The sequence below is a fragment of the Telopea speciosissima genome, chromosome 10 (assembly GCF_018873765.1).
Source record: "Telopea speciosissima isolate NSW1024214 ecotype Mountain lineage chromosome 10, Tspe_v1, whole genome shotgun sequence".
Classification (NCBI taxonomy): Eukaryota; Viridiplantae; Streptophyta; class Magnoliopsida; order Proteales; family Proteaceae; genus Telopea; species Telopea speciosissima.
This window is the reverse complement of record NC_057925.1, coordinates 17,128,270-17,200,358: the sequence shown is the minus strand read 5'-3', so window position 1 is coordinate 17,200,358 and position 72,089 is coordinate 17,128,270. Positions and strand designations below refer to the sequence as shown.

General features: G+C 38.0%; 2 pseudogenes; both read left to right on the top strand.

The window, feature by feature from the left end:
• The window catches only part of LOC122643351, a 5,753-nt pseudogene extending 208 nt beyond the window's left edge, over nucleotides 1–5,545 (top strand).
• Nucleotides 5,546–19,575: 14,030 nt separating this feature from the next.
• LOC122644034 lies at nucleotides 19,576–47,398 on the top strand (annotated as a pseudogene).
• Nucleotides 47,399–72,089: the final 24,691 nt, after the last annotated feature.

Below are 72,089 nucleotides of genomic sequence, written 5' to 3'. Positions count from 1 at the left end.
TCCAATAAGGATCGGTTCAATTTGGTTCGGACTATATCAGTTCGATCAGCCCTGTTTCACCAGTTCAAGCTAGGTATTGACATCCTTATCATTTGATAGGTTCAATGCCGGGTTCAATTCTAAACCAGCCAACCAATTTCCAGTTGTGATTGTATATTTTAGTCAAAGGGGATAGCCAGGAGGATTCAAGGAGGATGAGGGGTATTCATATCGATTTTGCGTGTTGCCGATACCCATTTGGATACCGTGCACTAAAACCATGGGGGTATTGGTCACAATTGAATAAAAGTTTCAGAGAGTTCAACCCTCCCTACTCGAAGGATAGCTCGCTCAGTTGACCATAAACTGTCCAGTCTCTCCTAGCCCATTACCATCGTTCCCCGACTGAGTCTGATCAGCTCTCTGTATCAAAGTGGTCTGTTGTGTTCATTGAACTGCCATATTTAGTTTGTATCATTCGAAACGCGTTTGGTAAGGTAGAGAGAGTAAGGGTTATGCCTCACAGTAAGTAAGGTATGGCAATGTGGATTAGGATGGTGGTGGTCGTGGTGGTGATTTCATGAAAGAGCTAGCTTTTATGGGTTAGAGAGCCTAGAGGCATTCACTCACTCACTCACTATAAATATTAATGCAACGATCGATCGATCGATCTTCTAAGTTCCCAAGTACTGTTTCGAACCAATCTCGTGACAATGGCCTCATCATTCTCTCCTCTCCTCTGATAACAACTGCTCTCTTTTCCTTCCTTGTAATTATTGTTGCTCATTGCATAGATGCTCAGCCACGAATGGGTGCTTCATTACTTAGGCTCCACTTCCACGACTGTTTTGTTAATGTAACTACTATAGAGTTTACCTCTCTACTTATGCCAACACCAGCCTTCTCCTCCCTCGTTGACATCATATATGTATCTTGCTACCTTTGCCAAGTTTAAGAGGACTACAAAAGGGGAAGATTAACATAGAACATTTTGCTGTAATGATTAAAATGGGTTTGTAACCTTCTTTTCAGTCTTAAGGGGAAGAGACTTCTCTACTTCCAAAGCGGGCTGTACTTTCGTGCCCGAGCGGGGGTAAGGCGGTACTTTCCGTCTGCCTTGTATGTGGGGCAAAGTGGAACGCACGGAAGTACAGCCCACTTTGGAAGTAGAGGAGTCGGATCCTTCTTGAGGAGAAAGGAAGAAGAGGTGGGTCCCACTTATGTTAATAAAAAATGAAAATAATTGGTAATACTAATAGTAGTTTGGAATTAAATGAAAAAAAATGAAATAAATGGGATGAAGAAAGAAGGGTCATTTAGGTATTTTTAAGGTACCAGGGGAGAAGGAGAAGTAGGAGTTTTTGAAAAAGATCTTGTGCATTCAGGCAGCCGGGTTGCATGTGCAGCGCCAAACTCAAGGCGCTGTGCTTTGACGGCCTTACCCCTGCTCAGGTAAGATGCTTGGGCAGGGGTAAGGCGGTCAAAACATGCCACCTTAAGTCTGGCACTGCACATGCAGCCCGGCTACCCGGATGCACAGGAGCCAGGTCTAGTTACCAACGGTCAAGTGGGGGATTCAAATTGTTCATGGGTTTTGAGTAATTATTGGGCCAAAGTGTTCATGGGTTTGGGCTTAATAATAAATGCTGCACCACAGGGTCCCATAGGAGTTAGATTGGTGTTGGCCCTCTATCCGACTGAGTTCACAAAATTGAAGGAACTGATCCAGAGTTGAGGGGGATGGCATTTGGGTGGCCGAGCCGGATTTACTACTTGATGATGCAATAGCAAATAGAAAACCCAGCCCAATGTTGGTCCGGGTTTATTAGGGCCTTTAGGTCTGATATTCTCATATTGAAAAACTGCATGCTCCTGTTTGGAAACGAACCCAAGGCCCACGCCTTTATTTGATCACCACTAATCAAATCAATCCACAAGTATCAAAAAAAACAAAAAAAACAAAAAAAAATTTGGGGAATAGGGAAATTAAATTGCTACATGACATGACTCTATTGGCGGTGCCAGACTCTCAATCTCGATCCCATGGTTCAAGTTCAAATATGTGAAGTAAATTAAGCATCTAAGTCTCAAGTTTCAACCTACCATTCATTTATTGGCCAATACATGGGACTCATTATTTGCTAGCTATTTTGGTGATTACTGAGTTAACATGCAACAATTCTCTCATTTCATATCTCTAAGCCTTCAATAAAAATATTTCGGTTTCCTTCCTTTTAATACCTAGATTTACATAAAATATTGAGTTTATATCTGTCATGACGTGATCTGGACTTGTTGATCTAGAGTCGAACCGTCCTGCAAAACAGCAAGTTCGGGCTGAGGGAGTGCCAGTCTGAGCCGGCGGAATGAACTCCGATGCCAAAGTAAGATTGCACACACAGATAAACTCTAAGATACAGAAACTTGAGCTTAAGATTGTCCTCCTTTTCCTGAGTGGTGTCTGGCTATTTATAGGTTCTGTGCCCCGGACCATCATAGGTTCTTGTCGATGCCAAACCATTATTTCAATCTAGCGGATGTATAGGTGGAGCTCTACCTGGGTTGACACCTCTCCAAGAGGGTATCCCAGACGCATGACCCTAGCTCATATGGCCTGCGTGACATGGGTGAAGCGATCCTGCCTTCCCCGTGTGTGTTGGTCGAAGGTCACACGAAGCTCGGGTCGGTCATGGCTATGCTGATCTGATCTCCATCCTCAACTTCGTATGACCTGCCACATCCTGTTGGTCGATTTGGGTTCAGATACTCCTAAATTCAGGTCGGCCGGGCCGACTTGACTTGAAAGGATGACACGTGTGTATATATATCAATGGTCGGGTAAGAGTGGTTATATCAAATGCCCCCCACTCGCTTAGTTCCATTGTGATCTGAGCGAGTTCCGGTGTAGCCCTTTTCATTCATAAATATTTATTATTATTGTTTATTTTTTGATCGGGTCATATCTAGCCGTGCTTATTTGGAGGTTTTCTTCCTGACTCACTCTCGGGTAGTGTGCCATTGTCAAGCCATGTGTCGAGGCGCCATGATTATGCTTCGGGTAACTGGAACGTCCTTCAATCGTGTCTGTGTCGCCGGTTAACGAAGACATGAATGAAGTCGCGGTGGAGATTGAGGGAGAAGCACTGAAACTAATGGTGGTGGTTGTTGATTTGATATCCGTTCTCCATTACCGGACTTGAACAGATCCCTTTTTATGATTGGATAGAAGTTTGAGAGAAGTTTTAGAAATGGAAGATGGATTTTGGGGAAGATGAGGGTATTTTGGTAATTATGCCCTAGCAAGGGTATGTTGGTAATTAGGTTGCGTTAGGTTCTTAAGAACAAATAGTGGGAGTAAAAGGGTCTTATCAAATTAGGTTAGGGCAAAAAGGTCTTTTCATATTATGAACAAATAGGTCAGGGCAAATAGGTGAGGGTAATTAAGTCTTTTCAGATTTAAGAAAATGGAGCAAAAGGTAAAATGGGCAAAATATTGGCATCTAACGATGGTATTTAACAGATTGGACCTATTTGGCATTTGGGGTGTAAAGTAGGGGTGGTACGTGGAATATTGAGCCGCTTAGGCTGTACAAGGAATATTGGGTGCATTATAGGGGGTACGTGTACTTTGCCCTTTTATTAATGATTTTGGTTAACATATAGTTCTAAAATACTATTTTGAAAACTGATTGAAATAATTTTCTTTATAGGAAAATAATTAGTAGAAAAGACCAATGGCAATAATCTCATACATAGTGATACGTAGCCTAATCAAGAGACTCCATCTATGTAATATCTCAGAACGACCAAACATCATCATACATGTAAATATATGTTGGCAATGAGCCATTCTTCCACTTTCCCTAGGCTGCATTTGTTTTCAGGTAAAAGAGAAAGAAATGTTATAAAATAGAAACAATATGAAAAAAAGGGAACATAGCTTTAATGTCTTATAGCGAACTAATAATTAATTTAAGGGAAATTTACACATACCACCCCTGAGGTTTGACGAAAGGATATTTTCATCCCCCAGTTTTGGAAAATTCTGCGTACCCCCCTGAGGTTTGCAAACGGTAACAAATAAGCTCATTCCGTTAGGTCATGACTAACACTATTAAAAATTAGACTTCAATTGACGGAATTGCTCTTCTAAGAAGAACCGGAGAAAAAAAAACAAAACAAAACAAAACCTGCAACTCATCTTCCCCAAAATCGATTGGGGAATATGAGTTGCAACCATCCCAGCTCCTCTTCAACCTCTTTGCCTGAACCGAATCATCACCATCTTCCCCATCACTCTCTGCTCCACCCTCAAACCCTAACCCTAAACTCTGATTTGTTCACCATCACTCCCTGTCTTTCCTTTGATGCCTGTACACAGCAATGGGTTCTAGAAGTTTTTTTTCAGTCATGAAGAGACTTGCTAGCTCAGATTCATTGGGTGCTATGATCTCCGTCTGCCCATTTACAGGTAAAACATGTAGATCCAAATTATAATAAAGGCAAAGGTTTTAATGGTAGCTTTTAGATTTCAGATATTTCATCCTTTCATGGGTTTTTTCTTTCTGGGTATAACATAAACAGTTCTGTTAATGTTGATTAAATGTTTTTCACCTTGTGGTCCTTCATGGGTTTCAGCTTTTATTGTTGTTGGATCTGAGCTAACATGGTTTTCTGTCTGCTTCCAGAGGAGAAAGACAGCTCCCATGTTTAAAACTCTTCCGACCTCGTGATTTTGGATATCTGCTTCAAACTGGTGGGAATTTGATCCAAATCTGATTGAAGGAACTCCTTCAAGTCCTTGGAAATGACTAAGATCGTCTCTGTGGAATCGGATACAGCTTCGGCCATGGAAATCAAGGCTTCAAGAAGCTTTAAAAACCTCTTCCTCTTCTTGAGCACAGGAGGCAAATAATAGACCTTAGAGGCACCATAACTAGTGAAGCCGAGCGCTGCGAGTAGCAAAATCCATTTCTTCCTCCTCCGTGAGAAATCCAAACCCTTTTGCACCAACTGCAGGTCCATGTAGAAGAAGAACGAATAACCCTAAAGCTTCAAAAATTAAACCAGTAGAGGAGCTTCCTCCATCGCCAGGCTAGTTTGTTTTGCTAAAAATATTGTAAATCATAGACCCATAATGAATGGGGATGGAACCAAAGTTGGACGATTTAGGGTATTCGAGCATGTCGGAAAGCGAGGGTATCGTTTGTTGAGGATTAGCAGGTAGCAGTTTTTTCAGTCTATGCTTGAGGGCTTCGATGAAGAAGACTGTATTGAAGAATCAGGTCAGATCTCCGAGAAGAAGAGACGATTAAGTGTAGACTAAGTGAAGGCCTTGGAGAGGAATTTTGAGGTCGAGAACAAGCTCGAACCAGAGAGGAAAGTGAAGCTAGCTCAGGAGCTAGGCTTACAACCTCGACAAGTGGCCGTTTGGTTTCAAACTCGTCGAGCACGGTGGAAGACCACGCAATTGGAGAGAGATTACGGAGTTTTAAAATCCAATTTCGAATCTCTGAAGCTCAATTTTGATACTCTCCAAAAAGATAATCTCTACTTGCAGAGGTAGTTAAATTTTAAATTCGGACGCCATTGCTTTGTACACCATCACTCTCTGTTCCCATTGCTTCTTCTTTGTACTATTCGGACGCCATTGCTTTGTACGAGCATCAAAGGAAAGACAGGAGTGATGGTCAACAAATTAGAGTTTAGGGTTAGGGTTTGAGGGTGGAGCAGAGAGTGATGGTGAAGATGGTGATGATTCGGTTCAGGCAAAGAGGTTGAAGAGGAGCTGGGATGGTTGCAACTCATCTTTCCCAATCGATTTTGGGGAAGATTAGTTGTAGGTTTTGTTTTTTTTTTTGTTTTTTTTTTTGTTCTTCTTAGAAGGGCAATTCCGTCAGTTCAAGTCTAATTTTTAACAGTGTTAGTCATGAACTGACGGAATGGACTTATTTGTTACCGTTTGCAAACCTCAAGGGGGTACGCAGAATTTTTCAAAATTGGGGGGTGAAAATATCCTTTCGTCAAACCTCAGGGGTGGTATGTGTAAATTACCCTTAATTTAATAATTTTCGCTTTTACCTCACAATTGTAAATATATGTTTAGGTATGTTAGACCAAGAGGAGTCCAAGTAATAAGACAAGTAAAAGAAATAGAAAATACTAATAAGTAAATATAAATTCTACCAACTTACAAGTTTAAGTAATCGGCAAGTTGGTGAGAGTGATGTTTCAAAACAGCAATACACGAACAAAACCAGGTTGAGACACACCAAATAGATGCTGTCCTTAAGGTCTAAAAATGCCCCTTATTAGAGTGCAACCGGGTGTCTTACGCTTTCACCTCTAAGATGACTCAACCTCAAGTCTATTAACTTTTGCACAAAGTGTTCGACTGCTGCGGGAGAGCAAGGCTAGGATACAGAACGGTTTTGAAAACCTTTGAATGCAACTACGAACTGTAGTGAGAGGTCAAAGTGACCAAAAAAATACTATTCTCTTTCTAAACAGAATACTATTCGGACAAAGCAAGAGAGAGAGAGAGAGAGAGAGAGAGAGAGAGAAGAACCACAAAAATAAAATGAATTGGGCTGTCCATTTCACCTCTATTTATAGAGGTAGAAGCATCCTTTCAAGGCATCCCATGAAAAGGGTGTGTCCATTTATTTGAATGGATAGGATTAAAAGATTCCAATCCAAACATTCATATGAAGTGTCTCTTAAAGATACCCCATGGTATTGGTGTGTCTCTTGGTTCAATGGATTAGATTAAAAGATTCTAATTCAAGTGTTAAGAATGCACCTATACAAATGGATATGTCTTTTTAAAGAGACATGTCCTTTAGCCTCGAAACCAGGCCAACATTGAACCAAACAATAACCCAAAACCAGGTCATCATTGAACCAAAGAATGACCCAAAATCGGGCCAGCTTTGAACCGGCCAACTTTGAACCAAAAAAATTAAATACACCACATCGCACTACCACGATTTAACTCGACGCATGTGTGCATATCCAATGTGAGACTCGACTCGACGCTCACACTACCAAATGCAAATTCAAACAAAAGAAGGGAAAGTGTTTTGAAACTTTAAAAAACTATTTTCAAATAAATAAAAATACAACAATTTCCCACAAGTTTCGAAACACCGATAAAACATGAATAAGTTCTGTAAGCATATTAGACTCAATAGGACACATCATTGTAGGTGTCTATAGGACTTGAACCTCCACTAGGTCTGATGAACTACGCTACAGAGCACGGGTGAAGTCAGACTTCTTGAACCTTTTCTCATCGGCGTAGCCGACTGGCTCACCAACCATATCCTATTGGTCGACCTTAGCAATCAATCCCTTTTAAACATGGACATTTTTAAACCGGCCTTGTTCCCTATCTTGGACTCATGGATGTTTAGAAAGTTCGCCTATGAAACTCTCATCGATAAGCGGCCCCACCACCTACATCCACTTAGGTCAGCCCACAGTGTGCACCACAGTTTACACACCCCCACAGTTTATGAGAATCGACTTAATTAAGAGTATATTACTCATCCTCCTTCCTTTGTGGTGGTACTACTTCAACTATCTAACCAGAATGAGCGACATAGAGTAGTACAAAATAAGTCATCCGGTGACTTCATTGTTACCCTTTGAACTTAATTCAGGATCATTCCTCTTCACATAGGTATGGTGTCCGTCACATGACTCTATGTCACAGGCCTTAAGCCCATTCCTTTAGATAAATCATATATAAACTTTATAGGTAAAGGTTTTGTAAACATATCCGCCAAATTGCTTTTCGATTTTACATAGTCTATAGCTATAATTCCTTCATTTATGTACTATTGTACAAGATTATGTCAAAGATGGATTTGTCGCCTTTTTCCATTATAGACCTTACTTTTAGCCTTAGCAATAGCTACTTGATTATCACAATATAGTGATATCGATGGTACCGGCTTTGGCCACAACAGAATATCTACTAATAAATTTTTAAGCCATTCGGCTTTAGGTCCCTCTTTTTCTAAAGCCACAAACTCCAATTCCATGGTGGATCCTATCCCAGAGGATTTTTTGACCGATTTCCATGAAACCGCTTCACCCCTGATGAGCATATTTATGTGTGAAATCTTAGGGCATAAAGCATATATTTTACCACATTGGACAGAGTTACTCGGTGCTTTCTTGTGCTTTTCAGGTTTTAGGTGAATTCTTGTGAAAATGAAGGAGATGATGCTAAGGATATATTTTTAAGCTGTTTAAATGTGTTAATGGGTTGGATGCGTAGCCCATCGAGTCAGCTTCGTAACGGTTCAAACAGCACTTGATTCCGAGTTAAAACGAAGAAGTTACGGCCGTTTCCGTAACGAAGCACGAAAATGGTCTATAGGGGTTTATTTATAATTATTGACAGTCGGCGGGGGACAAACTGAAGCGAAAGTTCAGATTTCAGGGGCCTTAACGAATTATCAGAAGTTATATTTCTTGTACCCGAAAGATTCCATTTGGAGGGCTCTGGACAGTCAAACTTCAACTTGAGATATCTTGGGCTCCTGAACTCCAAATTGGACAAAATTTGGGTCTATTTTGGGTGATTTTTCGCAAGAAACACAATGGTGAGGCCTATATAAGCACCCCATGCTCCACGTTTTCTGAAGAATAGAATGGGTATTTTATTTATTCTTGAAGGAATCCTAGTCATCACCCTTACTCTCTCTCTCCTCCAACTTCTCAAGGGCACTTCTGAAATTCTACTTGGGATAGATTTATTTTGAAAGATATTCTCTCACCTATGAAAAGTTGAAAAGTCAAAGATGCTTTGATTTTATTGCTTAGAGAAGATATCTACAAAGAAAAGGAAGCACTTGTTAGAATTGGAAATTTACTTTTCTAGAAATAGAAAGTCTATGTAAATAATCTTCTCTTCTTCTTCTTTCTATTTTTTTTTTTTTTTCTTAGGATTCAAGGCATTATAAAAGAGGAAGGAGAAGAGAATATTCTTTTTTCTTAGGGAATATTTCTCCTACACTTCCCTCTTCTCTCTTCTCCTCTCTTCCCCCTATAAATACCCCTTGCCCTTTAGCTTGTAAGAAGTTAGTTTTTTAGTTAAGTTTTTAGTTAGTTTCTAGTTCAATTTTAATTCAGTTTTTTTAGTGTAATTTTTACTTCATTCACTTAGTGAAATTTTCTCTTCTTTTCCTATTTTTGGCTTAAGTTCTTAGTTTTGATTTCAAGTTCTTAGTTTTGATTTCATAAGTCTAGTTTAATGGTTGTAATAGTTTTAGTTTAAAGTTTTCTAGTCTAAGTTCCTATGTTGATGACAAGACATGGAGATTTAGAAGAGGAAGCCATGGTGAGTTTATTCAAGTATTCAAGCACATCAAGGTATCTCATTCTCTAAACCCTTAATCTCATTCTCCCTTTCCTCTATCTCTCTCTATCTTCTTCTTCTTCTCCCTCTATTTCTTTTATTTTTTTTATATGGTTGTGGTATGTGGATGCACTTTTATTCCCTTATTTCTTTTTATGTGATTATGAAGTGTGGCTGCGTTTTTGTTATTCCTTTCAATTCGCTTTAGTTTGATAGGTTAGATGCTCATGTGTTAGGACGCCAATTTAATCCCTTAATTTTGTTAGATGCTTATGAGTTAGGATGCATTAATTTTTATTAGTTTAATTAGTTTAATTTAACACTTTAATTTGGTTCACTTTGCATTACTTTTAAGTTAATTAAATGGAGTGGCGTATATCTCCTCGTGTTCGACCCGAAGCTACGATTGACCCGTACGCTTGCGATTTTATTTTAACTCAAACAAGTTTTTGGCACCGTTGCCGGGGAGATTATTGTCCACTCTATTTTTTTTATTTTTAAGTAGTTCGAAGTGTTTTAGTTTATTCTCTTCTAATTCTCTTTTCTAAAAAAAAAATAATAATAAAAAATAAAAACTCAGCTTTTGAAAACCTCTTCTTGTTTCTCTTCTGTTTCAAATAGTGTGCGCCCAATCTAAAGTCTTTCATATGCCCAAACCCAACTAATCTTGGTGCCCCTTGATTCGTTGGGTGGTTTGGATTGGCATGTGACTTATCTTTGGAGGTGACCACTCTTGATAACAGGAAAGTGCCATAGTGAGAGCGTTGGAAACATAAATGTATAGTAGTCCTCCACCCTACATCAGAATCCATTTGGAGTCGCCCGTAGGTGGCTCGTGAAAACTATATGGGTTCCCTTGCTGTTAACCTATATGGCAACCTTACAGCTTTGGAACCATTGTTTCGATTTATGAGGGATAGATGCATTATCTACCTTGGGCTCCCTCTTGTTTTTAGTATTTTTTTTTTCTAGTCTTTTATTTTTCTTTAAACTTTTTTTTATGAGAGACCTCAATTTGGGATAGGTGGTTAATTTAGAATAATGGGAGATACACTTCCATATAAGACTTTGGGGGAAAGATGGACCTATGCTACGGCAACCATGATTTTGGAGGAAATGTTTAAACAGGTTAGGGAAGCCAAAAGTAGTGAGAGAGAGAACAATTTTGCACCACCCCAGTACAATTTTGCTCCCCAACCCAACTATGGGCTTTCGGGAAATTTTGATTGGTCACTTCCCCAGACAATCAATGTTATGGAAGGATGCCCTAATCTTTATGGGGGTAGTTATGGTGATGAGAATGTGAGTCCTCAATTTCAATACAATTCTTTTGGCACTTACAATCAGGGGTGGAGTGATCATCCCTATTTCTCGTGGGATCAATGGAATAACCAAGCTGGACCACCCAATTTCCAATATCATGGTCAGTATGGTCCTCCAATGCCCAACCCTCCATTGAATCTTAATGGGCCACCTCTCCTTGAACCATACCACCAACCCCCTAAATTTCAGAACATGGGTGAGGAGGCCAGACTAAGTGAGCTTGAAAAATACATAGACCTTCTCACAACAAGCCAAAATACCATGGAGAAGCAACTCTCTCAACTAATAACCATGGTGCAAGAGGAGGAAACGGGTACATTACCTAGTCAGCCTGAACCGCCCCATCCCCAGTTTAATGATATTGAAAGTCCACCACCCCAATTTGAGGTTAATGAGAGTCACTCCCAACAAGGTGCTTTTCATGACAATTTATTTGTTGAGATTGAGTCTCCTAAAGATATTAGTGAAGCGAGGTTTGATGAGCTACCTAGGGAAGTCCACCTTTTGCCTGAAATTTCTGATTTTAGTGAGCCTAGTGAATTTATTGATTTAGAATCAGATTTTCATGATAACATAGAAAGCCAGAAAATTCAATCTCCCCCTCTCTCTTTGGAAAACTTAGATAATTGTCATTTTGAGGATTTCATTATCTCACATGTTGATTTGTCCAAACCTCCTAGGTTTGACGATTTTATTGAGGAGGACAATGTCAGTCATAATGCCTTTCAAGTATATTTCCATGATCCTTATTTGGCAAACCAGGTTATGCAAAGAGCGGATAGTTGTATTGCTAGGATTGATTTGAGTAAACCTCCAATTTTTTATGATTATTTAGATGAGGTTATTCATAATCCTTTTTATGCTTATTGTGATCCGTTTTTTATTGATTTTTCAAAGAATGATAGGTGTTCTACATTGCAAACGGGAGAGGAGGGACGGATTTATGGCCTGAGTTTTAGTGCCTTCATTTTCCACTGTCCCATGAGGACAGTTTTTTCTATTGGATATTTCTCAGTTGTGCTTAACTTTTATATTATTTCTCGTTTTACTAAAATTCATGGTCGAGTGTTTTCCGGGTCTCAAGCTATTTCTCCATTTATCGCCATGGATTGAGATTTCTTTTTTGCTCCTAGTACTTTTTGTAGAGCTCATCACCCTTTATGATCCTCTTTGTTGATTATATCTGGTAAGCCCCTTCATCTCCTCCCTTGTCCTTATTTTTTTATTTTATGCATGCATTGAGGACACTGCATGAATTAAGTGTGGGGGGGGGTATGTTAGGCTTAATTGGTGAATTTTGATTGTGACAATAGTTTGGTTTTGTGCATATGTCTCTTTGATTGCAAAGCAAGAGAAAGAGGGAATTAGGTGTCCTAGCATGCGAAATAATAAAAAAATCCCTTTTCAATGACGGTAATTGGTTTGTATCCGGTGAGAGGGATTGAATTGGAAAATATGAGCGTTATTTCATTTGATGGCTAGATTCCTCTACGTGTTGTATGGACCCTTTGATCTTTTGGCTAGTAGTTGAGACCAATTTGTTTGTAGCAAGGCAAGGCATGAAAGTGGAAGTGAATGAAAAAAAAAAAGGAACAGAAAAGAAAAGTGGAATTCCTTGGGACTAGACAGGGCACTGTGCCTCATGAAGCAGGGTGACCTGATCGAAATTCCTTGGAAGGAAACTCAAAAAAAACTCTTGCATCAATGTCTCAATGTCTTTATGGATATATGCAAAAAGCGAAGCTACCAAGTATTTGGGTGTCTGGTGTATGCTCCACCATGTCATTCAAAGAACAGTAGTGGAGTAGAAATAGAGTTTGTGAAAAAAGAAAGAAAAAAAAAAAGACAAGCTCTTGCCTTAATGCCTGAAAAGAAAGTATGGTCAACAATACTCAATGCCTAAGTCTTTGGTTCCATCGATGCTATCAGTGATTTACTTGAAGGTGAGTAGTGTTCAGAAAATATGAGGAGATCTCTTGACCTTGATGTATGCTTGTTACTTGAATTGATGTGGGGTGATAAAATTCAAGTGTGGGGGAACCTTTGGCCCCTTGATCTTTAGTTGAACACTTTTTGGGATTATGTGCACTGTCTTACTTATGCCATGATTAAAATTTGCAGCATTTATTTACAATTGAATTTTGGGTGTATATTCACTGCAAACACCCACGAGACACAACTCGTCCACTAGGGGTAACCTAGGGGTTTAAAGGCTTGTTGCACATGCTAAGTGCAACCGTGATTCCTATGAAAGTGAGTTAGGATTTTCTGCATTCTAGGTTAGTTTTTGCTTTTGCTTTACTTTACGACAAGTAACGTTCAAGTGTGGGGGAATCTGATGAGCATATTTATGTGTAAAATCTTAAGGCATAAAGCATATATTTTACCACATTGGACAGAGTTACTCGGTGCTTTCTTGTGCTTTTTAGGTTTTAGGTGAATTCTTGTGAAAATGAAGGAGATGATGCTAAGGATATGTTTTTAAGTTGTTTAAAGGTGTTAATGGCTTGGATGCGTAGCCCATCGAGTCAGCTTCGTAACGGTTCAAACGGCACTTGATTCCGAGTTGAAACGAAGAAGTTACGGCCATTTTCGTAACGAAGCACGAAAATGGTCTATAGGAGTTTATTTATAATTATTGACAGTCGGCTGGGGACAAACTGAAGCGAAAGTTCAGATTTTAGGAGCCTTAACGCAATTATTAGAAGTTATATTTCTTGTACCCGAAAGATTCCATTTGGAGGGCTTTGGACAGTCCAACTTCAACTTGAGATATCTTGGGCTCTTGAACTCCAAATTGGACGAAATTTGGGTCAATTTTGGGTGATTTTTCGCAAGGAACACAATGGTGAGGCCTATATAAGCACCCCATGCTCCACGTTTTCTGAAGGATAGAATGGGTATTTTATTTATTCTTGAAGGAATCCTAGTCATCACCCTTACTCTTTCTCTCCTCCAACTTCTCAAGGGCATTTCTGAAATTCTACTTGGGATAGATTTATTTTGAAAGATATTCTCTCACCTATGGAAAGCTGAAAAGTCAAAGATGCTTTGATTTTATTGCTTAGAAAAGATATCTACAAAGAAAAGGAAGCACTTGTTAGAATTGGAAATTTACTTTTCTAGAAATAGAAGGTCTATGTAAACAATCTTCTCTTCTTCTTCTTTCTATTTTTTTTTTTTTCTTAAGATTCAAGGCATTATAAAAGAAGAAGGAAAAGACAATATTCTCTTTTCTTAGGGAATATTTCTCCTACACTTCCCTCTTCTCTCTTCTCCTCTCTTCCCCCTATAAATACCCCTTGCCCTTTAGCTTATAAGAAGTTAGTTTTTTAGTTAAGTTTTTAGTTAGTTTCTAGTTCAATTTTAATTCAATTTTTTTAGTGTAATTTTTACTTCATTCACTTAGTGAAATTTTCTCTTCTTTTCCTATTTTTGGCTTAAGTTCTTAGTTTTGATTTCAAGTTCTTAGTTTTGATTTCATAAGTCTAGTTTAATGGTTGTAATAGTTTTAGTTTAAAGCTTCCTAGTCTAAGTTCCTATGTTGATGACAAGACATGGAGATTTAGAAGAGGAAGCCATGGTGAGTTTATTCAAGTATTCAAGCACATCAAGGTATCTCATTCTCTAAACCCTTAATCTCATTCTCCCTTTCCTCTATCTCCCTCTATCTTCTTCTTCTTCTCCCTCTATTTCTTTTATTTTTTTTATATGGTTGTGGTATGTGGATGCACTTTTATTCCCTTATTTCTTTTTATGTGATTATGAAGTGTGGCTGCGTTTTTGTTATTCCTTTCAATTCGCTTTAGTTTGATAGGTTAGATGCTCATGTGTTAGGACACCAATTTAATCCCTTAATTTTGTTAGATGCTTATGAGTTAGGATGCATTAATTTTTATTAGTTTAATTAGTTTAATTTAACACTTTAATTTGGTTCACTTTGCATTACTTTTAAGTTAATTAAATAGAGTGGCGTATATCTCCTCGTGTTTGACCCGTAGCTACGATTGACCCGTATGCTTGCGGTATTATTTTAACTCAAACAACCCCCTAGGGTAAAGACATAACCATTAGTAGCCAATGATTCATTCGTATCCGAAATGCAATTGGCGTCATAGTAACCTTCTAAGACAGAAGGGTTTCCACTAAGTGTAAACCATATTTCATAGTACCCTTTAAGTATCTTAATAACCTTTCCAAAGCATGCCAATGGTCATTACTTGGTTTATGAGTATATCGACTCAACTTTCCAATGGCTAATGCAATGTCCAGTCTTGTACTATTCATTAAATATGAGATTGGACCTATTATTTGAGAGTATCTTTTTCTATAAACAGGTTCACCCACCATTTTCTCTTAGTGACATCCAACATCAAAAAGGTGTTTTAACTATTGGATAATCAAAGTACCCATAATTTTTAAGCATGGTTTTCACATAGTGTGCTTGAGATAAAACAATCTCATTTTCCTTCCTGATGATTTTGATTCCTAGAATCACATCAGCCTCTCCCATGTCCTTTGTATCAAATTGGACATTAGGAACTTGTTAGTTTGTACCACTATGTCTAAACTAGTTCCCATAATGAGTATATCATCTACATAAAGTACAATGAATACACCTTTACCATTATAGCACTTACTGTACAAACACTTCTCTAATTCGTTTATAATGAAACCATTTGATAACAAAACTGTATCAAGTTTTACATGCCACTGCTTAGGTGCTTGTTTCAGCCCATACAAAAATTTTACAAGTTTGCAAACCTTGTGCTTTTGTCCCTGTATGATACAACCTTCAGGTTGTCTAATATATATCTCCTCTTCTAAATCTCCATTTAAGAAGGTTGTCTTTACATCCATTTGATGTATTACTAATTTGAAAATAGAAGCTACAGCCATCATAAATCGAATAGTAGCAATTCCAGATACTGGAGCAAAAGTGTCAAAATAATCAACATTTCGTTTTTGTCGAAATCCTTTAACGACAAGTCTTGCTTTAAATTTGTCCAACGACCCATCAGGCTTCAATTTCTTTCGAAATATCCACTTGATATCTAGTAGTCTAGCACCTCGTGGTAAATCAACTAGTTCCCAAGTGTGGTTAGATATAATAGAATCCAACACACTTTGGATTGCCTCTTTCCAAAAAATGGCATCTCGAGAGGTTACGACTTCCTTATAGGTTGGAGGGTCTTTATCTAATAAATAAATAAGCCACTCATCACCTGTGTAAGTCGATTTTTTCCATCTCTTACCTCTTCCAAGTTGACTTTCATCGACTGATGATGAGTCGTTATTTGTTGACACTTCCTTACTTAAATTGGAATTACTACTATCTTCTACCATTGTAGGTGATTTAGTCTTGTAAGGAAATATATGCTCAAAAAATTTGGCATCCCTGGATTCTTTATAGTATTTTCTTCAAACACACCTTCCACGGTTTTAATGACTAAAGGTCGATAAGCCGAACTATGTTTCGCGTATCCGATAAACACGCAATCATAAGTCTTAGGATCCAATTTTCTCTTTTTCGGCTCTGGTATTGCTACCTTAGCCAAATAGCCCCAAACCCTTAAATGTTTTAAACTTGGTTTGTTTTCAAACCATAATTCATATGGTAACAACCCGGTCTTCTTGTGAGGTATTCTATTTAGAATATGACAAGCGGATAAAATCGCTTCCCCCACATATCAAGCGTTAAACCTGAACTTATTAGCATAGAGTTCATCATTTCTTTCAATGATCGGTTCTTTCTTTCCGCTACTCCATTTGACTCAGGCTGGTAAGGAGCTGTTGTTTCATGAATTATACCGTTAGTTTCGTAAATTTTTATGAGACTAGTAGTACCATACTCAGTACCTCTTTCGGTTCTGAGTCGTTTAATTTTCCTACCAAGTTGATTCTCTACCTCCGCTTTATAAGTCATGAAAGCTTTCTCTGCCTCATCTTTAGTCCTTAGGAGATAAATCATGGTATATCTAGAAAAGTCATCGATAAAGGTAATTACATACCTATTTCCACCCCGAGATTCATACGTCTTGAAATCGCATAAATCACTGTGAATTAAATCTAGAAGGCCACTTTGCCTTGTTACTGACTTATGGGGTTTTTTGGTAAACTTTGCCTCTATACAAATGGGGCACTTGGTGATACTTGATTTAATATCAATGTTGATTAGTCCTAGTTTAAAGATCCTACGCATATATGATGCATTATAGTGACCTAGTCTACTATGCCATAAGTCAAAAGAATCAACAAAGTAAACGGAACCAGCACTAGGCTTATCTTTATTCTCAACAACGCTCAGTACAAAAAGGCCCTCTTTTAGGTAGCCTTTTCCTACAAACATATCACTTTTAGTGATTATACATTTGTCAGATTCGAAGCACTACTTCATCCCACTCTTGTTCAACAAAGAGCCTGAGACCAAATTTCGATGAATGTCAGGTACATGAAGTACATCCCTCAAAAGAAGCGTCTTTCCCAAAGGAAGCCTTAACGGTATTTGTTCGGTGCCAACAATTTTTGAATGTTGTGCATTTCCCATGTAGACTTTCGAATCGGAGACCACAGGAGAATAATTCGCTAACAAATTCCTATTCTCGGTTATATGCCTGGTAGCGCCTGTATCGATCACCCAGTCACTTGGTTTTCGACTAAATTTGCTTTAGACACCACAACTGTCAAGACATTATTATTTGTAAGATTTGTCTTGGTCTTGTTAGGAGTCTTGGGACCCTTCTTTCTTTTTCGACAATCTCTTTTGTAGTGTCTTGGCTTCCCACAAACATAACAGTTGCCTTTCTTTTTCTTTGAGTTTTCAAACTTCCTTTTCTTGGATGATGTTCCTTTGTCAGTGTCGACAAAATTTGGCTTAAGGCTGGAGTCTCCTTTTGATCCTTAGCACGATTACACTCCTCAATTTTAATCCGGACAAGAACATGATCAAACGATAAATCCTTCCTCTTATGCTTCATCGTAAGTTTGAAAGCATCCCAGGAAGATGGTAGTTTTTGAATCAATGAACCGGTAACAAAGACATCGGGTAGAACAATGTTCTCTTTCAACAATCGACCAACTAAGATTTGGAATTTGTCTATTTGAGAAGAGATGTTCTCACCATCTTTCATCTAGAAATTCAAAAAGTTGACAACAATATACTTACTACTCCGGGCATCGTCGAGAGTATATTTCTTTGTTAGTGTGTTCCAGATCATGTATGCATACTCATATGCATTATAAACATTGTACAAATCAATGGATAACACATTGAGTTTTCGGTTTTTGCACTGGAAGTCAGCTTGAATCCAAGCTAACATTTTGGTTTCTTTTTTCAGATTATCCGTTTGAGGAGGCTTGGGATCCGTGAGGGCAAACGCCACTCCCAATTGAGTGAGAGCAAAGAACACCATCTGCTTCCATCTCTTGAAGTTGCTACCATCAAATGGCTCTACCTTCTCGAAATCAGATGCAATCCTCAAGTTACTCATTGGTTGGATAACCGAGTCGACAACAGGTGCTTGCGATGCTTGTGAAGCATCTTTGTCTTGAGCAGTTTTAGCTGAGTTCTCAACTTGAACCATGTCTTATTACTTCAAAATAGAAGTTTTTAGACCTTAAGATTGTTAGACCAAGAGGGGTCCAAGTAATAAGACAAGTAGAAGAAATAGAAAATACTAATAAGTACAAATAAATTCTGCCAATTTACAAGTTCAAGTAATCGGCAAGTTGGTGAGAGTGATGTCTCGAAACAGCAATACACGAACAAAACTAGGTTGAGACACACCAAATAGATGCTGTCCTTAAGGTCTAAAAATGCCCCTTATTAGAGTGCAACTGGGTGTCTTATGCTTTCACCTCTAAGATGACTCAACCTCAAGTCTAGTAACTTTTGCACAAAGTGTTCGACTGCAGCGCGAGAGCAAGGCTAGGCTTACAGAACGGTTTTGAAAACCTTTGAATGCAACTATATATGAACGGTAGTGAGAGGTCAAAGTGACCAACAAAATACTATTCTGTTTCTAAACAGAATACTATTCGGACAAAGGAAGAGAGAGAGAGAAAAGCCACAAAAATGGAATGAATTGGGCTGTCCATTTCACCTCTATTTATAGAGGTAGAAGCATCCTTTCAAGGCATCCCATGGAAAGGGTGTGTCCATTTATTTGAGTGGATAGGATTAAAAGATTTCAATCCAGACATTTATATGAAGTGTCTCTTGAAGATACCCCATGGTATAGGTGTGTCTCTTGGTTCAATGGATTAGATTAAAAGATTTTAATCCAAGTGCTATGAATGCACCTATACAAATGGATATGTCTCTTTAAAGAGACATGTCCCTTAGCCTAGAAACCAGGCCAACATTGAACCAAACAATAACCCAAAACTGGATCAACATTGAACCAAAGAATGATCCTAAACCGGGTCAACTTTGAACCGGCCAACTTTGAACCAAAAGTTTAAATACACCACATCGCACTACCACGACTTAACTCTACGCATGTGCGCATATGCCTCTCAATTCTCTTCCACTTCCAATGTGGGACTCGACTCGACGCTCACACTACCAAATGCAAATTCAACCAAAAGAAGGGAAAGTGTTTTGAAACTTTAAAAAACTATTTTCAAATAAATAAAAATACAACAAGGTATTAAAATCACTTTGGCTAATGTTGTTTTTGTTTTGTTTTTCATTTTGGAACCACTATTTGTATCAAATTATTTATCTTTGCTTTACTTTAATCCCTCCCTCTCTTATGACAATGTCTCCTAATCCCTTCCTCTCTTTGAACTAACAAAGGGATTCTTTTCCCTTACACTTATTACGAAAAGAAGAAGATGGGTTTCCTTCTCCTAGTGAATTTTTTATGTGATAGAGTTCTTCACTTCTTCTCTTTAGGTTTATATTGTATATATGGGTGCACTTTCAAGGGCTGAGGATGACTACTCCACCACAGAATCTGTCCATTTGCGCATCTTAGAACAAGTCCTTATTGATACAAGGTATAAATTTATATTGTTAATTTTCTGTCTTAATTTCCATATTTGTTTGGTTCAATTGAAATGTTCAAGTTTTTTTTTTTTCCCTCTGATACAGCTCAGCTAGCGAATCGTTAGTTCACAGCTATAGAAAAAGTTTTAATGGATTTGCAGCTAAGCTCACAGAACAAGAGCAAAGAAAGCTAAGAGGTATCCACCCCTTTTTTTTTTAAATAGACAACATTTGAAATGTATAACTATCTTACAATACACAAACTTGAGGGATGAAAAATGTAGTCTCTGTATTTCCAAGTAGAACCCTTCAACTTCACACAACAAGATCATGGGATTTCTTGGGTTTCCCAAGCACTGTACAAAGAATGCCTACCATTGAGAGTGATGTCATTATTGGCATGATTGACAGTGGAATTTGGCCTGAATCTGAGAGCTTCAGTGATAAAGGGATCGGTCCTCCACCAAGCAAATGGAAGGGTATTTGCCAAAACATTACCTGTAACAAGTAAGAGTTTTGGATCCCTTTCATGACTGACTTCTGCTGCCTTATTTGTACTATACTTGTTTATTTCAATAATTTTTTGAATGAAAACTACAGTAAGATTATTGGGGCACGATTTTACAAAGCCGACATTAAATACGCGGAAGAGGAAGTGAAGTCCCCCCGTGATATTGAAGGACATGGAACCCACACTGCTTCTACAGTAGCAGGTGTTGAAGTTAAAAATAAAAAGCCTTTTTGGCCTTGCTGAAGGGACTGTAAGAGGAGCTGTTCCCTCTGCAAGGATTGCTGTCTATAAAGCTTGCTGGAAATCTGGTTGTGCTGACCATGACATAATGGCTGCATTTGATGATGCGATTGAAGATGGTGTTGATATCTTATCAGTTTCCCTTGGGGGTCCAGATGCTTTATTTTTCTATAGAGATGTTATTGCAATTGGAGCATTCCATGCAATGGAGAAAGAGATCCTTACCTCTACATCTGCTGGAAACTTTGGACCAGAAATAGGTACAATCACAAATCTTGCCCCATGGATGTTAACTGTAGCAGCAAGCAACACAGATCGTCGGTTCATAAGCAATGTCACAACAGGCAATCGGATTACCGTGGTGGTGAGAGTGCTTCTTCATGTTGAAGAAACAACCATTAAATAATCTAGAAAATTATCTGTTTAGCTACTATGAAAATTTCAGTTGTGAATTTTAGTTTAGTTTTTTTTTAATGGATAATAAGATGTGTTTATCAATCACCATTTACATTGGACAATAAATATGTTGTCAGTATTAATTTCCTTCTTTGATAATCAGGGATATGCTATCAACACTTTCGAAACTGAGAAAAAGGCATCCTCAATTATATATGCAGGTGATCAGGCTACACATAACCCTAGCACTGAAGATGCAAGGTTTAAATCCTTCCCATATTAGTACTCATGATGTCCATTTTCTACCTTTTCTTTCTCTTTGTGGTTTTTAATTGTTTGAGTTAAAATAATACCGCAAGCGTACGGGTCAATCGTAGCTACGGGTCGAACACGAAGAGATATACGCCACTCTATTTAATTAACTTAAAAGTAATGCAAAGTGGACCAAATTAAAGTGTTAAATTAAACTAATTAAACTAATGAAAATTAATGCATCCTAACTTATAAGCATCTAACAAAATTAAGGGATTAAATTGGCGTCCTAACACATGAGCATCTAACCTATCAAACTAAAGTGAATTGAAAGGAATAACAAAAACGCAGCCACACTTTATAATCACATAAAAAGAAATAAAGGAGTAAAAGTGCATCCACATACCACAACCATATAAAAAAAATAAAAGCAATAGAGGGAGAAGAAGAAGAAGATAGAGAGAGATAGAGGAAAGGGAGAATGAAATTAAGGGTTTAGAGAATGAGATACCTTGATGTGCTTGAATACTTGAATAAACTCACCATGGCTTCCTCTTCTAAATCTCCATGTCTTGTCATCAACATAGAAACTTAGACTAGGAAGCTTTAAACTAAAACTATTACAACCATTAAACTAGACTTATGAAATCAAAACTAAGAACTTAAGCCAAAAATAGGAAAAGAAGAGAACATTTCACTAAGTGAATGAAATAAAAATTACACTAAAAAACTGAATTAAAATTGAACTAGAAACTAACTAAAAACTGAACTAAAAAACTACTTCTTACAACCCAAAGGGCAAGGGGTATTTATAAGGGGAAGAGAGGAGAAGAGAGAAGAGGGAAGTGTAGGAGAAATATTCCCTAAGAAAAGAGAATATTCTCTTCTCCTTCCTCTTTTACAATGCCTTGAATCCTAAGAAAAAGAAAAATAGAAAGAAGAAGAAGAGAAGATTGTTTACATGTACCTTCTATTTCTAAAAAATAAACTTCCAATTCTAACAAAGTCTTCCTTTTCTTTGTAGATATCTTCTCCAAGCAATAAAATCAAAGCATCTTTGATTTTTCAACTTTCCATAGGTGAGAGAATATCTTTCAAAATAAATCTATCCCAAGTAAAATTCTAGAAGTGCCCTTGAGAAGTCGGAGGAGAGAGAGAGTAAGGGTGATGACTAGGATTCCTTCAAGAATAAATAAAATACCCATTCTGTCCTTCAGAAAACGTGGAGCATGGGGTGCTTATATAGGCCTCACCATTGTGTTCCTTGTGAAAAATCACCCAAAATAGACCCAAATTTCGTCCATTTGGAGTTCGGGAGCCCAAGATATCTCAAGTTGAAGTTGGACTGTCCAGAGCCCTCCAAATGGAATCTTTCGGGTACAAGAAATATAACTTCTGGTTATTGCGTTAAGACCCCTGGCATCTGAACTTTTGCTTCATTTTGTCCCTGTCCGACTGTCAATAATTACAAATAAACCCTTACAGACCATTTTCACACTTCGTTATGGAAACGGCCGTAACTTCTTCGTTTCAACTCGAAATCAAGTGCCGTTTGAACCGTTACGAAGCTGACTCGATGGGCTACACATCCAAGCCATTAACACCTTTAAACAGCGTAAAAACATTTCTTTAGCATCATCTCTTCCATTTTCTCAAGAATTCACCTAAAACCTGAAAAGCACAAGAAAACACCGAGTAACTCTGTCCAATGTGGTAAAATGTATGATTTATGCCCTAAGATTTCACACATAAATGTGCTCATCAGATTCCCCCACACTTGAACGTTACTTGTCCTCAAGTAAAGCAAAAGAAAAACTAACCTAGAATGTAGAAAATCCTAACTCACTTTCGTAGGAATCACGGTTGCACTTAGCATGTGCAACAAGCCTTTGAACCCCTAGGTTACCCCTAGTGGACGAGTTGTGTCTCGTGGGTGTTTGCAGTGAATATACACCCAAAATTCAATTGTAAATGAATGCTGCAAATTTTAATCATAGCATAAGTAGGACAGTGCACATAATCCCAAAAAGTGTTCAACTAAAGATCAAGGAGCCAAAGGTTCCCCCACACTTGAATTTTATTACCCCACATCAATTCAAGTAACAAGCATGCATCAAGTTCAAGGGATCTCCTCATATTTTCTGAACACTACTCACCTTCAAGTAAACCCCCCCATAGCATTGATGGAACCAAAGACTTAGGCATTGAGTAATGTTGACCATACTTTCTTTTTCAGGCATTAAGGCAAAAGCTTTCTTTTTCTCAACCACAAACTCGATTTCTACTCCACTACTGTTCTCTGAATGACATGGTGGAGCATACACCAGACACCCAAATACTTGGTAGTTTCACTTTTTGCATATATCCATAAGACATTGAGACATTGATGCAAGAGTTTTTTTTTTTTTTGAGTTTCCTTCCAAGGAATTTCGATCAAGTCACCCTGCTTCATGAGGCACAAAGGTTCCTGTCTAGTCCCAAGGAATTCCACTTTCTTTTCTTTTTTTTTTTTTTTTTTTTTATTCACTTCCACTTTCATGCCTTGCCTTGCCACAAACAAATTGGTCTCAACTACTAGCCAAAAGATCAAAGAGTCCATAACACACATAGACGAATCTAGCCATCAAATGAAATAATGCTCATATTTTTCAATTCAATCCCTCTCACCGGATACAAACCAATTACCGTCCTTGAAAAGGGATTTTTTATTATTTCGCATGTTAGGACACCTAATTCCCTCTTTCTCTCGCTTTGCAATCAAAGAGACATATGCACAAAACCAAACTATTGTCACAATCAAAATTCACCAATTAAGCCTAACATCCCCCCCCACACTTAATTCATGCAGTGTCCTCAATGCATGCATAAAAGAAAAAAATAAGGACAAGGGAGGAGATGAAGGCGCTTACCAGATATAATAAAAAAAGAGGGTCATGAAGAATGATGAGCTCTACAAAAAGTGCTAGGAGCAGCAACAAAAATCTCAATCCATGACCAATAAATGGAGAAATAGCTTCAGACCCAGAAAACACTCGACTATGAATTGTAGTAAAACGAGAAATAATATAAAAGTTAAGCACAACTGAGAAATATCCAATAGAAAAAATTGTCCTCATGGGACAGTGGAAAATGAAGGCACTAAAACTCAGGCCATAAATCCTTCCCTTCTCTTCCATTTGCAATGTAGAATACCTGTCATTCTTTGAAAAATCAACCAAGAACGGATCACAATAAGCATAAAAAGGATTATGAATAACCTCATCTAAATAATCATCAAAAATTGGAGGTTTACTCAAATCAATCCTAGCAATATAACTATCGGCTATTTGCATAACTTGGTTTGCCAAATAAGGATCATGGGAATATGCTTGAAAGGCATTATGACTAACATTGTCCTCCTCAATAAAATCGTCAAACCTAGGAGGTTTGGACAAATCAACATGTGAGACAATGAAATCCTCAAAATGACAATTATCTAAGTTTTCCAAAGAGAGAGGGGAGATCGAATTTCCTGGCTTTCTATGTTATCATGAAAATCTGATTCTAAATCAATAAATTCACTAGGCTCACTAAAATCGAAATTTCGGCAAAAAGTGGACTTCCCGTAGCTCATCAAACCTCGCTTCACTAATATCTTTAGGAGACTCAATCTCAACAAATAAATTTTCATGAAAAGCATCTTGTTGGGAGTGACTCTCATTAACCTCAAATTGGGGTGGTGGACTTTCAATATCATTAAACTGGGGATGGGACGGTTCATTCAACGGGAATGCGTAGCATAGACTAGGTTCAGGTGACTAGGTAATGTACCTGTTTCCTCCTCTTGCACCATGGTTATCAGTTGAGAGAGTTGCTTCTCCATGGCATTTTGGCCTGTTGTGAGAAGGTCTATGTATTTCTCAAGCTGATTCAGTCTAGCCTCCTCACCCATGTTTTGAAACTCAAGGGGTTGGTGATATGGTTCAAGGAGAGGTGGCACATTGAGATTTAATGGAGGGTTAGGCATTGGAGGACCAAATTGACCATGATATTGGAAATTGGGTGGTCCAGCTTGGTTATTCCATTGATCCCACAAAAAATTGGGATGATCACTCCACCCCTGATTATAAGTACCAAAAGAATTGTATTGAAATTGAGGACTCACATTCTCATCACCATAGCTACCCCCATAAAGATTAGGGCATCCTTCCATAACATGGATTGTCTGGGGAAGTGACCAATCAAAATTTCCCGAAAGCCCATAGTTGGGTTGGGGAGCAAAATTGTACTGGGGTGGTGCAAAATTGTTCTCTCTCTCACTACTTTTGGCTTCCCTAACCTGTTTTAACATTTTCTCCAAAATCATGGTTGTCTTAGCATAGGTCCATCTTTCCCCCAAAGTCTTATATAGAAGTGTATCTCCCATTATTCTAAATTAACCACCTATCCCAAATTGTGGTCTCCCATAAAAAAAATTTTAAAGAAAAATAAAAGACTAGAAAAAAAAAAAAAAAAAATACTAAAAACAAGAGGGAGCCCAAGGTAGATAGTGTATCTATCCCTCAGAAATCGAAACAATGGTTCCAAAGCTGTAAGGTTGCCATATAGGTTGACAGCAAGGGAACCCGTATAGTTTTCACGAGCCACCTACGGACGACTCCAAATGGATTCTGATGTAGGGTGGAGGACTACTATACGTTTATGTTTTCAACGCTCTCACTATGTCGCTTTCCTGTTATCAAGAGTGGTCACCTCCAAAGATAAGTCACATGCCAATCCAAACCACCCAACGAATCAAGGGGCACCAAGATTGGTTGGGTTTGGGCATATGAAGGACTTTAGATTGGGCGCACACTATTGAAACAGAAAAGAAACAAGAGGAGGTTTTCAAAATTTTTTTTTTTTTTTTTTATTTTAAAAAGAAAGAGGAGAAAGAGAAGAAACTAAAGCACTTCGAATTACTTAAAAATAAAAAAAAATAAAGTGGTCAATAATCTCCCCGGCAACGGCGCCAAAAACTTGTTTGAGTTAAAATAATACCGCAAGCGTACGGGTCAATCGTAGCTACGGGTCGAACACGAAGAGATATACGTCACTCTATTTAATTAAATTAAAAATAATGCAAAGTGGACCAAATTAAAGTGTTAAATTAAACTAATTAAACTAATGAAAATTAATGCATCCTAACTTATAAGCATCTAACAAAATTAAGGGATTAAATTGGCGTCCTAACACATGAGCATCTAACCTATCAAACTAAAGCGAATTGAAAGGAATAACAAAAACGCAGCCACACTTTATAATCACATAAAAAGAAATAAAGGAGTAAAAGTGCATCCACATACCACAACCATATAAAAAAAATAAAAGCAATAGAGGGAGAAGAAGAAGAAGATAGAGAGAGATAGAGGAAAGGGAGAATGAGATTAAGGGTTTAGAGAATGAGATACCTTGATGTGCTTGAATACTTGAATAAACTCACCATGGCTTCCTCTTCTAAATCTCCATGTCTTGTCATCAACATAGGAACTTAGACTAGAAAACTTTAAACTAAAACTATTACAACCATTAAACTAGACTTATGAAATCAAAACTAAGAACTTAAGCCAAAAATAGGAAAAGAAGAGAAAATTTCACTAAGTGAATGAAATAAAAATTACACTAAAAAACTGAATTAAAATTGAACTAGAAACTAACTAAAAACTGAACTAAAAAACTACTTCTTACAACCCAAAGGGCAAGGGGTATTTATAAGGGGAAGAGAGGAGAAGAGAGAAGAGGGAAGTGTAGGAGAAATATTCCCTAAGAAAAGAGAATATTCTCTTCTCCTTCCTCTTTTACAATGCCTTGAATCCTAAGAAAAAGAAAAAATAGAAAGAAGAAGAAGAAGATTGTTTACATAGGCCTTCTATTTCTAAAAAAATAAACTTCCAATTCTAACAAGTGGCTTCCTTTTCTTTGTAGATATCTTCTCCAAGCAATAAAATCAAAGCATCTTTGATTTTTCAACTTTCCATAGGTGAGAGAATATCTTTCAAAATAAATCTATCCCAAGTAAAATTCTAGAAGTGCCCTTGAGAAGTCGGAGGAGAGAGAGAGTAAGGGTGATGACTAGGATTCCTTCAAGAATAAATAAAATACCCATTCTGTCCTTCAGAAAACGTGGAGCATGGGGTGCTTATATAGGCCTCACCATTGTGTTCCTTGTGAAAAATCACCCAAAATAGACCCAAATTTCGTCCAATTTGGAGTTCGGGAGCCCAAGATATCTCAAGTTGAAGTTGGACTGTCCAGAGCCCTCCAAATGGAATCTTTCGGGTACAAGAAATATAACTTCTGGTTATTGCGTTAAGACCCCTGGCATCTGAACTTTTGCTTCATTTTGTCCCTGTCCGACTGTCAATAATTACAAATAAACCCTTACAGACCATTTTCACACTTCGTTATGGAAACGGCCGTAACTTCTTCGTTTCAACTCGAAATCAAGTGCCGTTTGAACCGTTACGAAGCTGACTCGATGGGCTACACATCCAAGTCATTAACACCTTTAAACAGCTTACAAACATTTCTTTAGCATCATCTCTTCCATTTTCTCAAGAATTCACCTAAAACCTGAAAAGCACAAGAAAACACCGAGTAACTCTGTCCAATGTGGTAAAATGTATGATTTATGCCCTAAGATTTCACACATAAATGTGCTCATCATTAATGAATATTATTTTCTTTATTCATTGATTCAGAGCATGTAACCCTGGCTCCTTGGACAAAGACTTTGTGAAAGGGAAGATTGTCTTCTGCGATACATTCTCTGATGGTAGCGGACCCTTCCTTGCTGATGCTCAGGGAATGGTGATGGTAGATGATACTGGATATAATGATACAGCTTATTCTTATCCTTTACCGGCAACAGCCATCAGCATTGCAGATGGCAAAAAATTAAAGCTCTATTTGAATACTACCAGGTTACATGGGAGACATGCATCCTCGGTTAATTATAGGTTAAGTAAAATTTGCAGTTTTTTTAATGGGATCAATATATCTACCTTCTTGCAGAATCCCTGTGGCAAAGATTTACAAAAGTCAAGCAATTCATGATTCTGAAGCTCCACTTGTGTCTTTCTTCTCTTCCAGAGGACCCAATACTATTTCACAAGAAGTTCCCAAGGTAATTTGTTATGTGCCTAGTGGGGCCCACTCTAGTGTATGTGTGTTAGATTGGGCCAACCTAGTATGGGATAGGTTAAAGGACTTGATTTAACACGTTCAATTAGCTTTGGAGCTTTTGGAGTATCGGTCAAGTACCTTGCATACTTCCAACCTTGTTTACATAATAAATTTTGTTAATTAATAGTGGGAGTCATTGATATATGCACACACACACACACACACACACACACACACTCACACATATATTTGTTTATTTATTTAAGCAGTAACTTATTATGCTTTCTTAAAAATTTAAAAGAGAAGGATGAAGAAGATGAGAAGACAAAGAGACACGGGGAGAGACACCAATCTTGACGTGGTTCGGTTTTTAATTCAACCTACATCCACAGTGCAAGATAATTATCACTATGAACAATCTTGAGAGATTACAATCGTTAAGTAGGAGTAGTTTTATGACCATTTGAAGGAGTAGATCCTGATACTATTTTTACCATATAACTCTTAGAGCTAGTATCCTTATCAGAAATCCCTTGATTGAGCAGCATTCCAACTTTCTTCTTATCCCAAATCTTCTTGCCAATATGTTCCTTGATGTAATTACCCATTAATGAAAGATTTCCTCTTACATTCTTCTTCTTATTCTTTTTGTATTGCAAGCAGCCAGACTTAAGTGCCCCGGGTGTAGACATATTAGCAGCATGGTCTCCTTAAGCCACAGTTTCAGATTACGAAGGTGACAAGCGCTCCGTAAATTACAACATTATATCTGGAACATCGATGTCTTGCCCTCATGCAACTGGTGTTGCTGCCTATGTCAAAAAATTTCATCCCTCATGGTCTCCAGACGCAATTAAATCTGCTCTCATGACAACAGGTTATTTTTCCATTTTCCCCTAGGCCCTAAAGTCCCATAATCAAGAATTACTGAATTCCTTCTAGGTTTAACCCAATCAATTATTTTTCTATTTGTCTTGTAGCTTCTCTCATAAATTCCTCCTATGATAAGCTCATTGCTGGAGAGAATGTTACTTGTGCCAAGTCTAGTGGAACTGACTCTTCTTTAAACTATCCTTCTATGGGTACTCCAATTACTGCCGGAATACCATTCAAAAGATATATCCGGAGGATGGTTACGAAGGCTTACCAAATTCTACATACAAGGCAACAGTTGGGCCACAAACACTAGCAAATGTTACTGTTAATCCCAGTGTTCTATCTTTTAAGTCGTTGAATGAAAAGCAGCAGTACACTGTAAATGTCATTGGGGTAGGGATTCCCAAAGGATCAGTAATCTCTACATGGTTGTTGTGGTCTGATGGGATACATAATGTAAGAAGTCCTATTGTCTTTTGGGCTTTTTATTAAATTTTATTAAAACATCAACCGGTGAAGAATCAAATATTAACTTGGTATCATGTACATCACCAAGTTAGGAGTAGACCTTCATGTAAAACATTTGGAATAATATTGAAGTGTGGAACATAGTTGGACATAAGATGATGTGGAGAATTTCTGTGGCAGTTTTGGAATGTTTGTAAGAAGTTTAGAATCATCTAATATGATTTGTTATTGTTGGCAACTCCACTAGGAGTTGGACAGTTTGGTAGAATGGCTTCACCAAATTCAAGGCAAATTCAAATATGTTATGGGTGAGTCTGTTTGTAACCAAGAAGGTTACAAACAGATTTTGTAACCGGACATTTTTACCCATTAGATAATGATGTGGCATTTAGATAAAAAGTCTAATATTGTAATTTCATAACCATCCGACCTCTTTCTTTCTGACTTCGGGCTCTCCCGCTCCCCTCGGCAAACCCTACTTCTCTGAAACACCATGTCCCACCTCTTTCCCTGCAACCTTGCCCTCAATCATGCTCCCTTCCCCTGCCTCATTCCTACTCCCTCCCTAATCGTAAACTGCGAAAGAAGTTTGCTAACGAATTATTCCTATATAGAGAGCCAATAACAGATGTGAAAGTATAAATATCTGTAGAGAGGGTTTTTCTCAAATATAATTTCCCGCAACCTTTTTTTGTTTTTTTTTTTTTTCTTCTAATTGAAGCAACATTTCATGTGGAACCTCATTCCTGTGTGCTTCAAACTTGAGAGGCGAGTCTCAATCAAAGTACTTAATCAAAAAAAAAAAAAAAAAAACCTGTCACATTTAAACGTCGCATACAAATTGAACATCTGAGAAGGTGTCTTATGTCTTCTGTGGGCTCTTGACTGGTCCAAGGTTGGGGGGTGTTTATTCTCTTCAGCGTAAAGATTTGCCTAATCCTTCAGGGGTGTTTAGGATCACAGTTCGAAAAGTCACCGTAACATCCCTCCACCCCAATCCATCAGGTTTTTTTTTTTTTTTTTTTTTTACTCTTAGAATGAAGTGGGTATGGTTAATTAGGTTCCGAATTAGGTGATGGGGAGGAGAGAGGGAGAGGAGGAGGGAGTCGGAGTCGGAGACAAAGAAGAAGGGGATTTAGGATGGAAAAGAGAGGAGGTGAAATTATAGAAAAAGCCCTTATCTCAAGTAACTGATAAATAGTATAAAGTGGGTAAATAAGTCCGGTTACAACTCATTGTTGTAACTGGGTTGGTTACAAACAGCTTTACCCATATGTTATAGTGTTCTTGTGTCTAATATCATATAATGAGAGTTGTAGTCATGCGTGTTAGATAATTATTTGTAAGACAGTGAATTATGTTCAACCAGGTCTTGAATATTGGGTTCAATATTTGAGACATAAAAGTTCCTTGACAAGTCATAGAACTTTACAACAATCAACCAAGAAATGTTAAATCCTTAAAAAATTAGCTTAATTAGGCCAATAAATCATATGTAGTTCAACCAAGAAATTTGCAATACATCAATCAACCTAGATATAGTTAATTTAATGCTCCTTTGGCAAAGGAGGAGCACCATTTATGGGTCCTAGATCCCTAATCTAGGTAGTGACTCCCGTTTTCCATCCCGCGCACACCTACAAGGAACGAACAAAATTAAGATGTAGACTTCAAAAGGAAAACAATCCACAAAAGAAGATTAATAGCTTCCAAGCAAGCAGCTGACCACCTATAGAACCTTTATCACAAAAATGAAACATGAGAGGAAGAAACCATCCTATTTATATTGTAAAAATTGATGTAAAATGTACTTAGGATGGATTTTGAGCACATTCTTTTGTATTCCTGAAATTTTGTTATTAATTTCTAGTCTCTCTTTAGGTCTATTATTTCAAACCAACATGATCACTCAAAGCAAGAGATCACAGCTGAGAATGATATCAAAGGTTGAGACTCGAGCAGGATGAAGCATATTAATCATTGTTACATCCAAAAAAGCAAGGATTTAGACAACTAAGATAATGAAGGTTAGGTCCAGACAGAACACAATTTCGGCAATTGAAAATACAATTTTGTGGGTGAAAGGACGTAATGGCATAAGCCGGTGCAAGTCTCGCATTCACAGGATCCTATGGGAGGTAGTAAGGCTGCAAGTTTGGCTTTCCTGGCCCATCCTGAGCCCAAATAGGCTTGGGTTGAGATACCTTGACCCTAAGGGTGGGTCAGGGTTGGGAATTTTCGACCATGACTCAGAGCCGGGCTGGGTTAGGGTTGAGGCCTTGGGCTGAGCCCAGCCCAACCCAACCTGATTCTTTCTTTATATCTTTCTTTCTTCTTCTTCTTCCTGGCATGACCAGCCCATACATCTCCCATCCCTCCCATGGTCAGGGCTAATCAGGGTCAACCTGGTCTGACCACAGGTCAAGGTTGGATTTTTCTGGCCCTAAGTCAAGGCCAGGCTTGGGTCCAGATAAGGGAACTCAGGGTTGAGCTGGGGTTTTAAAAGGCCTGATCCAACCTGACCCTGTTATAGCCCTAGGAGGTAGATTTGTGTTGGCCCTCTCTAACTGAGCTGCCCAAATAGAGTTTGTTGGCACTGTCACCCGTAGAATTGAATGACATGATGCAGAGTTGAGTTGAGAGGGATGCCACTTCGGTGAGCTAGATTTACTAGTTGATGTAATAGCAAACAGAAAACCCAACACATTAATGTTAGTCCGGGTTATGGGTTTTTATGCCTAATATTCTCATATTTAAACAATGGTGTCTAGTGGGACTCCAATCCCCGAACCTAATACCCACACCTTTATTTGATCACAGCTAATTATATCAATCCACAAGTATTGAGCTATGAGCCTATGATCGCAAAAAGGAGCACTCCATCTTCCATCCATGAAAACCCCCTAGCTCCTGACCTCTCTGGGTTTCCTAAGGCCCCATTTTTTTAGCGGAGTATTAAAGGATGGGATTCTTATGGGATTGGGACCCTCATGGTGATGGGGTGGGAATTGCAACCAATAGGAACGGAAAAGATAAGGTTTCCTTTTAACTTTAACATTCTACACCACCAGAAAATTACAAGTTTAGCCTGAAATCCTCATAATTATGTGAAACAGAATCTCGATCTTAAAGAAGCATCCCAAGAGATGTCTGTATGTACAAAACCTGGAGCACCATTCGAAACCACAGTTGTCATGGAAGCAGCATCATGCTTGGAGAGCTTATCCGCAACACAGTTTACCTCATGGAAACAATGAGAAATCCTCCAACAAATCCCATCTAGGTATTTTTTAAAGTGGCACCATTTCTGCTGAAAATTCCATGGGATTTTCTCCTTCAAAATGCAAGTTACAATGGCCTGGGAATCGCATTCAATCCACAGATTGTGCACATGTAAAGTTGCTAGAGCTTCCAAACCAGCAAACAGAGTCGCAAACTCAGCCATAAAATTGGTGGTCACACCGTCAAAAACTGCAAAAGAAGCCAAGGGGGCCCCTCTTGAATCTCGAATAGTACCACCAGCTCCAGCCCGACCTGGGTTCCCAAGTGAACATCCGTCAATGTTGAGCTTGCACCATCCAGGAAAGGGAGGATGCCATAACATCTCAATCACGTTGAGCTGGGGCTCTGGTTTGGATATTTAATGCTCTCGAGGCTATGAGTTCATCGACGGAATTAACAGTCACCAGGATAAGGGATGAGAAATCCTGTAGGTCCTTCTAAATGGTTTTAATAATAAAGGATCTTGAGCAAGTCTTATTATCAAATCTGATTTTATTTCTCACATTCCAAATGTGATATGAAATTAAGATCATGGCCGCCATCCAAATTTTCTTCAGAATCATAACTTTGGCCTTTCTTTTCCACCACGAGAAAATGTCTTCCATTAATGGGAAGCTTGTGAGGAACGAGCGACTGTAACCCTATTCTCCATTGATAGTGAAACAGATCTCATCTTACTATGGACGTAGGCAGCCTTGCCATACCACGTAAATTCTTGTGCGCATTAAGTGATTGTGTTTGCGATTTTCATTCTTCTCTACATCGTGTTAGGTTATTTTACAGATTGGTATCAGAGCTTCCAGGTTTTTCACTTTCTAGGGTTTGCTATCACGATGTCAGAGAAGGGATCGAGTATCAAGTAAGACATCGATAAGTTCAATGGGAAGAACAACGTCACTTTCTGACGACGAAGGATGAAGGATCTTCTGATATAGCAGGGTGTGGCAAAAACCCTGTTGGGGAAGTCGAAGAAATCAGAGAAAGTGAGTGATGAAGACAAGGAAGAGATGGAGAAGAAGGCGGTAAGCGTAATTCGTCTAAATCTATCAAATGACGCTCTGTAGTATATGGTGGATCTCGAATCTGCATCGGAGGTATGGGCGAAACTTGAAAGTATCTACATGACGAAGTCCCTAATGAACAAACTGTTCGTGAAAAAGCAATTGTATTCTCTACAAATGGAGGAAGGTATGGATTTTTTAGAACATCTTTATACGTTCAATCAGATCATAAGTCAACTTGTAAGTCTGGAGGTTTCGATTAAGGATGAAGATAAAGCACTATTGTTGCTAGCGTCACTCCTAGCGTCATATGATCACCTAGTAACGACTCTCTTATAAGGGAAGGAGACTCTTGAGATAGATGAAGTCATAGTTGCGCTCATTTCCAATGAAACAAGGAAGAAAGGCAGCGGTACTAAATCTCAAGGAGAAGGTCTCTTTGGGATTGTCAAGAAGCAGGAAAGAGGGAGATCAAATCAGAAGGGATCTGGGAACAGAGGTTGGTCGAAATCAAAAGGGGGGAAACCAAAGTGGTCCTGTTACTACTGTAAGAAGGAAGGCCATCTGAAGAGAAACTGTACGAAGAGGAAGGAAGACTTGAAGAAGAAAGGTGTAGATAAGGCATCTGAAGAAACTAGCATGGCTAATAGCTCGGATGGGGATGATGGAGATGTACTCTCTATATCATCAAGTAAGAATCAACTTTCTGATTCTTGGATTTTAGATTCTGGTTGTTCGTATCACATGTGTCCACACAGGGATTGGTTTGACACATACAAATCATACAGTGGTAGGACTGTTCTAATGGGGAATGATGTAGTATGTAAAACCATTGGGATAGGTACTGTTAAAATTAAGATGTTTGATGGGATAGTAGGAACCCTATCAGATGTGAGACATGTTACAGAATTAAAGAAAAACTTAGTATCTTTGGGGGCACTACACTCCACTGGCTATAGGTATACAGCAGTAGATGGAGTTCTCAAAGTTATTGAGGGACCTATGGTTGTCATGAAAGGGCAGTTAACAAGAAACCTATACAGGCTAAGTACAGTGACAAGTGGAGCATCTGTGACTACAGATGCAGAGTTTGATACAGATGAGACTCATCTATGGCATATGCGGTTGGGGCATATGGGTGAAAAAGATATGATGGAGCTTCATAAAAGGAAAGTTGAAGGGGGTGAAAACTTGCAAACTAAACTTCTGCAAGTATTGTGTGGTCAGAAAATAGTGCAAGGTTAGTTTCAGAACTGCAAAACATACGAGCAAGGGTGTGCTTGATTATGTACACAATAATGTATGGGGTCCTTCACCAATCAAATCTAAAGGTGGGATTGAATATTTTGTGACCTTCATTGATGATTACTCAAGGAAAGTCTGGGTCTACTTTATGAAGCATAAAAATGAGGTGTTCACAAAATATAAAGAATAGAAGGCTGAGGTAGAGAGGAAGATATGAAAGAAAATCAAGTACTTGAGAACAGACAATGGAGTGGAGTACATGTACAAGCCGTTTCTAGAATTGTGCGAGGATGAAGGGATTACACGTTACTTCACGGTGTCAGGATACACCATAATAAAATGGTATAGCTGAGAGAATGAACAGGACACTTCTAGAAAGAGCTCAAAGTGTGAGACTGAATGCAGGACTAAGCAAAGTTTTTTGGGCAGAAGCAGTGAACATGGCATGTTTTCTCATCAATAGGTCTCCATCACAAGAAATTGATTGCAAAATTCCCGAAGAGGTATGGATAGGAAAACCAGTAGATTATTCTGTTTTAAAAATATTTGGCTGTCCAGCCTATGTTCATGTGCAGAGTGGGAAACGTTCCAAGTTAGACTCAAAGTCTAAGCAGTGTACCTTTCTTGGTTTTGAGAAAGGTGTAAAGGGATTCAAGTTGTGGGATCCTAGTTCACAGAAAGTTATAATCTGCAGGGATGTGGTGTTTGATGAGTCTCACATGATGAAGTCAAAAGAAGATGATAGAAAGAAAGAAAGGTCTACTGTGCAAGTGGAGTTCGGTGAGTCAGAAACAACAGGAGAAAAAGGGTCATCCAATGGCTTATCGGAACAACAGAAAACAGTAGATGATCCCTATACTGTGGCAAAGGATAAAGGGAAACATACTCACAAAGCACCTGTGAGATACGGGTTTGAGGACATGGTTGCTTATGCCCTCACTGTATGTATAGGTGACCCATCTTCCTAACAGGATGCTATAAATGATGAGCAAGGTGATAAATGGATGACAGCTATGATGGATGAAATGGAGTCTCTACAGAAGAACAAGACTTGGGAGATCATTCAAAAACCCAAAGGAAGAAAAATCATTAGGTGTAAGTGGGTCTTTCGTGTAAGAAAGAGGCAGCGTCGGAGAAGGAGCGTGAAAGGGTTAAGGCCAGACTTGTAGCCAAGGGCTATGCACAGAAGGAGGGGGTGGATTACAATGAAATATTCTCTCCAGTGGTGAAGCAAACTTCTATTTGGGTATTACTCGCTTTGGTAGCTATGTTTAATTTTGAGCTTGAACAGCCTGATGTGAAGACAACATTTCTTCATGGGGACTTGGAGGAACAGACTTACATGGAGCAACCTGAAGGTTTCAAGGTGTAGGAAAAAGAAGATCATGTCTGTCTGCTTAAGAGGTCACTTTATGATCTTAAGCAATCTCCTAGGCAGTGGTACAAGCACTTTGACTCCTATATGGCGCAGATTGGCTACACAAGTGAGTATGACTATTGTGTGTGTTATAAGGTGTTAGGTGATAATTCCATTATTCTTTTGATGCTTCATGTTGATGATATGCTCATTGCTGCCAAGAATAAACATGATGTTATCTCTCAAAAGTCTTTATTGAGTGCTGAATTAGATATGAAGGATCTTGGTGCTACAAAAAAGATCCTTGGCATGGAAATCCATAGAGATATAAGTGCAGGTAAACTTTAGATAACTCAGAAGAGATGTGTTGAAAAGGTGCTGGAGCGTTTCAACATGGAAAAAGCTAAATTAGTTAGCACTCCATTAGCTAGCCACTTCAAGTTATCTGAAAAGCAATGCCCTACAACATATGAGGAGGTGGAGCAAATGCCTCTTGTTCCCTATGCCAGCATAGTTGGGAGCCTCATGTATGCTATGGTATGTAGCAGGCTGGATTTGTCTCATGCTGTCAGCATTGTGTCGATACATGAGTAATCCAAGGAAGGACCATTGGAATGCAATTAAGTGGATCTTCAGATATCTGAATAAGACTAATGGTTTTGGTATTATGTTCAGCGATAAGGGAAGTTCCACAGAGCTGGCAGGATATGTAGATTCTGATTATGCCAGTGATTTAGACAGGATGAGGTCTACTATAGGTTATGACTTTACATTAGATGGTGGACCCATCTCATGGAGGGCGATGCTTCAATCTATAGTTGCATTGTCCACTATAAAGGTAGAGTACATGGCAGTGGTTGAGGCTGCCAAGGAAGGTGTTTGGTTGACTAGATTGGTTCGTGAGTTAGGGTTGGAGATGGTGCTACATTGTGACAGTTAGAGTGCCATCATCTTGCAAAAAATCAAGTGTTTCATGCAAAGACAAAGCATATTGATGTGAGATTTCATAAGATTAGGGAGCTTGTGTCAGAAGGCATTATTCACTTGAGAAAAATTCATACAGGTAGCAATCCTACAGATATGTTTACCAAGCCGGTTACCACAGAGAAATTCGAGCAATGCTTAGACTTGATTAACATCACTCATTGTTGATAGAGTAATGGATTTGCGCCCCGGATGTTTGTGGGGTGTGGTGTTGTATCTTTTTTTCAGAAGGTACAGGAAGAGATAGAGGCCTCTACAACTTATCTTCAAGGTGGCTAGTCAGAATTCAAGCCAAGGTGGAGATTGTTGAGGTTTTGGTGTCTTGATTTCTGATGATGGACTGTTTTGTGGAGCTCCGCGGCCCCCGGAGGCTCCACACAGCAGTCCATCATCATAAATCAAGACACCAAAACCTCAACAAAGACTTCCCACCTAAGGTTGAAAAATGCCACCATGTCTGCCCTTATTTGTGTAATGAATTTGCATTCAAGGAAAATGTGTGAGAAGGACTCACTGCAATTCATACACAACTCACACCTAGATGCTAGAGGAATTTGGCACTTCATCACTTTGTAGTCCATAGGTAAACTGCCATGGAATAATCTCTACCCAAAAAATAGAGAACCTGGTTTGGAGACCCTTTTGCCAAACAAGATTGGCCCACCCAATATGTGGAGATTTCGTTCTAATCCCTTCCCACGCCGAAGCCACAAAGAAATGCCTTGACTCCGTTAGAGCCCAATTCCTTTTATCTTGAATTGGCAAAGATGGGAGTGGCCGCCGTTTGATTTCTTCAAAAATTTGGTGCAAGCAGGGCCCCACCTCTGATGGAAGAGACCATTAGCCGTTTACAATGAAGTCTGCAACCGACGTAGAGAGATAATACACTTTTTTATAGTAAATATACTGTCATTTAACACATGTATTCAAAAAATATGCATGAAAATAATAACTTTTGATAATGAAATGATGGTAAGTTATTTTCAAATTATTTTTGAAATTCTTTTATACCCCTAAATTGAAGAACTTTTGGAAATAAGACAAGCAATTAAAAGAAGGTGTTAAACTCTAAAAACACCTATAGAAAATACTGACATAAAGCCAAATCATTTCCACATTACTTTGAAATATTTTTTTTTACTTCTACATTAAACAACTTTTGAGAATAAGACAAGAGACAAATTTGGCAAGGTGTCAAGGTTGAGACTTACTAATTTAGTACATGGCTGTTGAAGGTTACAACTTTTCACTTCACCATTTAGGTGACAATAGAATGATCATTAGCTTAAGGAAGGCTGTTGAAGTGGTTGCCATTGTGATTGCCTTCAACAGGGAAAATGTGTCATCATCTTCCCTTTTACTCCTTTCAAACTTGGCAAGGTGTCAAATTTTAGACTTAGTTCATTTAGTACATGGCTGATAAGGCAAGGGCTTACTTAATAAGTAAAATATTAATTTCTCATGAATGTAGTGATAAATTGGTAATCTAAAAATTTTCAATGGAAAATTATAAGATTACTCAAAATTGGGTATTGTTTTACCAAATTACCCATTCAATCTTTCCTTTAACCAAATTGTTCAAAATAAAGTTTCGTATTACAAATTTACGCAAAACTCTATTTTGTTTTTTAAACATTTTGACCCTCTTTCCTCTTCCTCCCCTCTCCCATTCACCACCTGCTCACAAACTCGATCGAGAAGCAAGCAATATTATCTATACTTATCCAAACCTCCAACTGCAGAAACCAAAACCTCGCATTCCCGCCTCAGTTTATTTATTAGATCATATAGAAATCCATTAGCAGGGAGGCTTACTTCAGCAAGAAATGGGAATCAAAAGAGTAGGAGCGGGTCTCATGTTCCAAGAAAATTTTGGTTTTAAACAAAGGATGGGCAATCCAATATGAAAACCCAAAGGGACATTCAGCCCAAGCCCACCATAAGCAGTTCATTTTGAATTAAATTTGAATCGGGATTAGGCCAGCCCTGAACTTCAATTTGCCTTTGAATATATGATTTTGGTTAGGACTGAAATAGGATCGGGTTAGACCGGGCATTTTAAAACCTTAGCCCAACCTAGAATCCCCTTAGTTGGGACCAGGCTCAACTCAACCCTGACTCAAGGCCTAAAAATCCAACCCTGACCAGCTCTCAGAGTCGGGGCCAGGCCGGATTGACCCTGTTTGGCATTGACCATGGGGAGGAGGAAGGGGGATGTAGGGGTTGGACCAGGCCAGGGAGAAGAAGTAGTTGTCTGGGCCTGGTTGTGCTCAGCAAGGCCTAACCCTGGTCCGACCCGACCTTGATTAAAGGCCAGAAATTTTTAATGAGATTTAGAACGGTCGAACCAGAGGGAAGAAGAAGCAGAGATAAGGTGATGCAGTTATCCCCCGACAGGCTCGACCTTTTGGCCCTTTTTTTATTTTAACATTTGGCTCCCAGATCACCAGAGCATTTTCAAAATGCTCTTAAATTCATGTTCCAAGAGCATTTGTAAGTCCGGTACAGTTCGTGGGAGAACCTAATTTAACTACATGGGACATAAATATGAGGAATATGGACTAATTGGACACCATAGACTTAGAAAGTACCATATATGAGCAAATGGAATTTATCATGTGTTTATGCTTAAAGTGATAGAATAAGGGACTGATTTAAGGACCTAAAAATTCTCATGAGACTTAACATGTTTAAATTGACCTATCATGTACAAGTGAATTAATTATAAAAAATAAACCTAATTGAGACTCATCTGCCTTCTTCGATGTCGAGTGGGCCAGCTGCCCAGATGATCGAAAATCTACTGGTGGGTTTGCAATTTTTCATGGCAATAATCTCATATCATGGAGCTAGAAAACAAGCAACAATCGCTCGTTCAAGCACTGAAGCCGAGTATCGCACCATTGCAAACACAGCTGCATGCCGAGCTCAAATGGCTTCAATCACTTTTAAAGAACTTCAAATCTATTTGCCAACCACTCCAATATTGTGGTGTGATAATGTTGGGGCCACCTATTTGGTAGCTAATTAACCCTGTCTTTCATGCCCGACCAAAACATGTCGAAATCGACTTCCACTTTGTCGGGGGCAAGGTAGCCAAGGAAGATCTCGATGTAAGGCTCATCTCAACAAAAGATTAGTTAGCTGGAATTTTCACCAAGCCTCTATCACAACAACGGTTCACATATCTGCTGTCCAATCTCAAGGTGCATCAATCCCCCTTGAGCTTGTGGGGGCTTGTAAGTGAAGCCTATACATCACCAGCTCATGTAACCGTTGATTACAATTTCAGGGGATAAGATCAAATCCCCTACAACTCACACAATAGCTGTTGGCCTTCAATCCGTTGTGCTTCAATCAAGCAAGATAATTGAAGTCCAGGAAGGAAAGGAAATCTGTAATAAAGACAAGGATAAAATCCTTAGTTGTAGGATTAATCCTGTTTCCTTCTACAGTCCATATCTTAGTCAATATACCTGCTTGTAGGCTTTATCATCAAGATGGGCTGCATCAATCCCCAAATCCTTGGCTACTGAAATATCTTTCATAAACTGTTTTCAAATTAATTTCTGAAAATTATACAAAAACAATCAATTTAAGAAAATAATTTCCATGAATTAACTCGGTCAAACCAATCAACATACACCCAGGTCATGACAAATGTTCAACAAGGTTGTAAGATCACAGGTTCGAGTTGTTGGGGTCAGATTGGGTTCTTACCCGCTACACATTAGCTTCCAACACAACAAAAAAAAGCACTATATAAAATATGGGAGAGGGTTCCCTACACTGCCCGAGTACAGTTTCAAGCGAATGACAGAACTCCCTTTGGAATCTGGCAATAGGGGAGGGGCATTTATAACATATCACCCCCTCACAGGAACAGTGATATGTGAGAGGGGGTGTGTAATTTCATTTTTAAGCTGGCATTGTGTATAACTTTTCCCATAAAATATCATGACTTTTAGACATTAAAAGGGATTAAATCAGTTATTTATCTAATTATTGCTAATGATATTTGAAAACAGAATTTTAATTTGATACAGTAGTGAAATCAGAAATGGCCAGCTTGAATTCCCAAAGAAAAAATTGTGATCGAGACATCAGTCAAAAAAGAACCATATAATATCTTTTGAATTTTTTTTGTTTTAAATTGAGAAGACCAAAATAAGGTATGAAATCAGATATAGATAGTAGTTATTCGTCTGTAATTATGGCTAATTATATAGAATTTTAATTAATTTGGTACGGGTTATTAGTGAAATCAGGATATGGCCACCTTAATCCAAATGAATGTTTTAGTTTTCCCATACATGGGCATGGCTATGCCTGCACCTAGTGATCTAATGAAATAACAGGAGGTAATTAAGCTAATTGAAGCCAAATATATAAACTGAAGATATGACCTTATAATTTTACCATTTCAGGTCTCTCTCTCTCTCTCTCTCTAGATAGAGATCGATACTGCTTCTCTCTCTCTCTCTCTCTCTCTCTCTATGCTATATAATTATATATAGAAATGAAGATAAAGGCTTAATTCATTCAATGTCATAGAGGGTGAATGAGAGAACATTTGGAGTAGTGTAACAACCTTCAATGGCTAACAACTCATATAGCTTCTTCAGCTCTTATTCATGGCGGCTAATCACTCTCCTGATTGTAATCTTGGCCTCTCTCGATTGTGTTACTACTGTCATTGCCCATACAGACAAGAAGGCAAGCAATTATATATCTACATTCATGTTCTTTCCTGTCATTCTTTTTTCTTTTTGAAAGAATCCATGATTAGGTTTTTTTTTTTTGGGCGCGTGGGGGGGGGGGTGTTGGTTTGCATGCATCAATAAGAATTTGTTATGTGATAAGAGTTTTCTTTAGGTACTATTTGAAATGGTTGTTCTGCTCCATTTTGTACCATGGATGCATGGAAGCCCAGTAATATTCACATCTGATTCTTAACATCTTTTGGAATCTGACAATAGGGGAGGGGCATTTATAACATGTCACCCCCTCACAGGAACAGTGATATGTGAGAGGGGGTGTGCAATTTCATTTTGAGCTGCCATTGTGGATAATTTTTTTCATAAAATATCATGATTTTTAGACATTAAAAGGGATTAAATCAGTTATTTATCTAATTGTTGCTAATGATATTTGAAAACAGAATTTTAATTATGATACAGTAGTGAAATCAGATATGGCCAACTTGAGTTCCCAAAGAAAAATTGTCATCGAGACATCAGTCAAAAAAGAACCATATAATATCTTTCGTTTTTTTTTTGTTTTAAATTGAGAAGACCAAAATAAGGGAAGAAATCAGATATAGATAGTAGTTATTCGTCTGTAATTAAGGTTAATTATAATTAGAAACAGAATTTTAATTAATTTTGTACAGTATTAGTGAAATCAGGATATGGCCACCTTAATTTCCAAACGAATGTTTTAGTTTTCCCATACATGGGCATGGCTAATGAAATAACAGGAGGTAATTAAGCTAATTGAAGCCAGATATATAAACTGAAGATATGACCTTATAATGTTACCATATCAAGTCTCATTCTCTCTCTCTCTCTCTCTCTCTACAAATGCTGGACAATTTATCCAAGATCCCCAGAAAACCACAACCGAGTTGGTCCATGGGATGCTTGATCGGGCTGGTTTCATAGTCTACATCTTGGCCTGCATCTGAGAGAGAGAGAGCGAGAGAGAGTAGGGTAAAATCTTGCAGCATGGGCCGTTTTGGTACACTGCCACATGCCAGACCTGATGGAGTCCCGAAGTTTATAAACTAGAAGACCCTAAGTAACGTCTCTCTTTCTACCAAAAAAAAGTAACGCCTCTATGCTCACATGTATTTCTTGTAACATCTTGTAATCTCTATATATTTAATCTTGTAACCTCTTCTAGTTTCTCTTCTGTAACTTCCATGTATTTAATCTTGTAACATCTTCTAGTCTCTCTTCTGTAACTTCAATATATTTCTTGTAACGTCTTCTAGTCTCTCTTCTGTAACTTCCATTTATTTCTTGTAACATCTTCTAGTCTCTCATCCGTAACTTCCATATATTTCTTGTAACGTCTTCTAGTCTCTCTTCTATAACGTCCATATCTCTCTCTCTCTCTCTCTCTCTCTCTCTCTCTCTCTCTCTCTCTCTCTCTCTCTCTGTTATATAATTATAGGGAGAAAGTTCTCTGTTCGGTAGTGTGGCCTATGCCAGCACACCCATGAGTCTATCTCTCTCCTCTCCATATGAAAAGACACCTCTGCCCCTTGTTTTGAGCAGGAGAGAGATAGACACATGGGAATGCTGGCGTAGCCATACTCGCTGACAGAGAACTACTTCCCATAATTATATATAGAGATGATGATAAAGGCTTAATTCATTCAGTGTCATAAAGGGTGAATGAGAGAACATTTGGAGTTGTGTAACAACCTTCAATGGCTAACAACTCGTATAGCTTCTTCAGCTCTTATTCATGGCGGCTAATCACTCTCCTGATTATAATCTTGGCCTCTCTCAATTGTGTTACTACTGTCATTGCCCATACAGACAAGAAGGCAAGCAATCATATGGCTACATTCATGTTCTTTCCTGTCGTTCTTTTTTCTTTTTGAAAGAATCCATGATTAGGTTTTCTTTTTGGGCGTGTGGGGGGGGTGTTAGTTTGCATGCATCAATAAGAATTTGTCATGTGATAAGAGTTTTCCTTAGGTTCTATTTTAAATGGTTGTTCTGCTCCCTTTTGTACCATGGATGCATGGAAGCCTAGTGATATTAGCATCTGATTCTTAACATTTTTTATTGATGTTAAAGGCTGAGGATGGGTACTGTGTTGGTGAATAAAAACAACACAGTAGTAATGTAATGTCGGGTGCATAATTAATGTATATATCTTATGGGTTTGGCATGTATAGGTGTATATTGTATACATGGGTGCACTATTAAAGGCTGAGGATGAGTACTCCACAGAATCTTCTGTCCATTTGCGTATCTTAGAACAAGTCCTTATTGATACAAGGTATAAATTAATATTGTTAATTTTCTGTCTTAATTTCCTTCTTTGCTTAATAATTTAACTTTAATGTGGATTTTCCCTGATACCAAAGCTTCAAGCTTTTTCTGATGCAGCTCTGCTAGAGAATCCTTAGTTTGCAGCTATAGAAAAAGTTTTAATGGATTTGCAGCTAAGCTCACAGAACAAGAGCAAGGAAAGCTAAGAGGTATTAGTCGTTGAACATTAATTAACCTATTTGTATGTCCCCCTCTAGTTAATTAGCTCAGCTCTCTTCTGCAAGCAATGTTGGAATTATTAACCTGTTTGTAAGTATTATTTGTTGAACATTAACCTACTGTTTGCAGGCATGAAAAATGTAGTCTCTGTATTTCCAAGCAGAACCCTTCAACTTCACACAACAAGATCATGGGATTTCTTGGGTTTCCCAAGCACAGTAAGAAGAATGCCCACCATTGAGAGTGATGTCATTATTGGCATGATTGACAGTGGAATCTGGCCTGAATCTGAGAGCTTCAGTGATAATGGGATTGGTCCTCCCCCGAGCAAATGGAAGGGTATTTGCCAAAACATCACCTGTAACAAGTAAGAATTTTGGGTCCCTTGCATGACTCATTTCTTTATACAGTGCTAGGTCAATTGTTTTTAGATCTTTTGAGCTTATTATTATTTTGTTGCAATGTACTTGGAGTGTTCTTCTCACCATGGACTACTTAATTACTGTTTATTTCAATGTTTTTGAATGGAAAACACAGTAAGATTATTGGGGCACAATTTTACAAAGCCGACAATAAATACGCGGAAGAGGAAGAGAAGTCCCCCCGTGATATTGAAGGACATGGAACCCACACTGCTTCTACAGTAGCAGGCGTTGAAGTTAAAAATTTAAGCCTTTTTGGCATTGCTGAAGGGACTGTAAGAGGAGCAGTTCCCTCTGCAAGGATCGCTGTCTATAAAGTTTGTTGGAAGGATGGTTGCGCTGAACATGATATCCTGGCTGCATTTGATGATGCAATTAAAGATGGTGTTGATATCTTATCAGTTTCCCTTGGGGGTCCAGGTGCTATAGTTTTCATGAGAGATGTTATTGCAATTGGAGCATTCCATGCAATGGAGAAAGGGATACTTACCTCTACATCTGCTGGAAATTCAGGACCAGACATTGCCACTATCACTAATCTTGCTCCGTGGATGTTAACTGTAGCAGCAAGCAACACAGATCGTCGGATCATAAGCAATGTCACAATAGGCAATCAGATTACCATGGTGGTGAGAGTGCTTCTTCATGTTACATATTTTAATTGTTTTTTTTTTTCATGTTCCATTTCCTTCATTGGGATAATAAGATGTGCTTATTACTCACCATTTACAATGGATAATCAGGGACACGCTATCAACACTTTCCAAACTGAGAAAAAGGCATCCCCAATTATATATGCAGGTGATCATGCTGCACATAACTCTAGCACTGAAGATGCAAGGTTTAAATCCATCCCATATCAGTACTCATGATGTCCATTTTCTACTTGTTTTTTCTCTTTGTTGTTTTTAATGAATATTATTTCCTTTCTTCATTAATTCAGGGCATGTAACCCTTGCTCCTTGGACAAAGACTTTGTGAAAGGGAAGATTGTCTTCTGCGATACATTCTCTGATGGTAGCGGACCCTTCCTTGTTGATGCTCAAGGAATGGTGATGGTAGATGATACTATGTTTAATGATACAGCCTTTTCTTATCCTTTACCGACAACGGCCATCAACATTGCAGATGGCAAAAAATTAAGGCTCTATTTGAATACCACCAGGTTAAATGAGAGACATGCATGCTCTGTTAATTATACTGGTCCAGTAAATTTGCATATTTTGTTAATGGGGTCAATATTTCTACATCTGTACAGAATCCCCATGGCAAAGATCTACAAAAGTCAATCCATTCATGATTCTGAAGCTCCTCATGTGCTTTTATTCTCTTCCAGAGGACCCAACACTCTTTCACCAGATATCCTCAAGGTACTTCAACTTTACATAATAAAATGAGCTAATAGTGTGAGTCATTGATCCTTGTATATATTTTTACTCATGCAGCCAGACTTAAGTGCTCCAGGTGTAGACATCTTGGCAGCATGGTCTCCAAAAGCCACAGTTTCAGATTACGGCGGTGACAAGCGCTCCGTAAAGTACAACATTATATCTGGAACATCAATGTCTTGCCCTCATGCAACTGGGGCTGCTGCCTATGTCAAAACATATCATCCCTCATGGTCCCCTGCCGCAATTAAATCTGCTCTCATGACAACAGGTGATTTGCATTTCCCATTTTTCCATCAAGCTTTAAGACCCATAATCAAGAAAGTACTAAAATACTCTCAAAACTAGGTTTAACCCAAAAAAAAATCTTTTTTTCTGTTTGCCTTGTAGCTACTCCCATAAATCCCTCCTATCATAAAGAGGCTGAATTGGCTTATGGTGTTGGTCAAATTGATCCTCTAAAGGCCGTCAATCCAGGTCTTGTGTATGATACCTTGAAACTTGACTATATACAAGGTTTGTGCAACTTGGGTTTTAATCCGGATTATATTAAGATCCTTGCTGGAGAGAATGTTACTTGTGCCAAGGAAAATGGAACTGACGCTCTTTTAAACTACCCTTCAATGGGTGCTTCGGTTACTGTTGGATGGGACATCGATAGATTTTTCCGGAGGACGGTAACGAATGTCGGCTTTCCGAATTCTACATACAAGGCTACGGTTGGACCACAAAAACTACTAAATGTTACTGTTAATCCCAATGTTCTATCTTTTAAGTCTTTGAATGAGAAGCAGCAATTCACTGTACATGTTACCGGGGCAGGAATTGCCCAAGATACAATCATCTCTACTTGGTTGTTATGGTCTGATGGGATACATAATGTAAGAAGTACCATTGCCTTCTGGACCTATTATTGAAATTAGCAATAATTCTTCAAAAAGTAATTGAGAATCAGTTGAATATTTCCTGAGACTATTTCTGCATTTTTTCCACTTTAGATACATATTGGTAATTTTATAAATGAAAATCCAAAAAACATAATAAAATCCCAAAAAAAAAAAATGACGAAAAAATGTTTCTGATGCATCATATTCTGTTTCAAATGATTCTAGCATGCATGTTCAGGACATTTTGGTCTTTTGACCTACTGCAAGACTGAGATATTTTTCAGCATAAAATTTTTTATATTTTACAATATTATTGTGTTTAAATAATTTTCAATGCTTACATTGATAATGATTTTAAAATGCATGTACTAACATTTTTACCATTTTAACCTCCAAATTTTGTTTAAGGGTCCAAGAGGTAATTGCATTTTCACCAAGTTTTCAGCATATCTCATGCATCATTGCTCTACAGGGGCATTTTAGTCATTTTGTAGTGACTAGGATTAATTTATGTTGTGGGACCATAATACCTTCCCATCTTGGTAGTTTAAATCATGATCATTCCCTTCAATTTTCTTGAACAAGTGATCATTCCTTTCCCATATCGGTAGTTTAAGCCATGAGAATGGACTACAATTGGTAGTCCATTCTCATGCATCTTTGTGTTTTGCCTCTTGTTTATGCTACGTTGAAAGAAGCTACCTGCTAGTCTGCTACCATAGCAACCACTACCATAGCAACGATCTTCCTTGAACAAGTGATCATTCTCTTGTTACCAAAATGGTAACGTGAAATATTTTAACTTTCTTTTGATTGCCCTTTGTCTTATTCTCATAAGTTATTTAATGCATGGATAAGATTAAAAAGAATTTCAAAATAATTTGAAAGTGATTTGGCATTATGTCATTATTAAAGTAGCACCTTTTTTGTGTAGGTATATGAAACGATAACATTTATTCTCATTGAAAAAAATTGTGTTATACTAAAATGGTAAAAAATAAGATATTTTTCTCACTAACCTTGTTTCTCATTGAGTTAATTTGCTTCAAATTTTTTATTAGTGATTTTGGTCAACTTCTAGTTCTAAAATACTGTTTTGAAAACTGGTTGAAATAATTTTCTTTATTGGAAAATAATTAGTAGGAAAGACCAAGGGCAATAATCTCATATATAGTGATACGTAGCCTAATCAAGAGGCTCCATCTACACAGTGTCTCAGAACGATCAAAGATCAACATACATGACCAAAATAGATGGATAGTTGGAAGAGCATCTACCTATGTTGGCAGTGAGCCATCCTTCCACTTTCCTTGGGCTCCATTTGTTTTCAGGTAAAAGAAAAAGAAATGTTATTAATAGAAACAATATGAGAAAAAGAAGGAACATAGCTTTAATATCATATAGGGAAGTAATAATTAATTTGATGGGAATAGAACACTACTTGGTTGTGCGCCTTGCATGGCGACCACACCTAGACTCATAAACCACCTCGGGCACCTGAAATTTCCACCATTACATGGGAGCAAGGCAATCATTTCCAGGCAGGCAAGGCAATTTGGGTGTCTAGGTGTGGTCTCCAGGCTAGGCGCATGAACGGGAAAAATTATCTCCTCAATTTGCCTGCCTGTCAATTTCCTCAATTCCCTCTAATAGAGGGAGGTGGACCCCACCTGGGCAGTATGTTTGGGTAGGGCTAGGGTGGTCATTTCCACCCCCTATTAGATGGAATTGAGGAAATTGAGGGACAGGTAAATTGAGGGGATAAAGATCAACATGACTGGGTAGCATTCTTTATCCCTTAATTTAATGACTATCCTATTTACGTCACAATTGTAAATATACGTTCAGGTATTAAAGGAAAGGCTTACGAAAAATTTATATTGCAGAGTTTTTTTTTTTTTTGGTGAATTTATATTGAAGAGTTAGAGATATGAAAAGATAAGTTTCGAGAGAGTCTTGTCTAAGCTAGCATGGTCATATTCAACGGAGGCCTTTGGATGCTATAGTTCAGAGGAGTGACTTAATTCAGATTGAAAGTACTACAAGAACTAGGGGAAGGTCTAAAATGACCAATGAGAAAAGTGGTGAAGAAAAACATGCATAGCTTAGGTCTTGTTTCATGTATGACCTCGAATAGAGCTGAATGGAGGGCAAAGATCCATGTAGCTGATCCCATTTAGATAGAATAATGTTGAGTTGTGTCAATATTTTTGTTATGTTCCTTTATTCTACATTTATTACTCACTTGTCGTTGCAAGGTTCCATGTAGCCAACCCATTTAATTGGGATAAGGCTGAGTTGTTCTTGTTATTGTTGTAGAGATACAAAAAGAGAGTATTGTTGCAACTCAATAATTATGACCGTAATGGCAGGCAAAGTGTCTTATTTAATGTATTTGGCCATGTATTGGCCAATAAATGGAAGGTTGAGACTTGAGACTTTGCCAATGCATTTTTTTTTTTCTTTTCGCCATATAGGTAAGTGGGTCTTGATCCTTTTATGGGTTTTCTATTATTTTTATTTGCTTTAAATAAAAATAGGATACATAAATGATACCAAATACTTGCATAAACATTTTTGTGTCAGAAAAATAAAAATAATGATACCAAAGAGAGCAGAGGTGGCTTCAGAAAGACAGAGAGAGAGAGAGAGAGGAAATTAAGTTAACTCAAATAAAAAAAATGCATTGTATATTATCTGTTTTTTTTAAATTGAAAAGACCAAAATAAGGGACAACATCATATATAGATATAGATAGGTAGGGCTGTCAAGTGGTCTGTTGGCTCGGTTTCAGTCGTGCTGAATCGGTTTTTGGTTTGGGAATAAGTGAGACCTAAACTAAACCAACAAGGAATTTTGATCTTTGGTCAATTTTGGTCTGGTACAGTTTTGGTTCATTTGGGTTTTTTAGTCTCATGTTAACACCTGTTTATATCGGATTTTTTCGAGCTTGAACTATCACACCCCAAACCACCCCCTGGGAAGAGTAGATAGGTGACCCGAATTGCATAACAGCAATCCGCCAAATCCCACGGATCTAAAAGCAGTTAATACACTCACAGACACACATCCATAACATTACCACAAGTAAAATCAGAGTGCCGCAGATAACCTACAATTATAAAGGAAAAAAGAAAAGCATAGCGATACTGGAAATGATTGTGATATATACATAAGTAAAGTTGTTCCATTCCCCCATACATCCCACAGACTGAACAATAAGATCAAACATATACATAAGCGAAAATAAAAGTAAATATGTACAGGGCGAGATAACTCAACCCCAAAAAGAAGAAAGCTAAAAACTAGAAGCAATAACGGGGATAAACTCCTGACAAAATCAAAAAGGAGTCCCCAAGACAAAAAATATCATCCACGTCCACGTCAGCACCCTACGCGGGTCAATCCTCAGTAGTCACCAAGAACACTCGGACCATCGGCACAACCTCCGTCGGGGTCCACACCAATATGGTCATAATCACCAAGGCTCTCCTCCGCATAAGTAGTCTCCATGCCATAGTGGCATTCACCTGTACAATCATCTAATAGAAAACAAATATATATATATATATATAGAGTGTGACCCCCCCTGAGTCCGTGAGTAAAACATATCATCATGCATGCATATGCAACCACATTCCACATGATCCTACATGATATGCAGGCCTAGTTATTTATTAACCACCTATCAATACAACTAAGGCAGGTTAGTGCTACTACAATCCCCAATACATGTATCCCTGGTGCGGGCTTGAAACCCCTTCCCACGATACACCCATTAATTACTTAGAACAGTACTTGGGCACCTTTTGGGTCTAAAACCATAAACCCCTCTTGATTTTTTTCCACAACAGCCTACTGGTCCATTGCTACTAGTCCATTGGATAGACCAATGTCAAACGACCACTGCTGCTGTCATGGCAATTCTGTGTCCTACTTGGTCTAGAAGTTGGACCAAGGTCACCCCTAGTCTCTTAGGGTAATTTGGTGAATCTTAAGGTGATATTTCTAATTTATTTACCTAGGCTTTGATTTTCTGCTCGGTGACGCGTGTCCAAGTACCTTTGTGGCCAGCAGTCTTTGGAACCAGCGGAGTATAGTTAAGGTGAGTGGATATTGGATCATCCTTGTAGATGTAACCTTGTGAACATGCCAAAGATAACAAAATTACTTTCATTATTAATATTTGTGTTATATTATTATTTAATTGCTTTTGGAAATTAAAATTTCAGATGTAACTGTGGATTGTGAATATGAGTATGTTGATAAAATGACTGATGGCTAAAATGCATGCTATGTGAACTGTTAGATTAGATGCTGTCATAGACGGCTTGGAAATGAAAGACATGGTGAGCCGTAGTATGGGTTGCGGGAGCACAATGCATTTCATACTGGAAATGAGGTTTGTGGTAGCCTGTAGAATGGGATATGGTTGACACCACTCAACTCATACTTATCATATAGATCATTGGGCTAGGCGAACATATCCTTATGTTATAGCCCTTCCCAACAGGGGTGCAGGTGTTGGGTGATCATGGCCTCCTGAACAGCCGAGGGTAGCAGATGCCGGGTCAGGTTGACGTGGTTAACTTGGGGTTTGCCAAGGGAGGAAGTCGGTGCTCCTGATCCCAGCGCGGGTTCCACCCGCAATGATTGAGGTAGCAACTAAAGATCGATAAGGGAGCGACTGAGGTTGTTGCCTGAGTCATTGCAAGTAGCATATACCTAGTGACTTAGTTGTGATGCTAAGTGGACTAGAGTAATAAATTGAACCCAACATGTAGATTGATGATGATGATGGTTGTACCTGCTTGTATGATTTATTATTCATTCGCTGGGCTTGGTGGAGCTCATCCCTCGTAGATTGTTTCTTTTAGATGATTTTGCAGGTATTGATTCGCTTACCAATGTATGATGAAGCCGTTGATGAAGCTGTAGAACTTTTGTATTTTGTTGCCTCGTGAAGATCTTGTAGTTTTATTGCTTCCATCCTTTCGGAAGCATAATTTCTTTTTTTTTTTGTGTACTGTACTTTGAACATAAATTGATCTGTATATGATATAACATAGGTACTTGGGATTTTGCTGTAATTAATATAATCTATCTTTTGGGTAGTTTTTCTTTTAACTTCTGTTGCACTCTAATAATCATTTATTATCTTTTACCCTCATTGTGTGGTTGTGACATGTAAATACTGCTTCTGCATCCTTGGGGTTTGGTGGATGTGGTTTGACATCCGAGTCACCCGCCCAATCCTCCCAGGGGGTGGTTTGGGGTGTGACAATTTCACATACAAAGCCGTAAGGACTGTTCTTAACCAGCTTTATGAGATGAACCCAACACAACACCGGTGGTTTGTTTCAGGTAGGAGATGCACAAAAATGATATACTATCATTCAGTCTTTTATCTATATTGTTGATAAAAGAAATTCTGTTAAATTGAGATTGGAGAATTATATACTGAAATCCACTTCAAATTTGTTGGTTTCAGACCTCAGCAGTGTTGGAAGAATTCATGAGGCATATTATACGCTCTCTATGCCTTCGAAAAACTGGGGTTCTGTATGACCATCAACCAAGTCAAAATTGGATGTATTTAGGGATTTGAATCTTGTGAAAAAACTAAACTTAATACATCAAGCATCTGATGGAAGCTTTGAATTGAAGTGTTTGGTAATGTGATGGGTTCCAATGAAGTGTTTGGTGATGCTCGCAAGAGCTTTATGGCTCTAGTACTTCAATGCATCCTAAAATGAAGGATTATATATTGTGATTGATTACAGTGTAGACCCCAATTTTTATGTCCATATGAGCATGAAAAGTATCAGTTGTTGATATTCATTATGGTGATGTATAACCCTTCTTTCCCAGAAAATGAAGGCAGGCTTAATTAATGTGTATATTAGCACAAAAACTGAGACATGAAGGAAAAAAAAGCTTCTCATTTGACTGAACCCAGAAATAAAGAACCAATAGCTAATGGCTTGCAGGAGATCATATAAGTTTCATTTTCAGATGAAAGACTTTACGTACATACTTCAACCCAAATTCATTTAAAAAAAGACCAAGATCGAAAAATGAAGTAAACAGGGCCGTTACCAATATATATACAACAGGAGTTGGGTTATTGCTATATAGAACCGGTCAAAGGGTGATAGAAGTGACAAACTGTGATTTTTAATCACTAAATACGAGATTTACCCAACTAGTCAGTAGTGTTAAACTAGGTGGCTATCGAGGATCCATTGAGTCCCCATCTTTCATGCTGGATTGCAGGGTATATTTTATTGGCTTGATTGAAATGTCGCTTGATTCTTGGTTTTGGACAAAGAGAAGAAAAATACATATTGAGTTTGACAAGAGAGGGGGAAGAAAACCTCTTTTTGTGAGTCTTTAGCTCAAAAAGGAAGAGCACCTGTGTTTATTCTCAGGCGATGATGGTTCGAACCCATCAGGATTCGTACAACCTTTGCATTTGGAATTTAAGGGTTTAGTAGTTTCTTGTTTTACTATTGGACATTTTCATAAGTTTTGCAATATATTCTATTTGATGTTGCATGCCGTTTTATTCACATCATGAATTTTGTTTCAATTTTATTCAAAAATATACAGCTGGCTCAACGACATCTCTACATATCCAATACTGTGCTATGAATTTTATGGTTTGTGTGGTTATCACATTTTTTTTCTTGTCTTCGATTGAATGCATTGAATTTATGCTTTTAGTACTATCCATCCTTACATCTTGTTCAGAGTAACATGGACCCGAGGATTTGGAACTCAACCCATCCACTAACAGTTCACAGAAGAATATTCAAATTGAAGTTATGATTAGACAAAGATGGCAATGGTCTGATTGAGGTCTAGCCAGAAACCAAACTAAATCACCAAATAGGGTGATCTGATTACTGAACATTGAATTCTAATATCCTTCATCATAGTTGAGGAGACGAGAGAAGACAGAGAGGTAACCTTACCGTAAATTGTAGCAGGAATACCTTTTTAAGAAACCCAAGCTCCCAACTTCCATTTGCTATCATCTCAGATTATGGGTTTTCAAATATTGCTCACAAATCCAGATTGAAGTGAAACCTAGAACGGGAAAACAAAACATATTTCTGTTTTTATGAAAAAGGTGGAGTTTACAGAAACTGAAGTGAACTCCAGTTAATAATAACTCAAGAGATGTTGCCTCTGGTTGGAACTTGGAACTCAAAAGAATTTGCTAGTTAGAATAGTTGCAATCATGGAAAAGATGGAGTTTACAGAAACTGAAGTGAACCCTAGAACGGGAAAACAAAACATATTTCCGTTTTTAGATGGATTTATAATATTCAATCAAATGTTTTTTTTTTTCTACATAAAAACAAAAATACAGTATTCAATCAAAGGGTTTTTTTTTCACATAAAAAAGAATACAAAAATAATGAGGAAGAAGACAAAATTTTGATAACAGATATGGTTCCTTTGATTGTTCTGTCTTTTTTTCTCCATGAAAGCATTTATTCTCTTCAGTGCAACTTCTAGTGATATGTTCAGTTATGCTACCTAAACCAGCCTAGTTCAGAACAATGGCATGAAGATCCTGGTGATATGTTCAGAATTGCTACCTACACAATCGAATTCCACAGATCCAATTCTCCTTCTCTGGCGGGTTTCTCTAGGAATGGACTCAAATTTGTCCAGCAAAACAATTCTCCATTCCCCTTAAACGCTCAATGCCAGCTTTCCTCAAGCCTTCTATGATCATTTATTATGTAAAAGCACATTAGTTCCAAACAGCCCACTAGAGAGGAAGTGAGGATTTGGAACATTAACATGGACCCAAGGATTTTCCTAAAAATATCCACTGCTTCTTGATTTCCTACCATGTTCAACCAATATAAGAAGAAAAATAAAAAAACTTATAGTAAGAATATTAACAAGAAAAATAGATAAATAAATGAAGAGATAGCAGGCTAAGAAATATATATTATGTGCAATTATATGAAACTAGGCCACTACATGGTTTTAATCTAAGAAGTAAGACAATCAATGATACAAAAAAGGCTATCTAGCTTCTAGCACATCACTGATTCTTTCTTCGTAATCAGATCTTGATGTGAAGAAACAAAAGTAGAGATCCATATAATGCATGCAAAATGGAGATGGAACACTGGGTTAGAAGGAACATATGTATTAAGATAGTCCATCAGAATATGAAATTAAAGCACATGGATAGCATAAAATTACAACAAACAGTGGCCCTAAAAAAATGATAACAGGATTAGAATAAGATGAGAGAAAAAGGTTGTACGAGTCCCGATGGGTTCGAACCATCCTCTCTCGAGAACAAACCCAGGTGCTCTTTCTTTTTGAGCTAAAGACCCACCTACCTCCATAAACCATTATAGTTAAAGTCTATAATAAAAATTTAACGAATCACACATGGAATGATATAAAGACCAAATAGAGCACCAATAGCTAATTCAAAATTCAAAACAGAGTCTTTCTTTAATTGGATTCGATGATTAAATGATCAACTAACCGAATCTTTTTTTTGTGCATCGATCTAAGAGAAATAAAATACCAAAACTTTAACTAACATCTTTCTACCAACTAAGAAGTAAGAACAGAGGAAATGAAACTGTAAATAACAACTTTAATCCATTAAAAAAAAGAACTACATTTGTTGAATAATCCTTGATTAATCTTTGTTGTATTATTATTTCAAAAGCACTTTTTTGAGTCAATGTGTTATTTCAAAGAAAGCACTTTTTCAAAGTGAGTCAGTTTCAAAAATGTGTCTTTTGTTCATTCCCTCTTTTTTATTTCCCTCCAATATTTTGTTTGAATTTGTTGTGCTCTCTTGTGTGCAAGAGGGAATTTTGAGCTCAAGTATAGTCCCACATTGGTTGTGGGAGAGTTACTTGAGGGGTATATATATAGGATTGTTTCCTTAAGGTGTGAACCCTTTGGAGAGGTGGTCACCCTACTCTCTAGTGTGTGGGGGATCCTTGGGGTGCTTTTAAATCGAGCACGCCGAGCCGAGCTAAGCCGGGTTGGGGTTGGGGTGTGGCTGTGGGTGTGGTAACAAATAGAAGTTTTACACTTTTGAGTTTTAATTCTTCATTTAAAACTCGGTTTGGTTCACCCATGGTTCATTTATATGGTTCAACCATATGTGTCTGTACATGTACGTACGTCTTCTATATTTGTATGGATATATCCCTTCATGAAAGGGTACTCTAGCTCTATATGTTTACCAAGTCATGCCTGCCTTTGAATGTACAACAGAAACGTATTGTCTCTGCAACAGTCCGTTCTAGAGACAAGTACTTACTATATTTTCATTTAAGTAATAAAAGGGCTTGTATAGCCATTTGGTATCCTTAGTACTCGTATCAGGTTCTGCCACCTATATGTTTAGAAGTGGGGGCATCTAAATCCTTAAGGAAAGTATCTTTCAGATACGACTCAACTCGGTTTGTTCGTGCTTCTTCCTTTTTGGTTCGGTTCTCTCTGCAACTATTGTGCTATAACAGGTAGTTTTCTATGTCTGTATACCTGATTAGTCTTACAGTATATGCCTTGTATAACAATCTTTGCTATAATTTGCCTACAATTTGCTTGAATAATTAATGAAATTAGTTCCTTGATTAACAAATCTACTTAGTACACATAACATGAAGAAATCAAAGTAACATATTTATAGCATGGCTTGAAGTATAATATTTCACGAAAATTATGTAAATTTCTTAGGTTCATGTAGGAGTCCTTAGATGATTATTTGCCCCCCAACAAAATAACTACTGACAATGAAGCAAAAGAAGCAACGAAAGAAAAGCTAGAAGTGTTGACCAATATGATCGTTATCAAAGTAAAACAAAGAAGGAAATGGCAGACACCTGAAGGAGGTCTATAGTAGAATTCAGATAAAAAAAATTGAAAATGAAGAATTTGAGATCCTTGAAAACTGGATTGTTTCATTTCAGATTAGAACCCTGAACTCCAAAATTGAAGGTCAAGAAAGGGGAAAAAATAAAAGAAAAGAAAAGCTTTGAATGACAAACTGCATGCAGATTTCTCCTAAGGTTTTTCACCTAAGTTTTACGAACAAGATCAAAGCTTCTCAGTCCCTGCAGGAAAGAAAAACTACAATAAATCCATAAGAAGTACGAATAAAAAGGCAGTGAAGTGACATTAGGAGCCGAAGATCATTTGATACGAAAAAACCATCAAGCACAAACCCTAACAGTGATCGGCAGCCATTTTTGAGGAAATAAATAGACACAAGCAGAAACAAAAGGTTATCATTTTTTGGAAACAGATGATGAATGGCACCGGACACAAGAGAGGGGGTGAATCTGTGTATATTTAAAAATCCTTGCTCAACGTACCAAATCCAAAGAAGCACACACAAGCATATGGTCACCCACCATATGGGTAGCTTTGGAAACCAAAACCAAACCGATTTAGTTTGATTTTAAACGGTCGGTTTTGGTTTTAAATTGGCACCATTACATACTATGCCTATCATATGCAACCCCAACTACATATTTGAGTGGCGACAGTACAAGGCAAAAATATGGTGAGACTCGGATAAGGCCGATCAAGCCGGACCGTTTGACACCCCTTTTTCTATTTCCCGAACCAAATCGTTTAATTTCTTCGTTTTCTTATTCCTATTCTTCTGATCCCCAGGATGCCTTTCCCTATTTTCCATTCCCCATCCATGTTAGCGATTTGTGTGAATCCTTTACCGTTAAACATGGACCCTCCGATGGTAAGGCATCTAGGCAATCCCCAGCCGTCGATTTTTTTTTTTCCATTTGCAATTCTCGTTTTCCTGTGGATTGATTGATTGTATCCGTTCGGATTTGGCTCCTGTCTTGCATTGGTGGGAGCTGGAGCGTCCAATCCAGCCAAACCACCTGAAAACAAGGAGTGAGGTGATCATTTCATATGTGGGGCCCACCTAGAGCTGGAGCGTCCAGCCCAGCCAAACCACCTGAAAACAGGGGGTGGGGTGGTCATTTCACATGTGGGGCCCAGGTGGGACCCACCTGTGAAATGACCACCACATCCCTGTTTTTGCTGTGGTTTGGCTGGGCTGGACGCTCCTGCTCCCACCACTGCAGGACAGAAGCCTTTTCCCGCTCTTTAAATTCACTTAATTCCGTTTAGAACTTTCTCATCGATCTTCATGAAAACTGTTCTCTGTTTACGTCTTTTGCAGCGGTGGAGTGTGAAGTGTGAACACACTTTGTTCCTGTTTTTCCTCTCCGTCTTTGTTCGGCCAGAGATATCAGCGGTTCAGAAATCCATATTTGTGAGCACAAAAGCTTCGGAATCTGAAGAAATTAAGGTTGTAACAAACGGAACAGATATGCTTTCAAGTTGGAGCAGTATTGGTGTTCAAATCACTTAACTCTACATTTCAAAGATATAGAGTTTTGGTACAAGTGATTTTTTTGGTAGGAAACAGAAAGGTATGAATGCTCTCTTGCAGTCTCAATCTCGGGGTTATTTTTTTTTGTGATTATCTTTGCTTCTATTACTATGAGAGTGAAAACGGTTGTTGTCCTTGCTTTCCTTATTTCTGTGGCGGAAATTCATCCCGCACTGATCGGCACGTACGAAGTCGAAGTGTATAATAATTGTTAGAAATAATATCATGGGCAGCAAGTATAAGACTAGAAATATAATAAACAAATAGTAAATACAGGACTTATTTGATTAGTATGACAAATAGTATCACACTGCGTCAACAATAAAAGTCCTCTTGTGTAACCTGAACAATAAATGGTAGAGTCGAGTCGCATCAAACAATGCTCTCCTTAAGGTTTTTAGATGCCCCAATTCTGCAATCCGGGTTGACCATGCATTTATACCCCCAAGATAAAACAACTCTCTAATCACATAGGTTGTAGTTTCAAATGTGATTACAAAGGGCGTCCAAAGGCTATATTCACTAACTCATCGACACTGACCGACTACGGTGGGAAAGCAAACACAATATAAAATTGCTTCTAATTATGTTTTTCAAAATAATTATTCGAAAATGAGCAAGACACCTCCTCTCTTTATATATGAGAAGAAGAGACACCACTATGGGATGTCTCCAAAAGAAATGCTCTATGTGTCTTTTTCCATAAGGCTTGTTTGTTAGCCATTCAAACAAGCCTTCCAATAGGCACCCATTGGCTATTTAGGTGTCTATAAGGAAAGACATAGCCCTCTAACACATCCATCAATAACGTATGAATGTTGAAGCATTCATACGTTATTGTAAGAATAAAATATCATAAACAACAAGTATAAGACTAGAAATATAATAAACAAATAGTAAATACAAGACTTATCTGATTGGTATGACAGATAGTATCGCATCGCATCAACAATACAAGTCCTCTTGTGTAACCCAAACAATAAATGGTAGAGTCGAGTCACATCAAACGATGCTCTCCTTAAGGTTTTTAGATGCCCCAATTCTGCAATCCGGGTTGACCATGCATCTATACCCCCAAGATAAAACAGCTCTCTAATCACATAGGTTGCAGTTCCAAATGTGATTACAAAGGGCGTCCAAAGGCTATATTCACTAACTCATCGACACTGACTGACTACAGTGGGAAAGTAAACATAATATAAAATTGCTTTTGATTATGTTTTCCAAAACAATTGTTAGAGAATGAGCAAGACACCTCCTCTCTTTATATACGAGAAGAAGAAACACCACTAAGGGATGTCTCCAAAAGAAATGCTCCAAAACATATGTCTTTTCCCATAAGGCTTGTTTGTTAGCCATTCAAACAAGTCTTCCAATAGGCATCCATTGGCTATTTAGGTGTCTATAAGGAAAGACATAACCATCTAACACATCCATCAAAAACGTGTTTTGAATCTTTAATTTTAAATACAATTAAAAATCCAACAATACCCCACAGATTCAAAATACTGATAAAACAAAACACTGAACTAGTGAATATATTAAACATAGTAGGACATATTGTTGTAGGTGTCTTTCGGACTTGAACCTACACTAGGTCTGATGAACTTCGCTACAGAGTACGGGTGAAGTTAGACTTCTTGAACATTTCCTCATTGGCGTAGCCGACAAGCTCACCATCCATATCCTACCAGTCGACCTTACGTGACTTAACCCGTTCACGAAAAAATTGGACATTTTTTAAAAACCGGCCTTGTCCCCTATTTCGGTCTCATGGATGTTTAAAGAGTTCGCCTCTAAAACTCTCATCGGTAGGCGGCCACACCTCCTACATCCACTAAGGCCAGCCAGTGTGCACCACAGTTAACACACCCTCACATTTCGTAGGATTTAGCTTGATTAAGAGTATCTAACTCATCCTCATTTCATTGTGGTGGTACGACTTTCCCATATAACCAGAATGAGTAAATATTAGTAGTACTAGTCAGATCATCCGGTGACTTCGTTTGTACCCTTTGAACCTAAATTCAGGAGTTAAACCTCTTCACATAGGTTGGGTGTCCATCACATGACCTATGACATAAGCCTTACGAACTCATTCCTTTAGATGTATACCACAATAGTGGTCAGAGGCTATATAATAGTATTAGTCATTCTTGTCCCGACTATACTGAGCTGATAACGCTACCTTCTTTAGCCTCACCAGATATATATGTAACCAAGACATATTAGTCTTTATTTCTCTATTGACCATGCATTTGTATTTCGTAACACAATTTGGCTTGGTCATCACCATATATCTATCATTTATATTCATAGCCTTATGGCTTCAAATTCAGCTTTTCTACGAAGCCATAAAAATAAAACCATGGTGGAATCTATAACTTAGGCTTATAGCACCGATTCCATGAATCATCCCCACCAACATATGTTTTTACATGCTACCTTTAAACCAAGGTAACCTTCCAAATATTTACATAACCGAATCTATCTATTAGATTCAATTTTCAAGTAGAGATTAATTATTTTACTTGGTTTTATTTATCTCTTAAGAAGAGACTCAACATGTAAATATACGCATTCTCATAATAACCTCCACATTTTGGATTTATCACATTTAGAGATATAAGCCAAAATAATATGAGATTGCCCTTGTGAAAAAGCTGTAACCCCCACACTTCCATACTAATTTATCCATGCAACATTACTTGCATATCAAATATAATATGGCTTTCAAATTCATGTTTCAAAATTTTATAATTACATGCACAAACACCAATAAAATAAGCATTCGCCCAATATATATACAATGCCACTTATCTCTATCAATAACTGATTTGATCAACAAATACGATCACTTGGCTTTACTTGATTTACCGACCAATAAATCCACCGGACAAACCAACATCCAAATTATCTAATTTGATAACAGGGCCTCCATCCTATAGTCAATATGGTCACACAGCTTTACTAGCCAATAGTTTCAACCTAAAAATATGGTGACCATCAAATACAAGAATTAGGCATTCAACACAATCATAATATATTGAAACAGCCATGTGGCCATACACATAGTGCATATAAAAGTCACCAAGAGAAATCAATATTATAATAATATATGGTTGGACCTACCATGGTCCAGTCTTAACTTGATTCCAACCGTGTTACACAACCCAAAAACCATATGTATGTATGTAGGTAACCAAAATACTTGGCATGTGCAGCCCCAAGTACAAAATTAATACAATATGAGTTGGCATAAGCAATCTATTAAATTCTTCCAACTGATGCCTCCACCAAAATGTGCCATTGAATAACCCAAATAAAATGGAACAAACCCAACACTAAAATATTTACAATCCCAAAGGGTATGTGCCATGTCAAAAGGTTACAATTCAATTGGTTCGGATACTCTCATATTAAATGGAAGGACACATACCAAAACAAATAACCCAACACATGGTGACCAACTTTGTCAACCGAAACATGTAAGACCAAAGAGTACCTTTAAAAACCGGAAGGACCAATGTAGTGTCTGTCTTAAATCAATAGGTATTTCCAAATGGTGGCAGTCCAATACAACCGATTGAAACTGATTCCTCAAAGAATGGGAATCCAAAACAAAGAGTTACATTGATTGTCTGACAAATTCTTTGTGCAATAGCCACATATAAACGGCTTTCAAAGCAATTAACACCCATCAATAATATTAACAGTCATGTTCGACACAAGAAAAGCAAGCAAACTCAAATAAACTTTATTAAAATAGAATACCTTAATGAATCATAACAAGATTCACAAGCATCCCATGTACATTTGATAAGAACCAATGTGACGGTGCAACTAGGGAGTTCACTTATCATATGTATGTGCGACAAATATGTAATAAGGAAAAGATGCAACCCATAATCAGAGAAAGATACCTTCTCATTAATCCAAATGATTCAAGGAGTCAAACCGACTTTAACTTTGTATTGCTTCTAGAGTCCAACAGTCTCGAAGCAATTAAAGTCACTTAGTTTTCTGTTTTTCAACGACCGCTTTTAAAGGAACTCTTTGACATATCGGCTTCGGCTCTATGCAAGTAAGTGCAGAGAGATCGAAGAAAATACTATGCTACCGCCACTTCTGTCCTAAGAAAAGAGCAATTGCAACTCTTGGCATATGTGGAACATGTAAGCAGTCCTTTAATCACTAATATTAAAGGACCATTTCACTAAAGAAGTGAAGAATGAGTGTGTCATGCATGATGGCAGAATCAAAACAAACCAAACGTATGAATGCTTCAACAATAAAACCCCAACCATGCACCTTCTCAGCCCATCTCTGGATTTTTTAAATCCATGGGATGAATTCACAATACTCCTTTCTCTCTCTCTACATCATTAAAGCACAAGAAATCCTGTTTCCATTGTTCAATGGATAAGGCATACCAACACGTATAAGAGAGACACTTTCTCTTGCAATACCAATACGTTTGACAAATAGGAAACCAGAATTCCTAATAATTGTAACCTTAAGAATTTTAAGAAGGTATAAGAGTGTTAAATTTCATAATTATTTTGTTCTTACAATTGTATTTAAGAAGGCATTGAGGCTTGTAACAAGAAGCCTATTTTTAGTTCCCTCTTTTATTACTTTATTTTTTCTTGTTGTCATTACTCATTAATCCATCCCATACCTTGGAGACTACATTTGGGGTTTTTTGTAACCACTATAATTACTTTATGGGTGATATTAGAGTCATTTTCACCATGCCAAAGGTTAAGAAAAGGGTTTGATAATTTCATTTGTAACCCCAGTCAATCATCAATTTTAATCAAAGTTGTTTTAAACACTTTTTCATAGAACTAAGTTGATTTCTTCTCCTAAAACCAAGTTGTGTTTCAATATTCAATCTAGAAGAATTAAAGAACCTTCGGTGATCTAGAAGTGCTGTCAGCATCAATCTTGAAGAGTTGATAAATCTACTTTCACCAAAGGACCTAGAAGAGTACTTTCTTAGAGTTATCGTCATATACATTTATCTTTTACCCTTCACTCTTAATTTCTGCTATTTTCGTATCCATATTATCCATTTCAACTCAAATCCTAGTTCACATCTTCCCTTTTTCATTTTTATATTACAAACCAAGTTCGAAAAATTCATTCTATAGTTTTTCAGATTGGACTTGTTCAAGAACATTCCCTTGACAGTCCACTTTGACCCTTTTCCCTGTAGAAATGGAGAAAATCCTATTTCACGAAAATTATAGCCCCATCTCTTAGCGTAAAAATCCAATTTAAATCATCCAATTCGATATTTGAGCAGAGAGATATTCTTGATTCACTGACGGAAGGTCATTCTACTAGTAATATATGTTACTTTTAGAAAGTACAAGTACTCTTCCAATCCGAGTTTAAGCAATCCCATAAGGATGTTAAATCCAGCCCACCCAAGTGGCATCTCTCTCAACTCTAGATCAGATCCTTCAATTTTGCGTGGAAGAGTGCCAACAAACTCTATTTGGGCAGCTCAGTCAGAAAGAGACAATAGCAAAGACTCCCATGGGAATTGGATCTTATCCCGCCGTGGCGGGAGCTGCAACTGTGCAGCACCACTAAAAGACAAGGAAAATGGGGGTAAGGTAGTCATTTCATAGGTGGGTCCCACCTGGGCCCTACATGTGAAATGACCACCTCCCCCCTGTATTTAGGGTGGGTTTTGGTGCTGCACAGTGCAGCTCCCGCCACAGCTGCACAAGATCCAAGTCCGACTCCCATGGGACCCTCTGGTGCAACATTTATTGTTAAGCCCATATCCATGAGCACTTTGGCCTACACTCAAAAGTCAAAACCCATGAACAAGTTGAATCCCACTTGACCGTAATTGGCAACTTCCCTATACTTATCCTGGACGAAATTTTGCTGCTAAAATGTTGGCAGCTAAGGAAATGCGATGTTGGATATTTTAGAAAATAACAAAACCTAGGATGGTATTTATGAAACCAAAGGGAAAGTGAATTTATTCTATTTTCTTGGCTGCTAATTCTAGCAGCAAATTTTTTTGGGTAATTTACACATACCACCCCTGAGGTTTGACAAAAGGATAATTTTACCCCTTAGTTTTGAAAATTTTTACCCCTAAGGAACGTTAACAAATAAGTCCGTTCTGTCAGTACGTGACTAACTGTGTTAAAATTTAGATTTGAACTGATAGAATTACCTTTATAAGAAGAAACAAAAAAAAAAACACAAAAAAAACCTGCAACTCATCTTTCCCAAAAATGATTTGGGAAGATGAGTTTCAGGTATGGAAAATCAATTTACAACTAACCAGCCCTAAATCAAAGGGAAAATTCACACCCCACTGGAATCTAACTACAGTCCTTTTGGTCACCTGCAAAACCGTCTTCGCCATCACTGCAACCCTAGACAAAAACCCATCTTGGCGGCCATGAAATTCACTCAACGCTCTCCAAGCAAATCCAATGATATGAGTTCCACCATTCTCCTGAGAATTATCGTTGGCCTTGATAGATGTAGAACTAGAAGCAAAGAAGGTTGTTTTCTTGAGAGAAAAATCGCCAAATTGAGGCTTGATTTGGAAGGAGAAAGTAGGGTTAGGGTTTCCGAGGAGATTGACTGAGTATATTTTCAATCAGATTCACATTGTAGCCTTTTCCAGATGCGATTGCAGAAGGAAAGAACTGTTTCATCTTCTTCTGCTCTTTTGTTTCTTCTTCCGTCTTCTTCTTCCCCATTAGCCTCTTCTTTCTTCCCAGCAAACCCTAACCCCAATACTTAACCACTCTCTTACATCTTTCAAGAATGAAAACAGGGTCTTCGCAATTGGTGCTATCTCAAAGATCCTGCAACTCACCAACACAATAAATCCATCATCATCAACAACAACAACATCTGTATAAAGCCGTTACGATTTGAGGGACAAAAAATTTGATCATCTCCCACATTGATCAACAAGAGATTTTAGGATGCAGTCATTTTACCTGAAGAACATTTTCATACCCAACTCTCCAGCATTCGGTTTCATAACAGCCCATGACTTGACAACTAGAGCCTTTTGCTCTTCACTAAAAGCCATTTGGAATAAGCAACAGTAGTTACTTGACTTGCAGGTTTTCCTCTTGAGAATGGTGATCGATCTGTGAGATACTTACTAATTAGCAGGCTATTACAAAGTTCCAATCATATTTAAAGAGAGAACCTTTCAGCCTTTCAGGTCATCCAAGAGCCAATTCAGATCCTCTATAGTCAATATCTAACAGCGATACACAGGAATTAATGAATATTCTTTAAACCTCTTTAATATAAAAGTTCCAAAAAAAAATAAAAATAACAAGGGTCGTGGAAGGATTTTGAAAGATTTTCAGGATACCTGCAACTCATCTTCCCCAATCGATTTGGGGAAGATGAGTTGCAGGTTTAATTTTTCTTTGTATGGGCAATTTTGTCATTTCATCCCATGTTTTTAACACCGTTAGTCATGAACTAATGCGAACCTCAGGGGGGTATACAGAATTTTCCTAACCTGGGGGTAAAATTATCCTTTCGTCAAACCTCAGGGGTGGTATGTGTAAATTACCCAAAAATTTTCAACTTATATCTTACATTTGCTCAAAATCTCATACTCAAACTTTCACGTCTAATTCCTCTCAAAATATAAACTCCTAGTTCTCCTTCTCCCCTGGTACCTTGAAATACCTAAATTACCCTTCTTTCTTCATCCCATTTATTATTATTATTATTATTTTCATTCAATTTGGTTGCACATATTTAATAAAGGGATACATTAAACAAGGTACGGAAGCTTACTTTTTTTGTTAAATGGGGAATTTATTGATGAGAGGGGTGAGTACAACCAATAGCTTCAGTTACAAATAGCTCCTTAAGCCACAGAACGGTGATTGGCCAATCTGTCGTGTACCCAAGAGACAGAGCCTTCCTGACTAGGGCATCTGAAACAAATTCATAGCCCTAGGAACAAAAGAAAAGGAAATGGAACTAAAAGACGGTTTCAACCTACACACATCAGCAACAAGTTCTTCCACTTCCCAGAGAGGGGGTTTCTTTCCTTCAATAAACAAAACGGCATCCCTGCTGTCTGACACCACAAGAAGATTCCCAACACCCAACTCTAAAGCAAGGGTGAGGGCATTGCGAATAGCCAGCTACTCCCCCTGAATAATCGAACCAAAGAGAGAGGAATGGAACGCGCTCTAAGGCATCTACCCATATGATCTCGAAAAATAATACCCAGGCCTCCAATACCCGAATCCCTAACCAGGGCAGCATTGCAGTTAACCAAAGTAGAACCAACCGGGGTGGGGTGCCACTTGGGACAGCAACAGGGGAACCAGTCACTAAGGCCAGCGGGGGATCACTAGGCTTACAAGAAGCAACAGAAAATTCCAGATAGGCCTTATCCGCTTGTTGAAGAACATCAGTTGGCGTCCAGGACTTCCCATTGAGAGTTAAGTCGTTTCTAGCTCGCCAAAGATACCAACAAATGAAGGAGGCTTTTGAAAGAGAGGCTCGAGCAAACCTTTTGTCTTGTTTGAACCAGACATCCCAACTACGGATCCAATCAATCAAGCAAGAACTGTCGGGAGGGGAGAATTGAAGCGAACTTCCAAACCACACACTGCGAGCAAAGGAACAATCGAAGAGAATGTGATCTCCAGACTCTTGAGAGGCACCACAACTGACACAGCCTGGATCAATATGAAGATTTCGAGTCTGCAACCCAGTTCCTGAAGCAATAGCTTCATTGCAAACACACCACATAAAAGCCTTGACCTTCGGAAGGGTCTGAATAGACCAAATCCGGTTCCAAACTACATCAGGCGTATGCTCCCATTGCCTAGATCTGGACGACGAAGCCCTATTTAATAACTCATCCTTTTCTCTCTCAATAAGCAACGGATAAACCGATTTCATAGAAAATTGCCCATCTTTTGATGCCCCCCACCATCTCTTATCAACACTAGGGAACATACTCAATGGAATTCTGAGAATAGCATCCCTGTCCGATGGCTGAAAAAAAGACTGAATCAAATCTATATTCCATTTTCTATTCGCCTGGTCTATGAGATCAGCCACCATCTCAAGATTACAACCATCCGGTCTAGCACCCTACAGTTTGAAGTGAGGAAGGGATGGTAACCATTTATCCTCCCAGATTTTGATTTTAGAACCATCACCTACTCTCCAAATAAGCCCTTCAAGTAAAACCTCACGGCCTACAAGGAGGCTTCTCCAACCCCAAGAAGGCCGATTACCACTCCTAGCCTCCAAGAAATCGCAATGGGGAAAGTAAATAGACTTCAAAAACTTTGCCCAATGAGACTCTAGAGAGGACCAAAGATGCCAAGCAGCCTTGGCGAGAAGGGCTCAGTTTTGAAGCTCGGGATCTTTGAACCCCAATCCCCCCCGAGATTTGGGCTTACAAAGGCGTTTCCAAGACATCCAATGGATTCTCTTTCTATCATCCGAATCACCCTAGAAGAACCTTGTAGAAGCCTTTCGCACTGAATCATGGAAGGAGGAAGGGAGCTTGAAATGGGAATTGGCGTAATTGGCCATAGGCGCCACCGTTGCCTTTAATAACACCTCCTTCCCTGCATGAGATAATAACTTCTCCTTCCACCCTTGAAGTTTACTCAGAGTTCTATCTTAGAATAATTAGAATATTTTTTTTTGGTAAATAATAATTAGAATCTTAGTAGCCAAAGGATAATAAGATTCTAATTAGAGAAGGGATATAATTTTAAGTCTTAACCAAAGTGTACGCGGTAGGGTCAATTCAAATTCCAAAAATCCTTTGTTTTTTTTTTTTGATGAAACCAAAGCAAACCGTAATTAAACAGAAGAAGGGTATACATAAGTTGGTGGGGGGAGGGGGAGGTAGCACATATTCCATGCCAAGTTCCTAGCTACTGTTAGACAAAACCTTGTTACGAAAACAACGCCCAGAATGGTGATTTGTAGAAGAAGAACGAAAATAGAGAAAGAATACCCAACGCACAACACAAAGATTTTATGTGGTTCACCTCCAATATGGAAGCTATGTCCACGGCCGAGTAGAAGAACAGGTCTCACGATCTCTCTGAAAATGTTTACAAGAGCCTCATTTTCTTATCTCAAAGATAAGAACAATATATAGGGAAACCCCAACCCCAAAAAGTACATAAATGCCCTTAGCCCAAAAATGCTCAAAAAAACTTGAACCAGACTAAAACACAACACATGGCTCAAAAGTACTCATTTCGAAAATCTCGATGAGCCCGACATAACACCATGCTTTTGGCATGGACCCCAACCGCTTTTCACCATTTCGAGATCTTTTCGAAGCCGAAACGGCCCTCCGAAGATCTCAGCTGCACTTTTTGGACCAAATCAGGCTTCACCAACAACAAACCTATCATCAGGTGGCAAAAACTTTACACCTTGATTACAGTCCGAAATATACAAAAAGTCCTCAAACAAGTTCCATGGCCATAAGCATTTGGTCGGAGATGGAAGAGTATCCTTGATCAGCTTGTGATCAACCCAAACTGCTTTTATCTGCAACCAATACTGACAGCACGGTCACATCCTTTCTGGAGCGCAAAAAGAAGGGCTACTAACTCTGTGGAATTAGGAATAGATCATGTATCAAAAAACTTAAGTCTGCCATCAATAAAAAAGAAATAGGACCATCCAATTGTAGTTAGTCCAGTGCTAGAGTAACCTGCACAGATTAAAACAGGAAAGGTAAGTAAAGGAAATGGCCAGGAGGAGAGTGATATTGATAATATATCCTTATCATTATTATCTATTACAACCAAGGATTTGAAAGTATGGGGCGTTAAGTTCAGACCCGCAATCTATTGGTGAACATTTCGCAACACCTAGGCTGGGTCAGGCTACTCCAAACACACAACAACCCTATTTCACTACAAGAAATGTGATTTTTGGCAACGGTTTTTTACCGTCGCTAAAAATACATTTCTGTCGTTAAAATATATCGGCGACGGTATCTTTAACCGTCGCCATTCCGTCGGCTAAAGTGACGTCTGGAAAAATGGCGACGGTAAAATAGCTCCCGTTTAGCAAAATACTTTTTGGCAACGGTTTATTTTTTCGTCGCTTAAAATGTACTTTTTTGTGATGGTTTTTAACTGTCACTATAAATTCACATATTAGACGACGATATTTAATTTACCGTCGGAGAAAATATATTTTAGGCGACACTTATTCTATTACCGTCGGTAAAAATAGATTTTTAGCGACAATAATACTTTTACCGTCGCAAAAAAAAGTGTTTTTTTTAAAAAAAAAAAATTATAATTTGTATCAAAAAATTTCACCTATAATAATTACATCCAGATATAATATTTATTCATTTCATAAAAAAAAATATTAAATACAAATACCATAATTTCATTACACTTTCAATCAATTATCCACCATTGTAATGAACAAAAACAGCAACAAAAAAACGTATATTTTCATTGTACTTTCAATCAATTATCCACCATTTTGTTAACCAAAAACCAACAAAAACATCCAAAAAAACTTCATCCATCTATCGGGTATGTTCACAGTGTGTAAACTTCAAAAAACAATAGAATAATTCTAAGAATAATAAGTTCTTGATCTTTTCAATATTAAAAACCTAACAGAACTTAAACTTCATATACAACAACCAAACTACTGCAACAGTGCAACTCCATTTAAAGAAGAAATCACCTTCACTTGCATCCATGGATCTTTGGGAGAAGTTGAAAGGTGCATAAGAAAACTCCAACAAAGAAAGTTACGTCACAACCAAGCAAAATACTCTTTCCAATAACCTGTTATTTAGATGATTATCAGCAGTCTCACTAATGTCAAGAAGAACAATAAAATAAAACCCCTACTGTGTGAACTGAGTATACCTACAAAGAAGTGTTAAGCTCATATTCCAACAGACCTATCTTGAAACTACAAAGATGTGTCAAAATTAGACCTTCCCAAAATCAATTTCTTTTCAAGAAGTTCTGCTATGGAACTCATGCAATATAATGAGCTCTTATATTCAGCTGTTAGAGAGACTTAAAAATAGGAAAAATAGCTAGGACTCATGCAATATAATTAATGAGCTCTTATATTCAGCTGGTACACCTGAAGCATGTAACCTTCTAAAGCATGGTAGTTCCCTCCTCCCTTAACCCACATCAATAGGAAAAATAGTTAGGACCCATCCACTATGAAGTAATCACAAAATATTCTAGATGAATAGATGTAATAATTATGTTGTGAAGCAGATGTACCTTTATGATTTATGCATAAAGATGAGTGCTTTGTGCCTGTGCATGATAACAGACATCAAATATCAAAAGTGCAATCCATTCTGATGAAGCAATGGTGTAAACTACGTAATAGTGTTTGAGGGATCATAACAAGAACCTGCAGTCCATTTCACACATAGTAAGCACAAAGAAACCAAAGTAGATAAGTAAATTAATGAGAGCTATGAATTTTCAGTAATGGGAATCTTCATTGTATTTCCATCCATTTATTCTATTAAAAGGTCACATAAGTCTTAGTATTCAAATCTGCTCCTTTACAAGACCCATGTGTTCACTTTGTTAAAGACCCATGTGTTCACTTTGTTGAAGTTTATCCATGTACAGAAAACAAACTCACATTGTTACCCACACATTCAGATTTATCATTCACTTCTGCAGTTTGGATTATTTCACATTAATTCCTATGTATTTGGAGTGGATTTTGTGATTCTGTATTTCTTGGTTAATTTTTTTTAAGTTCAGCTATGTGTTGCATTGTAGATCTGTGTTTTGAACCAGCTTATCTGTCGGTTGCTCTATTCATCTCTCAATTGCTCTCAACCTTTAATTTGTCTGCTATTTGGGCTCTGCCTCAAACAAGAAATTGCAATTGATTGATAGTTTGTATCGGTAGATTAGAACTTGTAGGCCGAGGGGGGGGATCCTTGAGAAAGATAAACCTCATGTATATGGTATGTTCTCCCCACAAAACAGTATTGCTGTCATTATCAAATGCAGCACCAAGATTTGAAATGATTTTATACAAGATTAATAAGAAGAGAAGTTAGAAAATAGTAGCTTGGTAAAATTAAACAATGCAAATCTCAATATAGAAGAAACATGCTATCATTACCAGAAGTTGATTTGCATTTGTCCAGTACTTTGTGAGTTACTACTTGAGTTCCTAATTTTTAGGATCTGAAGTTGCTAATTCTGAAACAGGACTTGTTCATAAGATATAAATGTTGGATAAGGCTCTTCTTTGGTGGAGCAAAATTT